Raw genomic sequence first — 70,184 nt, 5'->3', positions numbered from 1 at the left:
AGCCCCCAAACCGACACCTGGCCTATGTACCATGGGCCTTAGCCTGCTCTCACCCCTTAAACCTGACAGACTCTGAGTCCCTCCCAGCTGCAGCACCAGCCTTTGTGCCCATCCTGTAAAACCATCCACGTCTGTGTGTCCTGCAGGGATGTTGGGCAGTGTCAGGCTGCAGCTGCTGCCATCTGATAGTTGCATCCCCACCATGTGCCATGCTGGTTAATGATAAAGCTCACTCCCTTTTTATGAGACAGGGCTCTGATGCCATGGGTGGGGGTTGGGAGACACGTCACCTGGGATTTACCAGCAGCCCAGACCCGGGCTGTGGCAATGGGGGTGTTTGAGTTTATTTTCCTCGGATTGCCATGGCACTGGCTAGGGCGAATAAACGCTTCTTTTGAGCGCATGTGTATCAGCAATGCCCTCTGATCTCAGCCAGGCACGAGGGGCCCACGGCGCTGAGACAGAGGCTGGACCCAAGGGCAGCTCACAGACTGGGCCAAATCCTGCCCTAGTGCCACTGATTTCAGGCTTGGATCCGGCCCCTTGTGCACTGCGGGCTGGAGGCAGGTGGGATGGGATGTGTGTCCCTGCCCCATTGGACACACAGTACTCCGGCGGTGCTGAGTGCTCACCGCGCTGGCAGTCAGTGTGGGGGGCGGCAGGGGAGGGAAGTGCGGGCTGCAGGCACTCAGCACCATCCCTGCCCTGTCGGACACACTGTACTCCAGCAGTGCTGAGTGCTCACTGTGCTGGCAGTCGGGAGGGAAGGGGGCCTGCAGGCACTCAGTACCGATGAAGAAAATCAGGCCTGAGGGTCTCACCGTCGACACTCAACCCACCCGCATTTCACTTCCAGGGCTGGGGACGAGGAGGCAGACACTCCAGTGTGATTGTGGGGGGAGGCTCTCACTCCCCAGTCGACTCCAGGGAGGGCCAGCTTCTCTGGCGGGGGGTGCCCACGAGCATCCTCTATAGTGGCTCTATGCGGGTGTAGCAGGGAAAGGGGGCGTGGCTGGAGAAAGTAGTTGTGGCCTGGACTCCCCAGTGCTGAGCCTCAACTGTGTTTTCAGCCCCTCCTTTCCAGCCAGCGTAAGTTAGAGCCGCCTATAGGCGGCTCTAAAATGGGGCAGGGAGTGCAGAGGAGAGCCTTATGCCACCTTTGCCTGCTCCCTGAGGCTGGCAGCACCATCTCCCCTGCTGGGCACTGTAAGCAGTCCTCAGCAATGAGACAAACCTATCTACAAGAAACAGCCCAGGGAACACACCCCCACAGGGCCTCTCGGGGAGTGGCCTCTCCCAGAACACACTGAGGGGGAATGTCACATGTGCCACTGGCCCCAGGAGGTTGTGTGTGCCTCCCTCCCAAAGAGACTCACCCAGCACCCATATCCTACTCTCCTGGAATGGAGGTGAGGGGGGCTTTTAAATCTCTCCCAAGCAGCTCCCATCCTTACAGTCATCCCCCCTGTGTTAGCAAACACCTCTTGTTTTGGGGGGCAGCATGTGATGGGGATGCTCTACTCACTGCAGGATGGCACCTCCTCCTGGCCATTCTGGGGATTAGCTCCAGGAGGCCAATGCCCCTTTCTGCAGCTGCATGCCAGATCTCTGTTTCTCTCTCCCAGTCTCTCTCACTCCAGGAGCTTCTACTGCCGCTTCATGACTCAGCCCCTGGGCCAGGTCACTCAGTGTTCCACCCTCTGGGGTACAGTCCTTCAGCCTCTATCACTCCCAGTGCAACCCAGGCAGCCTTCCAGTTCACTACCCCACACTGCCACTGCCCCATTGGTGGGCAGGGGAACCTGGGCCAGCCCCCTACTCCAGGTCCCAGCCCAGGGACCCTACAACACACAGCCAAAGTCTGCTGAGTCCCCAGCCTTGCTACTTCCCACTGACTCTCTTCAGGGTACATGCTCCCCCATTCTGTTAAGCAGACAGTGACCACAAGCATCCTCCCAGCAGCCTTTGCTGCTGTTACTGCTGCCAGCTTCCCGGGTTTATACTAGCCCAGCCCACCGCTGCTCAGGTGAACTTCCTCTTAATTAGGGCTTTCTCCACCCTTAATTCCCCCAATTTGCAGCCTAACTGGCTAATTGGCCCACCTGGCTTGCCTCAGCCCTCTCCCAGCCAGTGTGGGGAGGACATCCCAGCACAGGGCATCAGATGGGGAACTAACCTCCAGTCTGGCAGGTCACTTCTCTGCTAGCTTTGGGGCCAGCAGTCCTCTGTGGATGACAGAAGGGTCTGAAAGCAGGATCCTAAGTGGCTCCTGGCTGCAGCCTCATCTCCAGGGATGGTGTGACTGCCTCCCCGCACACAGCGCTTGGACAGCGCTTCCCCACCAGAGAGCACAGAGACGGCCACGTATCATCATCCACCGGCCGCTATGAGTCCTCAGGCCAGGAATGGGTCTGCCTTATGCCCATAGCAAGGAGCAGCGCAGAGGCCCAGTGCCCAAGGACTGTTGTGAGCAACCATCACTCCCTGCTCCAAGGGTCTGGCCTTACAGCAGGAACCATGGCTTGGCTGCTGGTTGGCACAGTGGGATGCCACACCTCCCACCCACCTGTGCCAGGGGAAGGGGAGCAGGAAGACACGTAGAGCCAAGGGCTAGGTACTAGTGCAGAGGTTGGAGGAGGGTTTTGCTCCTTTGATGCCCCCGTATGGGGATGCAGCCCAAGCCCCATTCAGGGTCATTCAGGAAGTTTGCGGTGGGGTCAGGCACAAAGCACCGTACCCGCCCTTCTGCCATGCATCCAGGCAGGGCTGTGCCACCTGTTGTCACCCCCCAGGAAATGCCATTCTGACCTCCCCCCCCCCCTCCACCAGTGGTGCACACTGACTGCATCACACAGTTGATGCAGTTCCACAACACCCCCCCCCCCCCCTTCCGCTGCCTCCTAGTCTGAGCCTGCCTGGGGCGATGTTCACATTACCCGGCACGTGAAACCTCTGCTAGTTCAGGAGCTGCTAAGCCCTGATCTGTTCCTGGGGGCTGGATTTAGATTAGACATTTAGATTTAGACATTTCCCTTGTGCAGAAAGGAAGCAAAGTCAGCCAATGTCTCATCACCTCTAGACAGGTTGGGAAACCACCATCAGTCTAGGCATGGCTGATGGGAGACAGGCCGTGCAGCCTGAGCGGATTGAGGAAGTTTGTGGTCATCCTCTGTTTAGCAGAGTGGGAAGGAGGGACCCCAGGGAAAGTGTAGGCCCCTAGGGGCCTGGCCTGGCCTGGGGGCATGTACCCTGACCTGGGCTGATAATTCACAGGCTAAGGAGGGGGAGCTGGTCTCCACCCAGGTCGATTGCTGATGGGAAGAGCCATGTCTCAGGCAGGGGGGCCCAGGGGGTCATGGCCGCATCACATCACTATGCCCTCCCACTTTTTACCGGCTGTAAGGGCGAGCAACAGGGGACAGAGAGGAGTGAGTGGGGGTGGGAAGGGGTGGGGCAGCACAGAGGCTATGGTTTGGGCATCAGTGCCCCCCCCCCACACACACTTTTAGGGAGCTTCCACCACTCCTGGCCTCTGTAGTTTGTTATAAATGTTGTTAAATCCATTAAACAAAAATCAACCCCAGAAAACCTGTCACCCTGTTTCTCCTCCCCTCCTTGCTATTGCTCCGTTTGTCTGTTTGCTACAGGGCCGGTGGCCCCGAGGTCTTTAGGCAGCCGACCCCCATTGGTTTGAGGGGGAGTTGGAATCAACATGCTGCAGTCCAAGGGGGATTCAGTGACGTTATCTGCAAACGATTTCCAATGATGAATAAATGTGAGAAAACTGCAGTTTGCTACTGGGCACTGAAAATACAAGCAAACTCCACCCAGTAAAGGACTGGCAGAGACCCTGGGGGGGTTTCACCTTCCTCTGCAGCTGGAGGTCTGGGGGTTTAAACTAGTGTAAATGGTGGATTCTCTGTAACTTGAAGTCTTTAAGCCATGATTTGAGGAGTGCAGTAACTCAGCTGGAGGTTAGGGGTCTATTACAGGAGTGGCTGGATGAGGTTCTGAGGCCTGTGATGTGCAGGAGGTCAGAAAACAGGATCCTGATGGTCCCTTCTGACCTTAAAGTCTCTGAGCCCCTGGCTGGCTCTGCTCAGAACAGGGCCAATCCCCGAGCCCTGGAAGTCAGCTGTTCTGTACCAAACACCACACGGGGGCTGGGACAGGAAGGTGCTAGAACCTTCTTTCTCTTGTGCCCGTGGACAGGCTGGGGAGAGGGGGTGGGTCATTGCCATGGTCCCTCCTCTTGCACATGGTGCACCCTGTCCAAGGCTGGAGAGCTGATACTGTGACATGCACCTTCCAGAAGCCCCCGGGGTCTCATGCTGAGCCTGCAGGAGCTCCTCCAGGGCTCCAGCCACAGTGCTCCCTGCAGGGAGCAGGCAGAGTCAAGGGTATGAAATGAGCATTCATTGTTGACTGGGAGCAGGCAGAATACTTTCCATGTCCCGGCCTTGCAGTACACACAGACCCAGCTTCAGTACCTGTCTGAGGCCTGGCTGCTGGTCACTGCCTGGGTGTAGTTGTCCCTGGAGTTTCCATCCAGGTCTGCCCTGGCCTAGTCCCCTCCCCAGGAAGCTGATCTTACCCCCTCCATGTCCCAGGTGAAGTTAATAAGCCAGGCCCATCAGCCAATGTTCAGCTGCTGAGTACAGGGCTGAGTCGGCTGCAGGGCCCAGTCCCCCTGGGTGTCTGCCTGAGTTTGCAGAGAGCCTGAACCAACAGCTGTGAGAGGGATAATTTTTCCATTCATATCAATGGGTCATAACTCAGCGATGATCCTTTAATGTCAAGGGCAATCCTTCAGATGGCACCACTGCTAACTTCACTGCCCAAGTACATAAGGAAGGAGAAGGGAGTATCAGACTACGAAGAACTATACACCTGCTCGGAGTGGCTGCTACTACTAGTGCCATGAGTGGGTGAGCCTGGAAGATATGACTTGTATTTTCCTCAATCAAGGAGGAGACACCTGAGCCCCCCCAAAGATGAGCCAAGCCCCCGGCGCCCTGCAGAGCTCACACGATCGATTCTGATCGTCTCTGGAGAGTGCTGTCTCGCGCTGGTGGCTTGAGCTGAGCAGAGCTTATTTTGTGGGTGAATCGTTGAAGATCCCCTCTCCCCCGCATCCGCCCACTGTTGGATGGCTCATCAGGCAAAGGATCTTGGATCATCATTGGTTAGATGAGAGGGAGCTGCCAGCCAGGCACTGGCTCTCTATAGAGCAGGGCCGGCTCTTTACCAATGGAGTTGCTGGCTGGTGTGTGGGTATTTGAGCACTGATCAGTAGCAGCCAGCTTTTAGTTTAGTGTCGGAGTCCAGGTAGCAGTTGAAAGAGTTGTAGGGTGGTTAGCAGCAGTACTAATACCAGCTCTGAAGTACCGTAAGGGCTGTCTGGGGAGAAGCTATTTCAGAAGGAGGTAGGGTGTGAAGTTAAAGCCCAATACCAGACCATTCCCTGCGTACACGAACCCTTATGAACACAGCTTGGCGAAGAATGGATTTTCCAGTTCTGTGACAATTTCAAGACATTGACAAATAATTGGTTTGGGCCAGACTGAGTCAGAAACGTTTTCATTGTGTGCTGAACGAAATGGTGCATTTGCTTTTGACCGTGTTTGAAGGGCTTTGACATTTCTGAAAATAAAAGGAAAGGAAATTTGGAAACAAAAAATTGTTTTAAACAAAAACAAAAATCCAAAACTTCTGTTTGTTTCCTAAAGGAAGAGTTTGGTGAACCTGACCAGAAGGAGAGCCCTGGGGAGCTTGAAAGCTTCTCTCTCTCACCAGAGGTTGGTCCAAGAAAAGATATTACCTCCCCTACCTTGTCTCACAAATTGGGGAAGCATTTCGGTGTCACCCACTCTACCTTTTTTGCTCCCAAAAAGTTTCAGCTGAAAAACAGGTCTCGGCTCTAGTTACAAACATGAAGCCAGACACATGCCCAGCCCAGAGCCGGCTCCTGTGACCATACTACAGAGTCAGAAGAGCGCCATGGCTTGCTATCTCGCACGGTCAGAAACGCAGAAGACTGGGGAGGCCCAGCGGTCACTGCTTCAGGGAAGGGCCTGCGGTTTGTGGAGGGCAGCCGGAGCCGGGTGCATGCACAGAGACAGGCTGAACGAAGGCACAAAGAGACAGGAGGAGGAGCAGGGGCACAAGGGGCTGGGAGGAGTGTAGGGGGGGTTGGAGGGAGATCAAGGAGGGCTGTGATGGGGAAGGGGAGCAGTGTGGACTGGACACAGTCCGAGTCAGGAAGGCATCAGATGGGTTGGGTAGAGGTAAGGTGGCCAGCTGGCTGCAGGGGAGCGGGCACTCACTCTGTGCAGGGGTTCTTGGGTTGTGTTCACTATGCCTGACCCTCTCTCTCTTTGGAAAGGGCAAGCCAGGCAGTCCAGGTTGTTCCCCAGCACAGGGCCTGTTGGCCTGGGTACAGTCCCCCTCCTAGGGTGACCAGATGTCCTGATTTTATAGGGACAGTCCCGTTATTTGGGTTTTTTCTTATATAGGCTCCTATTACCCCCCCCACCCCTGTCCTGATTTTTCACACTTGCTGTCTGGTCACCCTACCCCATCCCCCCGCACATACGGGCCCCTGCGAGAGGCCCCATGTGTTTATCTCTGAGCTTTCTGCCTTACCCCCTCCTCTGATAAGGAATTGCCAAGGGCTGTGGGCATCACTCCACTCCTGAGTGTCAGTGCCAGGGCCAGCCCCACCCTGCAGGTCAGCCCGGGGATGGGCGATTCCTGCCACATGACCCGCTGGGGTTAACCGGGGAGCGCAGAGCAGAGGGGGTAGGGGCTCCTGGAAGGAATGTCTGGGACCACCCACCCCGGGGCAGTGATTAGGAAGAACAATAAACAAAGTCATTTGTCTTCTTCTGAGCAAATCTCTTATCTGCCAGGAACACCCCCTATCTCCCTCCTCCACAGCGAGTCAATAGCTCCTGCCAGACTAGGTAAACCATCCCTCCGTGCAGGGGAGGGCAGCTGAGATCCAGCAGCCCTGCTCCCCGGCCAGCATGACTACACCCTTCACTGTGGGGAAGGGCGTGCTTTGGCCCACCCACACTGAGCCGCACACAAACCTGCAGGCCAGGCTGCGCCGGCCTGTGGTGATGGAGTGACCTGAGTGTAACCACGGGAATGTGTAATGAGCAGGGATGTGACCCTAGTAGAAACCCCTCCCCCGTTGCCTGCCATGGGTCACAGGAGGCAAGGGTAGGACCCCGATCCCCCACCCCCAGCAGATCCCAGCCTCCCTGGCTTCCCAGGCTGTGGCTTCACTGCTGAAAGGGGTGTGTTTACACTGACTAAGCATCCTCACTCGCGAACGAGATGCAGGTGGGTCTTACTGCCACATGGCTAGTCCTGGTGCACGTTAGTGTCCCCTCCTGGAGTCACCTGGACTAGCTACAACCCGGTAAACATGCCAGGGTTGCTCTAGGACTTGGGGTGGAGGGAGCTGCCTTAGGGTTGTCAGGCATCTGGTTTTCGACTGGAACGCCCGTTCTAAAAGGGACCCTGGCGGTTCTAGTCAGCACTGCTGATCAGGCCACTAAAAGTCCGGTTAGCTGCACAGCAGGGTTAAGCTCTGCGCGGCTCCCGGAAGCAGCCAGCATGTCCCTGCGGCCCCTAAGCACAGGAGCGGCCACAGGGGCTCCGCGTGCAGCCCCACCCTAAGCACCAGCTCCGCAGCTCCCATTGGTCGGGAATCGCAACCAATGGGAGGTGCCAGGGCAATGCCTGCGGGTGAAGGCAGAGTGCAGAGCCCCGTGGTCCCTGAGCCTAGGAGCCAGACATGCCAGCTGCTTCCAGGAGCTGCCTGAGGTAAGCACCACCCGGAGCCCGCATCCTGAACCTCCTCCCACACCACAACTCCAGCTCTGAGCCCCCTCCCGCACCCAAACATCCTCCTGGAGCCCGCACTCCTCCCACACCCCAGCCCCTTTCCCCAGCCCTGAGCCCCCTCCTGCATGACAAATTCCTCATCCCATCCCAAAGCCCGCATCCCCAGCAGGAGCCTTCACCCCCTCCTGCACCCCAACTCCCTGCCCTAGCCCAGAGCCTCCTCCTGCACCCTGAACCCCTCATTTCTGGCCCCACCCTGGAGCCTGCATCCCCAGCTGGAGCCCTTACCCCCTCCTACACCCCAACCCCTTGCCCCAGCCCAGTGAAAGTGAGTGAGGGGGTGGGGGAGAGCAAGCAATGGAGGCAGGGGGATGGAGGGAGCGGGAGCAGGGCCTTGAAGAAGGGGTATGGCAGGAGTCTTCAGTTTTGTGCGATTAGAAAGTTGGCAACCCTAAACTGCCTCAGGTTAGCCACTTTGATGTAAACATGACCTTTTTTGAATTGGACAGGGCCTCAACATCAGCTGTCCTTCCAGCTGGTCTGGGAAGAGAACCACCAGTCTGTAACAGGTATGTATAGTCTAAGCAAAACCCCAGGGGTAGCAGTGAATTAACTAACAAGGCAGCGCAGGGTGCTGTAGTATCAGCCTAAAACCATCTCCTGTTCCTGTGAAATCATTGTTCTCTGCCTTTGTCCTGTTCTGGGCAGGTGAAATTTCCTCTCAGTCACAACTTAACACATAGTCTAGACCAGGTGTGGGCAAACTACGGCCTGGGGGCTACCTCTGGCCCTTCAGACATTTTAATTTGGCCCTTGAGCTCCTGCTGGGGAGCGGGCTCCAGGGCTTGCCCCGCTCCAGCCGGGGAGCAGTGTTGAGGGCTTGCCCCACTCCACGTGGCTCCCGCAAGCAGCAGAATGTCCCCTCTCCAGCCCCTATGTGTAGGGGCAGCTAGGGGGCTCTGCACACTGCCCCGCCCCAAGTGCTGCTCCCATTGGCCAAGAACAGCAGCCAATGGGAGCTGCAGGGGCAGTGCCTGCAAATGGGGCAGTGCACAGAGCTGTTTGGCCGCGCCTCCATATACTTCTGGGAGCTGCTTGAGATAAGTGCTGCCTGGGGTCTGCACCTCTGACCCCCCCCCCCCAATGCCCCAACCCCCTGCTCCAGCCTGATCCCCCTCCTGCCCTCGGTCCCAGCCCAGAGCACCCTCTCACATCCCCAACCCCCCATCCCCAACCCCTCATGCCCAGCCCCACTGCAGAGCCCACACCCCCAGCCAGAGCCCTCATCCTCTCCCACACCCCAATCCCCAATTTCACGAACATTCATGGCCCGCCATACAATTTCCATACCCAGATGTGGCCCTCGGGCCAAAAAGTTTGCCCACCCCTGGGCTAGACAAACCCTCAGAGGATGGATGAATGCATGAGCACGCACAGGCAGGTTTCCATTGCCAGTTTTGCTGGGTTGGCGAATATCAGGCTCTGGCAGGTCTCCAACCAAGCATTTTCCATCTTCATTATCCGCTTGTGGAACTGAATGCCCCATCGGGTGCATTTTATAATGCAGGACACATGAAATCTCCAGCCAGCATTAAGGGCACCTGCTGATTCCCTTACTCCCGGCGAGTAGAGCTCAGACTCCAACGAGTGCCATGGATGTAATGGGAATAGTGCCAGAAGACAGGTAGTAGTGAGTAATCATCAGCACATGCTGCAGCCCCAGATTTCTTTGTGGCCATAATTGAGATCTGGGTGTCAGGACCGCGCTGTCTCAGGCTAGGCTGGCGTTGGGCCCGAGTGGTTCTGGAGGGGGAGGCGTCTCAGTGCTTGCTCCCAGCAGCATGGGCAGAGTAGGGGCAGCGCTGTCCTGTGCATGGCGCTCAGGACAACAGGAAATCTGCCTGGAACACCAGCCCCTAAGCTTCGGGTTCCAGGGGGAGAGGACGCAGCAGATCATGCTGAGTCCCGGCCTCTTGTATTTAGTGCTAATTTCAATGCAGCCTCCCTGACCTTTAGGACATGCCCTGGCCTGGTGCCCCCCGCTCCCAGTCCAGCCCTTGAGCTGGGCAGTCAGTCTGTCATTAGCAACCAGCCCCCAGGTTTTGTGGCGCACCATGCGAGGGGAACTCCAGGGATACTCAGCAGCGGAGCTATCTTGGCAAAGAAGAGCTGTGTGTTCGGGGGTTGTTTATGGATGCTTAAAGCTTGTACTAACACCTCCTGCTCCGTGCCACCCGCCGGGGCTCGCAATGAGAGCAAAGGGCCAGCATCTCTATTTGCAGACTTGGAGAGGCTGCATTTCAGAAATATTCAGCGACTCCCTGCATTAACATTCCTCCTGCAGCGCTGGCACCAGAGAGAGTACACCCACTAAGAAGGGAGGGGAACTGGAGGGGGGGCTCCGTCCTCCCCACGTCTCTGCTGGACTCCCATAATGCTTCCCTGGCTGTGCTGGGAGTCACAGCCCAGGGAACCTCCTGACACACACTGATCGGTGTAGCACTTACCCCTGGTAGCTCGGCATCACAAACCAAAATCAGAGGGAGAGCGAGTTGTGGCAAGCTTACAGACACAAGCCTGGTCTAGAACCCCCTCAGCTATGGGGTCACGTCACCACTTTGGGGATTGGGCCAGGTCACTGGGGAGCTCCAGCACGGCACCACCAGCTGATGCATCCTGCATGTCAGGCCTTTTATGTGCACGTGGGGAGTGCAAAGCCAGGACTACCCCCTCTCTGCATCACAGCCTCTGCGGGAGGGGATGGGCCTGGAGCACTACAAGACAGCCTCTAGCACCTGTGGCAGCCTTAAGGCTGCTCTAAGTTCTGCTAAGAGCCAAACTGGTCTCTAGCTGGCCCCAAGATCATGGAGCTGCAAAGGTGGCTTAGAGCCACATGGAGCTCACCCAGCTGAGGGCTGAGCCCAAAGCCACAGCGTTTCCTTATCCACATGGAGATCCCTTGAAGAGGGATATAGGTTCAGCTACTACTCCCCACCCCTGGGCCGCTGCACCCAGCAAGCCCCCGGCTGCTCCCTGCCCCCAATGGGCCTGGTGACTCTCCCTCTGTGGTGCTGTGCCTGGGGCATCTCACAGCGCCTGGCAGGGCTGGCTGGCTGCTGCCCTTGGAGCCTGTGGGTGCTGGGCAGGCTGGGGGGTTCCTGGAGGATCACAAGGCATCCTGCATGGGAGGCTGGTGTGCTCTGGAGGAAGGGGGAGCCGGTGAAGGGATGCAAACAGAGGGGTGGTATAGCCAGCACCGCGGACAAGAACGACCATCTTTGCAGCAGCAGGGTAAGAAAAGACTACAGCAATCATTAGGCCACAAGTCGATACGAGCCTGGGCGAGATAGGAGGGGCCTATCTTAGAGGTGTTTTGCAGAAAGAATTGGCAAGATGTGGCTATATCCTGGCTGTGAGCAGATAGAGAGAGGTCCAAGGTGAAGATGAGGCCCAGGTCACAGGCCTGAGTGCCAGGCAGGCTGGTAGTGTTGTTCACAATGATCGAGAAAGAGGATGCAGGGAGGAGAGAGAGGGAAGAGCTGAAGTTTTATTTCAGTTGTGGTGAACGTGAGCTCATGGCTAGACAGATCTGGCTGACAGAGGTCTGGAACAGAGAGGCCGATCTGCGAGTCATCAGCAGGGAGACGGGGGCTAGATGAGGTGACCCAGAGCTGAGCTGTAGTGAGAGAAGGCGCCCAAGAAGAGAGCCCTGGGGAACCCTCCCAGCAAGCTGAAAAGGGGCTGAGAAGAAACCTCCACAGGACACACTGAAGGAGCCATCAGAAAGGTCCAGGGGGAACCAGGAGAGGGAGGGAAGTCAGGGAAGCCAAGATTTCAGGACGAACTGGGGTGATGGCGTCCCAGGCGCACTGGCTCTGAGTGTTGGCTATAAAGAAGGCAGATTCTTTGGCGAGAGGAGTGTGAAGGCTGGGAAAGCAGGTGGAGAGGGTCTAGGATGGAATTGAAGGAGTGGAACCTTAGACAGCGATTGCAGATAGTGCACTCAATGGGCTTAGAGCTGAAAGGGGGACGGGGCAGTGGCTGGAGAGACAAGTGGAGTCAAGGGGGGCAGTGTTAAGATGGGAGAAACTAGAGTATGTTTGTGTGGTGAGGGGAAAGAGCCAGAGGGGAGTGAGTGGTTAGGAGAGGAGTAAGGGAGAGGGTGCGAGGGAGCTCTGGAGGTGGGATGGGGTCATAGGGACCAGCAGAAAGGTTAGTGGGGTCAGACAGACACTTCTGCACTGGGGAGAGGGGAAAGGAGGAGATTGTGGGAGGGGATAGGGGAAGGGAGGGTGAGCTAAGGGGATGGGAAGGTCCTGGGGTACTTTGTCAGTTCTCTTGAAAGAAATCAGCGAGGTCCTGTGTAGTGAGAGTGCGGAGGCCGGAGAAGGGGAGGGCTTGAGGAACAGCGAGAAGGCAGCTGGGATTGTGGCGTGGACTGCAGTTCAGCTGGAGAAGCAGAGCTGGTTCACAGGGAAGATGCCAGAACTGGAGGAGGAAGCCAGCCTGGTGACGGGGTTACACCAGAGCTGCTCTGCAGCGCCAGGGCAGGCGCAGAGCAAGGGGAGGTTGGGGGAGTGAGTCAGGGCTGGACCTTACAATGGGAGAGGGGCAAAAGAGTCCAGGGTGGAAGAGAGAGATGCATGGAGAGAATGGAAGGGAGGGAGGGGAGGGCTGAGAGCAGACGAGAAGTCACCAGCTCCAATGGACTGGAGGTCACGGAAAGGCCAAGTGCCTCCAGGGCACAATGGAGGGGGCTGCTGGGCCATGGTGAAGGAGACCAGGAGATGGTCAGAGAGGGGGAACTCAGAAACAGAGATCAGAGAGAGCGGGGCTCGGTGCAGACCTAGTCCAGACCGGCTCTGGTGGTGACGTGACCCAGGGCTGCAGGTCAAGTGAAGAGGTGACGGTGAGGAAAGAAATGGTTACTTACTGTGTATTCCATTTAGATATGTGTGTGTGTCCCCATGTGTGTGTCCGCTTACCAGAGAATTTGCCTAGCAGTACCTGTAGGGGACAGTGCTCGCACCTCAAGATGGTAGCTCTTCCCCAGCTACATGAGGCCGTGTGGTCCCCCTCCCCCCTCCATTTCCATCGCACCGAACACCCAGAGATGAAACTCTGATGCAGAGGGGATGGAGGGTGGGTCGCGGAACGCACATGTGCATCACGTCTCGAAGAACCACAGTTACAGTAAGTAACCATTTCTTCTTTGAGTAGATGCAGCCGTGTAGTCCACATAGATGACTCACAAGCAGTACCCCCCCAGGAGGCGGGGCTTGGAGTCTACCCAAGCAAGGATCGCAGGACCGCTTTCCTGAAGGTTGCGTCCACCCTGGAAGATGCAGTAATGGCGTAATGGTTCGTAAACGTATCTGTGGACGACCGTGCAGCAGCAAGTGTCCAATACTGAGACATCACCGAGGAACGCTTCTGATGTCACTTGCGCTCTTGTCGAATGAGTTCAAACCCCCTGAGGGGGCGTAGCGGAAGCTATTTCACATGCAGTCTTGATAGAGGATGTTCTCCATCTAGAGCTCATCGGTGAAGGACCCGTGTGACTCTTCCTACGCTCTGCATATGACACGAGCAGGCGAGGTGAAGCATGAACCAGGTTAGTCCTCCCCTGACAGAAGGCTAGACATGGCATGTATGGAGATGCTGCTCCTCTGGAGATGAATGCGGCTCAGGAAAGAACACAGGTAAATATATGGCCTGGTTCAAATGAAACAGAGGTCACTTTTGACAAAAGTTTTGGATGTGGTTGTAAAGTCACCTTGTCTTTGGAGAATTGTGTCTAAGGAGATTCTGCCATCAGAGCCTGCAACTCTCTCAGTCTCCTTGCAGATGTTATTCCTACCAGGGAAGTGGAAAGAGACAAGATGCTAGGGATGCGAATGGAGGTCCCATCAGCACCGCTAGGACCGTGTTATGGTCCCACAGAGGATGTAGATGAAGAAGCCCTTTTAAGAATCTTTGTACCATGGGATTGGAGACGACTGATCTTCCCTGAATGGGTGGATGAAATGCCAGTATCGCTGCCCGGTGCATTTTCTGTGAACTAAGCGCACTTCCTGACGGCTGAAGGTGAAGCAAGTCCTCCAGGATGTCCTGGATGGAAGCCAGCAGCAGATGAATTTCATGGGCCAATGGCCACGTGGCAAACCATTCCTGTTTTTCTGACTAGGCCATGCTGGTAGAGGGCTTTCTACTGTTGAGCAGAACCTGCTGAATAGCCACCGCACACCACTCTTCCTCCTCAGCCAATCATGCAGCAGCCACACCAGGATGCAAGGTGCAGCTGTGATTCTGGGTGAGTAGGTTGGAATGGAGAGGCTGAACTAGCAGTGCAAGGTGGTCAGGGAACCAGCACTGCTTCGGCCACGCCAGGGCAATGAGAATGAGGTTGGGAGCGGCCTGTCCTGCCGGGCTCTGTTGTTCACCATGGTTACTACGGAGGAATTTGGGGCTGAATGGGAAAAACCCCTCAAATCCATGCGTGGGAATGAGGTAGAACTTCTGCATGTGCTTAGCTGCAGGCGGTACCAAAGCTGGTGTGCTCCTTAGCAGGCTCAAGCAGTGCATCGTTAGTAGGGAGGGCGACTCACCTGGGGCAGATGGTTGAAGGACATCCACTAACTTGTGGGTATTCTCCTGCAGGAACTCCACTTGGATACCAGGGAAGCAACCACATGCCACCACAGGTCCTGGTACTCCTTGAAATCCTCCAGTACTGATGGGAAGGAAGAGCCTGGCACCATGGAATTGTCTGGGGATGAGGATGAGGCAGTTAACTGTGCCAGGGCTGGGGTGACAGGCCCAGGTGGGATGTCGCTGGAGGCTCCTCAGGAGAAAGGTTCACTGGTACTTGGACCTGTGATGGATCAACGACCACAACCATCATCTGGCCCTGGCCGGCTCTCTCAGTTTCGAGTGGGAGCTCCGTGACAGCAGAGTGGCCCACAGATTCCATGGAGGCTGCTGGTATGGAAAGGGCATTGGTGGCCAGTAGGCCCTGGGCCAGGGGCACCCATCTTGACTGCGAGATGAGTGCCAGTGCTGGTACCCACATCACTCCATTAATGGCCCTCGCTCAGGCAACGGAGAGTGGGAGAAGTAAGACCCTGACCTGGACACCGTTAGTCCCAGGCTTCGGAGGGCAGCGATGGGGCCAGCCCTGAGGGTGCGAGCAGCTAGTCTGACTCAGCCCCAGAGTGACGAGGAGCTGGTGCCGCCAGTGGAGACAGTCCCACCTGCACTGAGTCCAGCCCGGTCATTTCTGGGGCCAGGAGCAGTAGCAACCCCAACGTCAGCATCAGCACTGACATGACAACCGGTGCCAAAGTGCAAAGTGGTGCCTGCTGCCAGGCAACATTGGCAGTACCAGCCACGTGGGGACTGAAGAGGTTCCCGTAGCCAAGGAGGGCCCCTGTGCCAAGTCCAGTACTGGCTCCTTTTCCATTGAGTGTGGAAGGGAAACCCGGGGGTGTGGTACTGACAGACCCATAGGTTCAGCAGCCCTCCCAGCCAATGGGGCTATAAACAACACAGCCCTGGCAAAGTCCTGGGCCAAGGGAGAGGGCGGGACAGAAAGGCAGAGGAGGTCCCTTACTGCCTGGTACACTGCTGGTGTGGAAACAGCTGGTGCCAGTGTTGCCCTTGCGGGTACCGGAGTCAACGGTACTGGGTCTCTGACCCCACTGCTGGGGAGAGGATCCATCCCGTGGGCCGGCATTCGCACCATGCCAGTCTGCGCTCCTTACCATTTCCACGAGTGAAAACCCCCAGAGAGCTGTAAACATCCGTTTCACTGTGTTGCATTACGTTTAACTGGCTTATGATTACTGAGGTGTGAAGTACTCCCGGTCTGTTCTTGGGGGCTGCCACTAGAGATTGCAAAGGTTGGGCTCCAACACATAAAAGAAAGGAGAGTGTTCTCACATATTCCTTTCAAGAGCAAAAGCACCATGCGGCTGTTGTCCTCGTGTGCACTGAGGGAGTGCGTCCTTGTAGAGCTGAGAGAGCCATTAAATGGGAATAGTGCAATCTCAGCAATCTCAGAACGACATTCGAAATGGAACTGCCGCTCCAAATATGATGCAAGGCAATGGAAGTGGTCATAGACTGAGGGTGGGTGAGCAATTAGTGCTGCCCCCTAGTGGCACATACACGAGCCATTAACATTTTAAGTGACAAAACACCAGCTGCGACTTCTGCTCCTGAAAACATCAAACAATGAAAGTGCCATAGCCAGGGAGTCGGAGAGCCGGGCGCCAGGCCCGATCCAGCCCCACCGATGTACCTAGGGCCAGCGCACATTCTGCCGAGTTGGAGTTTTAATAAAAGTCAGTTTCTAGCCCTCGTGGTTGTGATGAACTCTTCCGTGGCCCAAGTGAAGCCAATGCAGTGCTGTAGGCCCGCCTGCACTGACAGCTCCGAGTGGGGCCCTGCCCCCTTAATGTCACTGGGGTGTTGCTAGTAAAAAGAGATTGTGAAAATTTACACGTCAGCCTTAAGTATCGCCTTGCAGATCCTGTTATCCTTTCCAGACAGCCATCAAAGGCAGCAGCGTGAAGGCAGCTGGACAGGAAATGCTAAGGTAGGGAAAGCTAGGGAAGGGAGAGAAGCAATAGGAGCCCGCATGGGAGCAGCCAGTGTCGCAGCATTTAGGGAGAATAAATCTATCCTCACATTTATTATGGCAGCTAGGGACCGACAGACCCGGGCCGTGGTGCTAGGCCCTGTACATGCAGTAGCAGACGGCCATGGCCCTGCAGAGCTTACAGTCTAACTAGAGCAGACAGAGGCAGGGCAGAGGTAGGGCCAGGCCACAGCTGCAGCGTGAACACTGGGCTGGGACCGGCAGGGCTCCCTTCCTGGTGTAGGGGGTGTGGTTTAGGTTGGAGGGGATTAGCTAGCAGGAAAGGAACAAGGAGGAGGGTAAGGTGGCAGGGGGGAGTGATATGAAGGTGAAGGGGGGGCACTAGAACAGAGGGCAGCAGGGTGTTGGTGAGGCTGCCAGTCAGCACGAGGCAGGGAAAGTCCCAAGCACCCTGCGTTAGCTGGCTCTGCAGTGGCTCCTTGTGCTTTGCTGAGTCTCTGGCAGGCTCCTCCTGCAGTTTCTTGCCACATGCCAGGGGAAAGGGGGATGTCGCACGGATCCAACTGCTGGCACATTTCAGGGGGTGGGGGGAGCTGGTCCTGGCACCCTTGGTATGGGCTTGTCCTGGCCCGTGTTCCACAGGGCAGAGCCTAGCACCACTGATGACCCCAACCAGATCACCAGCCCCCTAGCTATGCTGTGCACAAGGCACAAAGGGCAGCGCTGAGCCAGGGGGGTTGAAATTTGCCCCCTTGTAGGATTCCTCTCTAATCACCAGGGAGGCAAGCAGGAAGGATGGGACATTGTTTCCTCATCGGTTCCAGTTGTATAGTCCAGGTTTGTTTCTCTAGTGGTTAAATGGGCAGCATGGACAGGGCACTGTCCTTCCTGACCACCGGGGGTGATGCTGTGCCTGGCACAAAGCAAGGACCCTGCAGATTGGTCATAGCCCTTGGCATCACCCAACTGGTTTCCTTAAGGGGTATCACCAGGGTGGGGGGCTCACTCTACCCAGCGCTCTCCCATTGCCAGCCAGGCCCCCAGCAGCTCTGCATGTCCAACTCCCTGGTGCACGTGGCAGTAACAACCTCAGTGCCCCATTGACGAGTCCTGGAGGTTGATGGGACCCAAGGGGCAGCATGATGCTCACCAGCCAGACGCTGGCCCATGTGCGCCCTTCTGGACCCTCTCCACTGGACACCTCCCAATTCCTTCCCAGAGACGGGACCATCACCGGCTGCCTTAGCTGGGGCAGGAGGGCCCAAGACAAACAGGCTCCCAGCAGACACACTTTCACCTCAGCCCCTTCGGTCTGGGAACAGAACTCCAAAGCTGCCTCTCTGCCCTAACCCTCCACCTGAGTGCCCCCCTCCCACCTCGCCCAACTGCCTGGACAAGCCCCTGTACACACTGGCGAATGCTGCCCAGCCTGCATGGCCTTGGCCTTTCGCCCCAACCAATGCCGTGGCAAGAGAAAGGAGCCAATGCCGGGATAAAAGTATAAACAGCCTTTATTTCAGCACAAAAATATCTCCCACGGGTCATCTCCCCATAGAAAATCTCAAGGCTTCCAAAATAGACACTTGGGGTTTGCAACTGCTCCTTTTACAAATTCAGTTACCAAGGTGAGAGGAGAGGCAGAGAAGATGGTGGCCTGCTCTGTGAGAACATTATTTGGGTCCCAGAGGGAGGGTATCCATTGCCCTGCGTGCCCCCCTTCAGAGCCCAATCCTGCCCCAGAGGTACAGGAACACGCTTGCCCGAGCAGCGCTAGCTGACTGTGCGAGGTCTGCGTCTACAACGCGAGTGGGCTCGAGTCCTGGGTGTTTAGAGCAGCTCTCCGAGGAGACACTGGAATCCACTTGGCCTGGAGGGGGCAAGTCCTCTCAGTTGGAAAGATCCTACCTTGTTTCCAAAGGCTCTGGGGAGGCTGATCTCAGCCCTCTGCTAGACACAGGTGTGTAAAATCTCTAGCCCCACCCCCTCACATCTGGTGATGACTGAGCCCCTGGCTGTGACCTGCAAACTACTCAAGAACAAACTGCTCCACCCCCGAGTAACTGGGACACTAGGAAGCGCACTGGGGCTGGTATTTCAGACTCCAGCGTGAGATGCTGACTGATGAACAGTCTGTACATTACCGGCGACGCACAGCCTGCTGCCAGGCCAGCCCAGCTTTACAACGGATGCAAAGGGCTGGTCACTAGCTCTCGTTTCTAGCAGTGGGTGAAGTACTAGGCCCAGCACTGTGCTAGCAGGGGAGCAGGGCCCGTGGAAGGGGATGCAGGAACAAGGCTTGCACTGACCAGAGGCCCAAAACCTCCTCTCCCAAGGCTGCTCCAGGAACCCGGGGGCTGGAGCAATGGCTGACCTGCAGCAGGCAGTCTCTGCCACCTCCAAGCCAGCCAAGATGGCATCTGGCTGTCCCATTGTCTCACCACCTGCAGCTGGCTCTCAGGGCAGTGTGATGAGCTGGTGCCCCAGACCTTTCAGCTGTCACGTTCCCTGCCCCCTCTGGGAACTGGCACCAGCAGCATCTTTCACTTGGCTGCTCTCAGTGCCAAGCAGTGTGAGTTCAGGCCAGACTTTCACACCCCAATTTGTAAAGGCTTCGCACGAGGTTGGGACCGCCACGCGGCGAGCTCAGGTGTGCCGATTGGCCAGCCACGGCTCCGCACACAGCGGCCCGGCCTTTCCCCTCAGCCACGGGGCATCCTTGCTGGGCAGGAGCTGAGCTCTGCGAGGCGGAGGTGGGGATGACTTCACGCTAAACCCCAGTCGTGCAGAGCCATTTCTTTCTTCCTGAGTCTACCCCCTGGAACCGGACACTGCTCCCTGCCCCGGCCTGACCCCATTAGATCTCACCGGGCTGCCCAGGAGTGGTGCGGCCGGGACGGGGCACAGACGGAAAAGCAGATCCGGCAGCAGCGGTTTGGTTCCAGTGATTTTATTTCTTATGGTCTCTGTGCATTTCGGCCCCACCTCCCTCTCGCCAGGAGCATGAGCTGCACCTCGGGCACCCACCCTGTGCTGCCGTCAATAAGTGGAGCCCAGGAGAGCGGGCACAATGGACAGGAGCTAGGGACAGAGGCTGCCTGACTGGGGCGAACCCCTCTCCAGGAGCAGGGGATTGTTTGTAAATGCTCCACTTCAGCCTCCCACATGGCATCACTTCATCCCATAAATATTCACAAGGCAGATCCCTCTTCCTTTCATCCCCCTGCCCCATCCCCCGGAGCCCCCTGCCTAAGGGAAGCCAGGCACAGGACGCCCAGGGTGACCCCCGCCTGGGAGAGACAAGAGGGCGTGAGAGGCGGGGGGTGGGGCTGCGTCATTTCGGAGATGCACAGCACAGGCAGTGCCAGGAGGGACTGTGCCCACAGGCTGGCCCAGGGTCGCAGACAGGCCCAGACATGCCACTGCCAAAACGGGCCAGCCGCACCCAGTCCCTGGCAGCCCGTTTGCTCAGTCGTCTGTGTGTGTCCGTGTCATCGGAGACCCGCCGAGCTGCAAGGCTGGGGCTGTGGAACTGGGGTACGTTGCTCCCTTCGCACGCAGGGTTAAAAGCCACCTCAGCTGTGGGCAGCGTTAAGACACTGGTCCCCAGATGGTGGCCCGTGGATCCAGGGAGCCTTTGCTTGGCAAGGTCCCTGCTAGAAGATACTGGACCAGGCCCTGCCAGCTCCCATGCCCGTGTCCCGGGTAAAGGCTCTGGTGCAGAGGAGGCCCAGGCGGAATGGACATTGGTCCATGGTGGCTGCAGATTGGGTCAGATCCACATGATTCTGGTTCCTGAAGTCCGGAGCACATATTCCAGGAGGCGGCGCGGGATGTGGAGGCGGCTCTGGCTTGTAATGTGCCGGCCGGGGGTTAGCAGTGGGACGTCTGCTGCCCAGCTTTGTAGCATGCTCACGCTCCCCCAGAGCACTGGGCTCGGCTTCCCCACCCCACTGCTCTCTAGCCTCAAAGCTGCTCCAAGGGCCCAGCGCGCAGAGGGGGGAAACCAGGAACCTGCCCAGCACCTGCTCCCTCGGGTGACAGGAGAGGAGGCTGCAGCGACGCCCAGCCGACACAGGGGACAGGCAGCCAGTAAAACAGGAACACGGCGACGGACAAGACGCACAATCAGGGGCTGGGCATTCGTGCCGAATGCACCAGATGGCATGGCAGCTTGCGGGGACCAGCTCCCTGCCGACGCCTCCAGGGGAACGGGGCTCACCACGGCAAAGCAACCGCCCCAGGAGCGTCATGTCTGCGCCAGGGACAGTTCCTCCAGCCCTTCCTTTCCTAGTCGGTATCTCGCCAGATCCTTCCTGGTCACCAGCCCGACCACCTGCAGGGAGGGAGGCAGAGGGACCAATGAGCGCCCCGCACAGCTCACCCCAGGGCGCGTGTCTGGTGGACAGAGACGCCGGCCCTGCGGTGATGGGCTCTGCCACAGCCAGCTGCCCCATATGGAACCGGGGAAACCACCAGGGCACTACGTTGCCCTGGAGCCGCCAGCCACTCACCTCATTGTGATTATCCACCACCACCAAGTGCCGCAGGCCCAGCGCCCGGAACAGCTTGAAGACCCTTGGCAGAGACGCCTCCTGCAACCCAGAGCAAGGCCGGGAGGTCAGAGAGCCCTGGAGGCTGCCGGTCATGGGGCCAAGCAGGGAGCACTGCCCTCATGGTGCCAGCCCCCCGGGAGGGCCTAGGGGGCTGAGCAGCCCCTTTGTAACAGGCTCTCATCCCCCCTTTCACGGGGCAGGGAGCCCCACTGGACTGAGCCCCACTCGCCCCGGGGGAGGGGTGTTTTCTTCCCATTCGGAGTGGGCCTGACTCGGCCCCTGGGAGGAGATCCCTGGCTCAGCCAAGCCGTGAGAGCAGCTCGGGCTCTGCCCGCCCTCGCCCCGCTGGGTCATTCCCAAAGCTGGATCTGCAGCGCCATGCCCTGCCCCCAGCAAGCCATACCTGGGGCACCGTGTAGGGCGACGGGTTCATGAACTCAGTCAGGTCCATCATGCATTCGCGCTCGTCCTGGGAGACGTGAATGGACTGGATGGGGGGGAAGCGGGGGTAGGCGTCCCGGAAATCCTTCAGCTTCAGCCGCCTCTGAACCAGGGTCAGGTTGGCTCTTTCCACAAAGACCTAGGAGAGGGGAGACCCTTGGTACAGGTGCCGTGGCTCCAAGCCGGCCAGGAGTGCCCTGCTCGGCTGCCGGGGGTCCTGACCTGGCAGATCAGCTGCCTCCCACCCCGACAGGTCGCACTCTGCTCCTGCAGCCCACCTCCCCACTAGCAGTGGCCAGCAACTGTCTACGGGCAGCAGGAATCCCAGCACTGCGCAGATCCAGTTAGTCTGGGGTAAAACTGGGCAGCTGCCACTTGATGGGGCGAGAACGGAATGAAGCAAACGGAGAAGCGTCCTTCGCCCCGGAACACCCCTTGGGCCAGCCCACTTCACTGCATCCCAGCACTGGGGCGCGGCAGGCAGGCCGACAGCCCCTGCGAGGGAGGCCGCGGGCTTCACCATACCGGTGGGCAGAGGGACGTGCCCCAGAGCTGGCAGAGCCGGGGACAGAACCCAATCTCCAGGCTCCCAGTCTGTTTGGCCAGGAGATTGTCTCCTTTGTGCAGAATGGTGCTCACAAGCATTTCCTAGCGGACGGTGGGTCCACCCCACAGCACCGACATGCTCGGCTTGCCCTTGGGCAGCGAGTCAGGGGGACCCTTCACCACCTGTAGGAACAGCAGCCCACCGACAGAGAGCTGGCGACCCGCCTAGCTACAGCCTGCCCCGCTCAACAGCAGCGGGGGAGAGGAGCCAGGAGCTGCCACGGGAAGTGATGGGCATCATGCCCAGTGGTACCTGGGCATCCAGGACAGTTTAGCCCCTGCAATACGACAGGGAAGGGGAGTCCGGTTCCTGGTTCATTGAACCAGGCTGATGCCACCTCCCTGAGCTAGCCCCGGGCAGAGGACAGGAGAGGGGCTGGGCCGGACGCACCCCACTAGAGGGACAGAGGGGGTCACATCCAACGGTGCCCGTCCAGGCCATTACAGCGAGTCCCCTGGGAGGAGAAAGGCTCCCGATCGCACAGAGTCATTTACCTTGTGCTTCAGGAGAACAATCAATTGGGAGCGCAGGATCAGGCCTCGCAGTCCCGCCACCTGCAAGAGAGTGTGCCAGGCATGGGCAGGGGCCGAGGAGAGCTCAGCAATCAGCCCGACGGGCTAGAGACAGGCCCTGGCTGCTCATCGCCCCAAGGTTACAAGCAGGCAGGCCTATGGGAATGCAGAGCTGAGAGCCCCAGGGTGGGCATACGCCACGCAGTGTCCAGCCCCGGGGACGGCAAGAGGCCGCCATACGGCAGCAATTCAGCACGAGCGGGGTGGAGGACTTGGTTTGCTGTCCTCAGGGGCGTCAAAGAGCGTCTGGGTACCCCAGGAAAGGGCAAGGGGGGAGGTGGGGAACTCAGGGGCTGGGATCAGCGGGGAATGCCGGTTTTTGACAGAGAGTCAGGGTTTGCTCCCCAGTGCCAGCTGGTGCAAGATGCTAGCATGCAGGGCCATGCATCACCAAGGCTTTGGCAATAGGACACATGTTGCTGCGTGCACCTTGGGGCTAGCTGGGGAGTGGGGCGTTCTCCTGGTGTTTACCCCCCCCCAAGACACACGTGCCCGGCCACGGCACCTCTGAACAGTGCTGGCACTTTGGGTCACCCCCATACCACCCCCTTGGCTCCTGGCTGCCAGCCAGCAGGTCAAGGGGCCCATCAGTGGAGGACGCACTGGGGAGTCCTAGCTAGAGATGAGGAAGGTGTGACCGTCTCCCCGGAGACGACTGAGCCCCAGCCAGCTCAGCAAGGTCCTGCAGCTTCTCCCCATCACTGCTCACGCTGGGTTGGCTTCACTGGTGGCAGCAGCAATGGTGGGAGCTGCAGGCAGAGAAGCCTCCAGCCTGAGAGCACCAGGTCGGTGCAGAGAACCACGCCAGGAGCAGCCAGTGCCCATGAACCCAGGGCTCCTAGGGCACCACGGGGGCTGGGCCGGTGTGCACATGGGAGGAGGCTTGGGGAAGGCCCCCTAGCGCCCACAAGGGTCAGGGAGATGTCACTGCAGCTGCCAGGTCTCCGGCCGGCTGGGGCCCTGCGCTGGCAGCCAAATATTGGCCCGATTCAGCGGTTTGGGCTGCACCCCAAGCGCGGCAGAGTGGCCCAACCCCCACCCCCATTGTGGGTGTTACTTCAGCTGCCCATGGTCCTGGGGCAAGGCCGGCGGCTGGCCAGTGGTCTGCCCACCTGCGTGGGGTCCGGGCTGCTCTCTACCACGGGAAAGCCGTTGTGGTTGGATGATGTGTCGCTGAGGATGTCCACGACCGTCCCCACCTTCTCAATCCTCCTTAGGCAGGTCACGGGCGCGCTCATCACCTCCCTGCAGGGGACAGAGCGCCTGGTGACAGGGGGCTGGGACTAGCCTCTTCCCCACTGGTGGAGGGGCGGGGGGAGGGGAAGTGTGCTGCCCGGCCCAGACAGAGGGCAGTGCCCAACACCCCAGCCAAAAGCCGACTCCCCACCCTAAACCAGGCAGGGCCCTGGTCCCCACACTATCACGTGGACCTTATTTAACTTGCTAGGCAGGCCAGGTTCTTCCTTTAGGTCTGCAGCTCCTTTCGAGTTCCCTACATTCTCCCCATGCTACGGCCCAGGAGAGCCACTTAGCAGCAGCCTTCCAGTGTCCCAGAGTTTAAGGTCAGATCGGGGATCTAGTCTGCTCTCCTGCACAGCCAGGGCCAGATGCAGTTACCCCTGCGCTGAGCCCAGACACCCTAGCTAGACCGAAGACTAAGCGGTCATGTGCACAAGCAGAGAACAGGAGGGGCTGAGGTGCCACCAGTGCCTGGGACCCCTGCCAAGGCAGGGAATTTGGTTGGGGAGACATGCCCAGATCCCAGCCAGTGCCCCATGCTGCAGAAAAAGGGGATAAACCCCCAAGGTCGCAGCCAATCTGACCACAGCCACAAATAACCCCCAAAGGAACACTACGTTAGCTAGCATAACGGGACAAACAGGAAAGCGGCCGGAGGGGTCCGCACATGGCACAGCTGCCCTCGCTGTGATCTGCCCTCCCCAGGGCCTGGCAGGCTCTGTGCACAAACCCGTCTCTATGGGTTTGTCTCTGGATGAAAGCGGCTCCAGACAGCTACTTTCCTTCGCCTGTCACTAGGGGGCAGCCTCTACTTCTAGAAACCAGACACTATCCAGCGAGCGGACGCAGGCCCGGGCATCCGATGGGCAGCAGTGACTGAGAACCCAGCTCCACCCCGCTCCATAGAGCGCTGTGCGGGCTCTCCCTTTGGGGAGTCTGCCCAGCCCTGGCACCACCTCTCCTCCCCTAGGAGTTTTCTACTCACAGGAACCTCCCAGATCCCAGGCAGCGAGTACCACGCGCACAGCCCTGCAGCCTGAGAGAGGCCTCGCCCCCACGCCGCTCTTACGCCTGCCACCAGTCCGAGTTGGGCGCTGGGGAGGCAGACCCCCTTCGCAGGGAATACAACCCCCTGGGTTCTGAAGCAGTCACTCAGCTAATAAGAATTGGCTGACACCCAGACACCATCAGACCGTCCAGAGCTCTGTCTCTGTGGCCCTGGGTCCGGCAGTGGGGGGCCCTGTATCAGTCCCAATCCCCAGAACCCCTTGCCACTCTGCCCCCTTCCCTTTCTAATCAAACTGTCCAAGAAGTGGTAAGAGAGTTCAGGTTCGTCCTGGTGCCACTGCACTAACGTGGGGTGGGGCAGGACGGGACAGACCCACCAGACCTATTGGCAGACATGTTCAAAGCTCTCAGACCCAGCGGCACTGGGAATTTGAACTGGTGGACGCCTCCTGCGCGGTTTGCTCTGTTACCAGCCAGTCTTGGGAGCTCTGCAGCCCAGGGCACGGAGTTCCACTTGCTCTCCCCTGCCAGACTGCAGCCCCACTCGCTGCGGTGCCAGGGGCTGTTCTGTCCAACGCACCCACTAGGGCTCCAAGGAAGGCGGCCAGGGGCCTAGCAGCCCTGCAGAACGGCAGCTCGTTTACCTGGCAGTGAGGGAGTGAGACGTCACTGGAGCCTCCCAGTGCAGGAAAGGAACGCTCTGCAGCTGGATGTGCATGTCATACAGACCCTGCAGCAGGAGGAGAGGCAAAGCAATCAGCCACAGGGCAGGCACGGCAAGCTTCCTCCAAATTGCTCAAGACTGGTCTGGTCCCTGGGCTTCCCACATGCAGCGCTGCCAAAGCCCCTCAGTGCTCAGCTGACAGGTCACTAACCCCAGCCACAGCCCATTAAGGAGGTGTTAACTCTGCTCTACTCAGGCTAATGGAGCTTGGCAAAGACCCCAACATCTCCACCAATCAAGTGGTCTCCCCGGGCAAGCCCAGCCAGGCTGCGTCACTAGGTGGTGGTGCCGAGCCATGACCAGTCAGCAGGCTCCCGAAGCTCCACCAGCCCTATGCTCGCATCCAGCCCCAAACCAGACAGCAGGTGCTGGCTCCTGCAGCTGCTGTCTCGCCTGCTGGCCCTCATTCAGAACGGGAACAGCCCGGGCTGCTCACCTCCACAAAGTAGTCGCCCACGATCTTAGCGGTCATCAGCGCCAACATGATGGGGAATCCGTAGGTGACGTTGCCCGTCGCTTCCATCATGATGACGGTCAGGCTCAGGGTCATTCTCACTATCCCCCCTGAAGGAGAGGCACACACGTTGGCAGGACCCAGGAGGGAGAGCACGGGGAGGTTCCCACAAAGGCTCTGAGCCCCTGCGCTGGGGCGTTAGCATGGCTGCTGCATGTACCTGAACTCTGGGGATGATGGCTCCATGAAGGGCGTATGGGGTGGGGCAGTGCCTGCGTTGTGTGTGGGTGGGGAATGGAGGCACAGAGCCTAGCAGGAGGGCAGGACGCTAGCTGGCTCCCATCGGCTGTACCCTGCCTAGCTACCTGCAGCCCAGGACGACGCCATGTTTGCTAGGGCTCTTCAGTGCCTGTGTGGAGAGCTCTGCTTTCTGGGTTGCTGCTGGACCGGGGTCTCATCCATGCCGGGAGTTAACATTAGCAGCAGCGAGGGGCAGCACAGAGCGAGGGGCAGCGCCCACAGCTGGTGCTGCTCTGTGGGGAGCCACTCACGGGCCGCAAGGGGACCCACGGGAGCTCTGTGGTTCCACACCGGACACGATCAGGCAGCGAACAGACAAGCCTGCACTGCAAAGTCTGACGTGCGTAACCAGGTACTTTGTGCCATGCTGCCAGCTGCCTTATAACCAGACAGGCCCAGGCCACTCCTGGGAGACCTGCTCTCCATTAACAGCCCCTCCCTTCACAGCACCCTCCTCCCAGCGGCTGCACTTCAGTCTCCAATTCACAGGACAAGCTGAACCCTGACACGCCAGGTGCACGATTCCCTTCAACGTTAAACGAAAGGCTTTCCCCCACAGCAGTCAGTTGCCGACACGCTGCCTGGAGCTGACCAGCAGCACTCCGAGCACAGAGAGGCTGGGTTTTCCACCAGATGTTCCCAGCGGAGACACATCCGGACACAGCCCAGTCTCCATGGAACGCAACAAACGCCTCCTACCGGGCATTTCCTAATGGCGAGCTGAACTCACCCAGCTGCGCTGCGGCCCCCATCAGAGCGTATTTCCCGGGGTCGGCCCAGATCTGAATAGGAGAGACAGGAATAGCAAGTTACACAGGGTGGGTCAGAGCCATCCAACTTGTACCCCCACAGCGGCAGAGGCAGTCACCCTACGTGCCAGCCACAGGCCGGACAACAAAAGCCGCAGCCACCCATCTGCTGGAGCATCCAATACACTGCACAGCGGCAAAGGCCCCTTGACAACAGCCTCGCCAAGCTCCAGCAAGCACTGCCCCAGGGATGCTCTGCAGGGAGCCGTAGCCACTCGGGAGGACTTACACTGCCCTTGCTCAGGAGCTGCTGCTGCTGGATGAGTCAGTGAAGGGCAGCAAACAAGATCTACTCCCTTTCTCGCTGGCATTTTGCAGTATCTAAGCTTGTCTTTCTTCCTTCGCCCACTAACCCAGCTAAAACTCCAGCACGACCTCTGCCCCCACAGCTCCCCAGCTGACCTCCAGACACGGAGCACTAATAAATCTGCAAGCAAAACGTGGCTTCGCTGTCAGCGCTCCATTTCTGGAGGTCAGAGCTCCCACCCCGCCCAGGGGGTAACTCACCGCTCCACTGGTCAGGTAGGCCAACGATATGCCAAAGAGTCGTCCCCAGGCAGCTCCAATCAACAGGGAAGGGATGAAGACACCTGCCGACACGGTGAGCCCATAGGTCCAACAGGCCAGAAAGAAATACATCAGGGTGAACATCCCCAGGGTCATGGGATTGTAAGAACCTGGGGGGGGAGAGAGAGGAGAAGCCCAGGCGGTTGGTTTCACCCCTTCCACACCTCAGAGATTCCTGCTGTTCTAGACCAGCTGCTGGCAGCTCCCCTGTTAAGCTGTAATGTTAAATGGCACATTCCAGCCCGTTAGCAGCCCCCCATTACTGCCACGGCGTGGCTCTGAGAGGATGGGCACCTGCAAATGCACACCAGCCCCACCAGCCTGTCAGACCAGAAGAGCAAGGCGCATCTGTCTGTCATCACACACCCTGGAGAACAGCATCCCTGAGGGGGCCGAGAAAGGGCAGAGCCGATGGTACAACCCTCCCCCACCCCCCGGATGCCGTGACGCTCCTCACCACCCTGCTCCAATCCCCCTCCATTAATGGTCATGGCAGCGGGATGGACCCACCTAGCCACTGTAGACGTCTCACAAGTAAAGATGGTATTTCCCCTCAAAGAACAAGATCTTTCCCCCTCTCGTCCCTTGGCGGGCTCCAATCGCCAAGTCCTCTGCAGGCAGGTACTCGGAACGCAGCCCCGACCTGAGACAGCCTGCCCCGATCCCAGCAGCCGCTCATGCCCTGGAGCAGGACGGTTCACAGCCCTAAAACCTTTAAAAAAATCCTGTAACTGCAGCTGTTCTCATGGTCCATACAAGGGCCAGGCCTTTCCAAACCCTGCTCTGCTCTTGGCCCCGATGTTCTCTGGCCGGGGCGCCGCAGGTTACTTGTGCTTTCCTTGCAGCTGTTCTATACCCGTTGTCCTTCAATAGCACCAAATCCCCTTGCTCTGAATAAAGGCACCCATGAATGCTCCCCCACCCCATTCGTTAGCCAGCAGGCCTTTCCCAGACCTGATTCATCTCTTCATGAAACACTGCTCGTTGGGTCAGTCTCTGCAGGGAAGTCTTCATCGCCCCTCCCTGTGCCCGCTTGTCCCTGTCCCTTCAGTCAGGGCTGATCAGTTCTGGCACCGTTATGTTGGGGGAGCGGCTCACTCATTCAGGGGGTTCGTTCTCATTCCTAAACTGATTTCTGCTCTTGTGAGCAGAGGTTTGTGGTGAGCTGCCAGGGTTAATTCAGACTGAGACCTTTGTAGGAGCAGGTCCAATTCCTCTTCCCACTGGGTTACCCACCAGCTGTCAAGCAGTTCACCCGCCCGCATGCAGCTCACTCCCCCTTCTATGCGTCTCTCAATCATCCTTTCTATGAATCGCCCTCACCGCTCACCCCCCTTTCCAGGTTGTTAATTGCATATTGAACTCCAGGACCTGCCTCCCCTCCCCCGTTAGCCTTTGGCCACAATTCAAACTGACTGTTTCATTGGCTTTTTGCTTCTCAGAGTTTCTACCCCAGGACGATACTCTGACCCTCCCCCTGGAGGATGTACTCTCCTTAACAGCCTCTAGCGAGGGACTTCAAAGACTTTGGAAAGCCCAGATAACTTAGCACAGCCAGTTCTGGAGAAGGCCACAGAAGTCTAATCCACTGGGGAGGCCCCGTTTTCCTTTGCGGAAGCCAAGACAATTCGACCCGGCATATCGTGTTCTTTACAGTGCTGTGCCATGATTGTTGCCAGACAGAGCAATAAACCTTCCTGCTCTATATTCACCAGGGACACCCCCTGCTGCTTGTGCGTGCTGCCTGCCACAGAAGTCTCGCCAGCCATACTGCAGCTGTGGACATCACCTGTGTAGAGAGGCTCTTGTGCAGTGCCCTGAAGTCCTCCCCCCAGCACTCCCTGGATCTGCGTCCTCAGGCGACAGCTGTTTAAAGAGTGTCAAGAAGGTGAGCGTCCCCACCCCACCCCCTTTGAACATTTCCACAGCAACTGTCAACCAAGATTTGAGAGAGGAGAGGGAAAGGTCTGGGGCACCACAAGTTCTCTGGGTCCCATCCTATCTCCATAGGAAAGTCACCACCACTGAGTGCAACCAGTGCTGAAGTTGCCAGTTCAGTGCACTCAAGGGACAGCCATCTCTGTGCATCAGCGGTCAGTGAAAGACCAGGCATGAGATTCAAGCGGCCGTTCCAGGAGACCGTTACTGGGGTAGAGGTGGAACTTGTGCCTTTTCAATTAAAGTTACCCAGGCATTACATCAGCCGAGACATGCAAACCCAGACAGGACTCTCCGGGGCACTGTGAAATGGGATTTCATTTCTAGCAACCCAAAAAGTAAAATCCACATTCCAAACATGACCAGAAGGGAAAGTCGTTCAGGGGAGAGAGACCTTAGCAAACAGGAAGCAGCCAAGAACATTTCCAGAACAGACTCCAGCTTTCGGAGCGAGCACACAAAGGAGAACGGCTCAACAGAGACTGAAGGTGGTGAATGGAAAATGCTTGGCTGACATTTAACAGGAGTGCTCATGGGACACTGCAGCCTCCACTGCAAGGTCCCATCTACACACAATCTAACACACCCCAGCTCTCATCCTGCCTGTCTGAGCGCATGTGCCCACGGACAGGGTGCTGATCACAGGCTAAGGGAGGGGGAATTTTTGTGGGAGCATCAATAACGTATCAACACCACTTTGCAGATCCAAATCCAGATCTTGACTTTTAAAAGCCCCAAATCAGCCACTGACATAAAAGCACAAGTCTTCTGACACAGGTCTCCTACTCAGACCTGACCTATTCACCTTCGGCTAGAGACTAGATTGTTTCAATGCATATTGAAGAGCAAATCACCCGATTCACGCTAGTGAACAGCGGGCGCCTCGCAAACAACTGCACTTTATGAATTAGTGAGTATGAACAAAGCTAGGCTCTGTTCCTCTGAGGAGGTCAGGCTGATCAATTTAGGACATCGCACAGCAGGGTATTTGTAAACGCTATGAGGGGCTCCTGCTGCCTCTGCTCTTAAAGCTTTGCCGAGAGGCGTGGAGGGCGCGTCATGGCGAGTGTGAATGGCTCTGCACTAGCACCATCTGGCCCGGGCTGATCTGTGGGTTGTTCCCGTTCCCTGTGATTGGGAGCTGTGCTGGGCAGGCACTGCCCCGGTTAAGCGCTTAGCTCACCATCACGACTGCATAGCTGGGACTGTCCTTGTTCTGTTTGTACAGCACCCGGCACAATAGGCCCTAGTCCATACCCTAAGGCTCCTATGTGACACCACCACCATTAATGTATTACACACTGGACAGCCCCGGAGCCTGTACACCCAGCAGGCGCTGCAGAGGGTTGCTATTCACCGGCAGGGAGGATCTTTTTACAGGAGCTCAGGGTAAATGGTGAATTCTCTGTAACTTGAAGTCTTTAAGCCCTGATTTGAGGAGTTCAGTAACTCAGCCGGAGGTTAGGGGTCTATCACAGGAGTGGCTGGGTGAGGTTTTGTGGCCTGCAATGTGCAGGAGGTCAGACTAGATGATTGCAATGGTCCCTTGAGCCTATGAGCATTACTGAACAGAGCTCACCCGGCACGGCTGCAGGGCTGGGCTAACACAAGAACGTCTGACCACAAACCGAGCAATGCGACTTGCTTCCTAATTCTGGGTCTGCTGCCCCGGACCTGCCACTAGACCCGAGCCCCCGCCCCGTTCTGCCTGCAGCTCAGCATCCAGTCAGCCGAGCCAGAACCGACCTGGGGGGTTGTGAAAGAGGCTGACGACACTCTTCTCAGGCGTGTTGAAGAAGGCGGTGGCCATCGAGTTATATTCTCCATCTGCACAGAACAGCTGGGGAGAAAAAACAAAGGCTGACTTGTGAGACCTGGCAGAATCCACAAGACGATCGCTGCTGGGACGTGTGGCACATGGGGACAGAGGAGCTGGCAGAGAGCGAGAAGGCAGGAGTGAAAGGGGCTCCTGGAAAATCCCTGAGCTCTGAGCACCTGACTGTGCTATGACCTGATCCAGCTCTAGGGGGCAGTCAGGAACAGACACTGTGCAGGGGACAGGGGGTTCACAGCCATGTTTCCTACCTGTAAGGGATAGGCCACAGAATCCCCTTGGAGGGGCTGGCAGTCGCTAGAGCAGTAGATCATCACAAACCCCACGGCTGCCGTCACAGCCGCCACCAGCATGGCCTCGATCACTTGCAGGCACGGGCGGTGGATGTACCTGCAGAGTCAGACACAAGCCGTGTGAACAGGGAGCAACCTCCCGGCTGTTCTCTGCTTCCCAAAGGCACCCCCGGGTCAGCTGGTTCTTCAGACTGGTTGCAACCACTGCTGGTGGCTTGGGGGGCTCGGGAGTGACTGGTGCAGGCTGCCATCTCCCAGGGGCAGGCATCAGACAAGCAGCAGGATTTCACAGGCCCAAATGAAGGGGGAAATCATAGACATGTTGGGCTGGGAGGGACCTTGAGAGCTCATCTAGTCCAGCGACCTGCACTGAGGCAGGACCCAGTAAACCTAGACCATCCCGGATAGGTGTTTGCCCAACCTGTTCTTAGCAATCTCCAGTGACGGGGATTCCACAACTTCCCTTGGTCACCTGTCCCAGTGCTTAGCTATCCTTGGAGTTAGTTACGTTTTCTCTACCACCTAGCCTGAATCTCCTTTGCTGCAGATTAAGCCCATTACTTCTTGTCCTGCCTTTGATGGACAGAGAACAATTCATCATTGTCCTCTTTATAACAGCTCTTAACATGTTTGAAGACTTTCCACCCCCCTCCCCCCCGTCAGTTGTCTTTTCTCAAGACTAATCACACCTGCTATTTTTAACTTTTCCTCATAGCTCAGATTTTCTAAACCTTTGATCATTTTTGTTGCTCTCCTCTCTCTCGCTCTCCCCCCAAGTTGTCCACAGAAAGTAAATAATCCCCTTCCCCAGCTCTGCTCCTGGATGCTATCCCACCCTGCGGAAGGCCGTCTGAACGTTACTGTGGCTGTACGAACGAGGAGCTGCATGGAAATCGCCCTTTATACTTTTAGCAGTCCTGCAGACGTCTGGCTCCACAAACACGTTCACAGTACCGTCGAACACGGAACGTACCATCTGCTCTGAATCCCTCAACTCCCGTCTGTTCCATCTGCAAAAGCTACAAGCACTCCCCCATCCTCCCAGCAGGCACGGGCTGGTATTTGTCTGAACTAATTGCTCTTGAAAGATGAGCTGTGGTGGATAAATGAGAAGCCAGGTCCCAAGAGGGGGGAGGGAGGTATTCCAACACAGAAAGCTTAGCCATTTTAACTGATTTTTGAAGCAAAGTGACTATGGGGACAGTTTCAAAAGCATCTACGTGATTTAGAAGCTCACCGGGACCTGAGCTTTTGAAAATGTTCCCCAATGCATTTACATAGCACATAACCCAAATACCGAACAGCAAAGAAATGGATGGTTAAGAAAAATCGCATTGTCCACATAAGTATTTGCATCAGAACAAAGAAATTCATCTGATCACCATCACCTGAACTCTGACCCATGGATTTGTTCTAAAGTCTTTTAGTCGATCCTCAGCCTTCAGAACCAACGTGTTTCTCCAAAAAGATACTGTTACATGGGAGTTGCAGCATCAGTTGGTATACTTACAGGTCATATGTAGAATCTAATGAAATCCAACGCGTCTCAAGAAACTGTGGTTATACACAGTTCAATAGGAAAGCATGGAAGAGTCACTGAATTTAGATATGTATTTTAGGTGGATTACTGTACTGTGAAGGGGCACATATAATAGAAGATTCCTTTCTCAGAGGGGTTTCTGCTTTAGGAGATGATGGAAGGGATATTTACTTTGGGTCAGAGTTACAGCTGTGATGAAACATGGATGTCTTTGCGATAGTAGCTGTCGATTCTAGTGCGTTATAAAGCGATGGCATCCTTAGCTACCACTTCCTTGCTTCTAAGCACTTGAGTTTTGTGAGTGACCACATGCTAACACCACATGTCACTTACCAGATCTGAAGCTGCAGGGCTACAGGAATGAAAGGAACGCCCTTTGGTTCAGTTAATCGGCCCCAACCTGAACACAACCCATTATAATACTGAGGGATTTTGTTTTATTTAGCACCTCTTGGGCTCTTACCTGATTCGGAACATGGTTAACCAGTAATTCAAGGCATTGAATATCGCGCCGAGAATTCCACCTGCAAGAAGGAAAGAGGGAAAACAGCTGAAAACCTCCTGAGTGGATTTGAAAGAAGCCAATATTCCTTTATGCCACATTCGGGATTTTCCTACATGCAGAGTTAAACACGTCTTAAAAAAAAAAAAAAAGATTTCTCCAGACTCAGTTTGCCTTTGGACAGTTCTCTGGCCTCGTCAGCAACATGTTATCAATAGCACAATGTTTTTAAACCATTGACAGCAGCAGCTTCCAGGGAAAAGCAGCAATTTCCTACTGTAATACTCAGTGTCAAGCCACAAAGGAGAGCAAGCCGAAAGTCACAGAAGAAACTGCACAAGCTGCTGCCATTTCTCCCGATGGGCACAAATCTCCAGTTTACGGAGACTTCAAAATTGAAAGAGTCAAAATTTAACTCTACTGCTTTGGAAGGGGAGAGAAGAATGAGAGCGAGCGCACATCCTTGAGAAAGATTCATCCACACACCTGGCCTCCCCCTTTATTTCTCGTTTCTTCACTAAAGGAAAATCAACGCCTGAGCCCGATCTTATTTCTACAACACGAAGGTCATAGATCGGCATGATGCATTAATGCAACATTAGGATTGAGAATTTTAACAGCACATCAGGCTATTCAGAGGCCCAACGTAGACTATAACTGCCACATTTTCCAGTGTATACTGGGATGTGCAATGTGGCTGCATCAGGGTTGCTGTGGTAATGGTAGTTTTCATTGTTCCAACGCGTGTGTTTCAATGCTCAGACACAACATGGTATTAGGAGAGTTTGTTGCCTTACGGCAGCCAGCCTACTGGAGACCACAGTATTCCTGTTTTTGTTCTGAGCAGGGAGTAATGGCCGGAAGGTCTGAGATCCAACCACCATCCAGACCCCAGGGCAGTGAAAGAAGCAGGTGACATCAGCATCCTGGCTGGGGTCCAGTCCGATCCAAAGGGTAGCTTCTACGAGGAAAAGTTATCTACGAGGAAAGTCAGTAGCAATTCCTCGCTGACTCCAGGCTGGCGTTTCCCTGCACTTCTGGTCATTTTGTTAAATCCAGTGGTGGATTGTTAGCAGCCACCTGATTGTACAGAGCACTGAGGTAGAGGCAGGCAAGGCTGCAGCTGACAGTCAGATTTCTAGATGTGTGCTGTGCCCAGCGCAGCAGGAGAGGGCTGTACGGAAACCGTGATCAGAAAATAATTCTCACACGGTTCACGTTCCAAACACCCTGCTCACAGACTCCTAGCGGGCAGGGAGTTTTGCCTAGAACACCAGTTTCCTTCCCCCAGCCTCTCAGGGGGCCAGACCTCAGACCAATGTCACCCTGACAGGCTCTAAGGGGGAAGAACAAAGTTAAGGGGTTTCGCTTTCACCATGGAAGATCAAGATTGGCCAGAGAAGCTAGCTGTGGCCCTTGAAAGCATCAAGCAGCAGCAGGCTCCCTGAGGGCCCTCTGTTTTTGTGCTTTTTAATGTCTTTCCTGTTCTCCTCAGGAAGTGGGCTAAGGCAGCTTTCCAGGACAGGGGATTATTCAGAGGTGTTAACTCAATTGAACGAGCAGACCAATCTTACCAACCACTCCCATAACAATGAAGATCGGAATTTCCTGGAACGTGTATCCCAGTTTCTGTAAACAAGGAGAAATGGGTTTGGAGACCTTTCGGCACAGCGGTTCGCTCGGTGCCAAGTCACTGCCTCTGCTCAAGGCCTTTACAGCTGGCAGCTGCCTAGAGCAATGGCTGCAGCAGGACTTCTCACTCTCAGGCCCCACAGATCCCACGCTTGCAGAACCAGAGCCCAGCAACAGCTGGACAAATGCTTCCAAGAGGCTGCTCGGCAGGAAGTTTGGAAATGGGTGTATCTGGCTTTTGCAGAGCCCCCCGGCCCCAGCATGACACCCCCAACTTGAGGTGCCTCATACTGTCAAACATTCAGGGGAAGGGTATAAAGGGAGTGAATGGCCCCATCTGCTGCCTTCAGGTCCTGCCACTACTTGCAAGGCTGCAGAACATGCCCGGAACGGGGCATGTGCCTGCCCAGTGACGGCACGAACTCATCAGCAAGGCCAGCAATTTTACCTCGCTGTCGAACCTTCCAAAGTTGATGAGACCCGGGCTGGAGAGGTCCCAGGGGTTCCCGTGGTAAAAGCTCAGGATGGAGTTCAGCGTGAACGTAGAGATCATGGAGGCAAAGAACTGCAGAGAGAAGCAAGAGAGCATCATGGCACGAGACAACCTGCCACCTCGGCTGCCTGCCGTCACACCCCTCCAAACCCCACTCCATCCGCCAGGGGCCTACCTCGGCCCCGCTCATTCCCCAAAGTGTTCTTACAGCAGGGAGGGGCAGGATTTAATTCACACCCCCAACCAGTGCCTGGTGCCTGAATCAGCATGTCTATTACGCTGTGAGCTCCACAGGCAGGAGCCATAGCTTCCTTGGGGGTCATGCAGCACCTTGCGCTCTGTGCTTATACACAAGTGCCTCACGCCTCTTCTGCGCTGTTCCCTTTACGTCCCATCTCCCTCTTGCCACCTCTCCGGCACAGGCCACTGCAGGACTCCAAGCAGCTTCTCTGGGAGGGGAACCATCAGCATCCTCTGTCTTGGTCTCAGACTCTTACACCAGTCAAGGCCTAGATTCACCCGACAGTCCCCTTCTGATGGGGGGTGTCTACCCAGTGCAGGCCCCTCGCTCGACAAGGCATCCTGCCCCTCCCCGGCCTGAGTGAAACCCTCAGTGAAACCCCCAGCTGGCGGCTGAGTTTTTCAGAAGCCGGTGCCCAGCCTCTGCCTCAGGCTGCTAACACTTACGATTCTCCATGTCAGGAACTGATTCCAGAAGGAAGCACCTTCTTCCAAGCTGAAAAGAACTCCCCCTAAGGACACAAAAGGCCATGGGGCCATTGTAATGGATCAGCTCGGGTAGCTACCACCTCTCTGCTTGGGAGTGGCTGGGCCTTTCAGGGTGAGTTCTGATCGCCCAGTTACATGGGCTGGAAGGAACCTGCCCCTCAGGTGTGCAGAGACCAGGGACACAGCTTCATGGGGTTGGAGACCTCACACCCGCACTAGGAACCGATGCCTGGCTGTGGCTGTTGACACAGGGGACCACCCCCACCAGCCTCAGCCTGGGAAGCAGGCCAGTGGCTGGCCAAGCCTTGGGGAGGGTCACAGCTGCAAATGAACGTCTGTGCTAGCAGCCCTCGGTCATGCCACCACCGCACTTGGAGCCAGGAGGCTTTGGGGGAGCATCTCACACAGTCGCTTTTGTCGAAAAGACGGAAACGCTGGGCATTCTGACACTTGCCTCCATGGCAGTGGGAAGGTTTTGCTCTGGGGACAAAGCCTGGTGCTCTTTGGTGACTGTGCTCGGCCTACATCCTGCCACTTCCCCAGTCACTCAGCAGGGAGGAGCAGCAATGCTGGGCATGGGTTCACCCTGGATAAGGGCTGCTGGGGGGGGTGAGGGGGGCAGGGACGACTCTCTGGGGGACTAACTCGTTCCTTAACACTCAACTTTATGCCTAGATTTCAGGCTCGCGTCGGAGGAGGGAACACACACAGGTTTTCCTGTAGCCACCGATACCGACACCCCTCCTGGGAGGGCTCCGCAGTCCCTGGGTGGGATTAACAGCTCTCCCAGCCCTACCCAGCCAGGCACGACCCCCTCCGCTTCACTGGTGCTGTCTTGGTTTCTCTTGGCTGGCTCACGGACTCAGCAGTAACAGGGTCAAGTGGTAGCCAGGCATTCTGGCTGTACCTGCATGTCAGGACCCAGCTCCCTCTCTCTGTTCTCCAGGGGCTCCCGTCGGCATCAGACAGAAGCCCAGCAGAGACAGGCAGCCTGCATGCTGCTTTTTTTGTTTGCCACCAAGCTCAATGGGCAGGAGCAGAGGGACAGACGGACAGAGCCGCCATTGTTCTCTAGTCTGGACACGCTACATGGGAACATGGCTCTGAAAGCAGCAGTTTCAAGCACTGCCTGAGAACAAACATGCAGAGCACCCAAAGCTGCCGCTCCAAGCTCTATTCAGCACAGATCACTTCCCCTCTAAGCGTGATTAACTAACCCACCCATCCCAAGAGGGCTGGGAAAGTCACGAGATCTCTGCCAGCTGCCCCTAGTGGGGGGGTGAGCGTCCCTCCTGGGGCAGGGTCTGGCCTGCAGGGGTACACACAGCATCAGAAGACATCTTACCAACTGGGGCGCCAAAAGCGGCGGAGACGCCAGCAGCCGCTCCGGCTGAGACGAAGTCCCTTTTCTCCGTGTCTCTGCGGAAGTACTCAAAGATCTGAAACAACACGAGGACAGAGGCTTTACCGGCTGCTAGCAGCCCAAGAGCGCCCCCGTCACATCAGCATGGAGAAGAAAACAGGCTGACATTGGCTGCTCTCCTCCCATGCAGAAGACGCTGCTCGCAGCTATCCCCATACCCTTGTCTGTGCTGCGTGGAGGGGTGTTATACCCCTGGAACAATTCATTACACTGCCCGGCAGCACATGACTCATCGCAGCCAGGATGTGAACCAATAAAAGCAGACACACTGTGCACTCTGCTCCCCTAGGGGGGTATGTCACAGAGCCGCCGGGAGCGCGTTTTCCAGCGGGGTGATACAGGTTGCTTTGCTCATGCCAGGGTGCTAAAAACAGCAGTGTGGCCACAGCCACACGGTGACAGCTTGTGCTGCCCACCCAACCCCCTGATGATGCACTCGGGAGCTAGCCAAACTGCCGCCTGCAATGCCATGGCTGCACGGCTATTTTTAGTGCGCTAGCTGGAGCGGGGCTAGCGTGTTTCCGTCCACATGAGTTGGATTCCTCCCCCAGCCGCAGAGCCAATGTCCCCCTCACGTAGCAGTGCAAACAGAGCGCACGCAGGACCAGTGCCAGCCAGCGGGCCCCTTCGCAAGGGCCACCTAGCCCAGATGGCAGCATCACGGGGTTGCCATCAAGGCTTTCGCTTCCTGATACAGATCAGCGGCAGCGTGTTCAGTCTGCTGAGACCACTTAGACGGTTACATCAGCGGCCAATTGAATTAAGTGTAGCAACGCGGGGAGCCTCTCACTGCCCGCCCGCCTGCCTTGCACTGCTCCCTGCCCTCCTCACTAGCAATGCCGGACCCAGAGGGGAGGGACGTTCCACCACTCCTCTGTGCTCTTCCCAGTGCAGACAATCCTTCTCTCCAGCACAACTGCAGTGGGTGCTGAGGGGGGAGAATATATTCATTTCAAGCTCCTCCCAGAATGCACTGCTGCTGGGAATTGTGGGAGAAGTACCCAGAGAGCACTGCAACTGGAATAGTTTAGGGCAAATAGGATTGGACAGAGCCACCTTCAGGATAGGCCAGCATTACTCCTTCCAAGCCACCTGCCGCTGACTGCTCGAGCAGGGTTCCTGGCCCCTGCCACCCTGCGGAGCACAACAGGCCAAGAGCTTTGTCTGCATGGAAGTCCACAGCACTCATGCTTGCAGCAGGCCCATCTCCATCTCACCACCCTACCCCACCTTTTCAGTAGGGCAGGCTCTTCTGGATTCAGCCGAGCTAGTTGGCTGGCCCTAGATTGCACTAGGAAGGTGAAGAGCACTTCACGATATTGATTCTATCCACTGGACCAGAGATCGATTTGTGTCCTTCCGAGATGTCATGAGCCAGTAACCACAGTTCCTTCCCCAGCACATGCCGGGGGGGGGGGGGGGGGGGGGGAGGGGGAGACACGGACACACACACACGGACACACTCCCGTCAGACTCTGGGAGCGAGCTAACCAACCTTAAAGTCTCGCTTCAAAGAAGTCGACCTTCCTTGCGAGATCCCAGCTGCAATGACCGCCCCGGAATGAATCATTGGCCCTTCCTGAAGGCAGGAAAGTGGACGTTAGAGGAGAAAGGTAGCTTCGCTTTTTGGAGCCTTGCCATGAAGACACGGGCATTCAGAGTGTGAACTCTGTGCATCCCGTCCACGCCGCCCAGCTCGATTCCAAAGCCACTCTGCACAGCTGGCGAGGGAGTGCAGCCACACCGGGATTCTATGGCCGAAGCAGCCTCAGCTCCAGCAGGGGAGGTTTCTTTGCAGGAAGTGGAAGCCTCACCTTACTCCCATACTTCCCATTCTAACAAGTGGCTCTAAAGATAACGTCCAGCAGGCCTGGACAAACCGCCACATTGTCTAGAGCGCGGAGCGTGAACTCCTGAAGAGCTGTCTCTATCAATGCAGAGGATCCCCAGGACTGTGTCAGAGTGGACCCAAGCTCCAGTCATAACCCCAGACTGTACCAGTGACTGCACCTCTGCCTGGCGACATCCCAGCAGGACTCTATGGAAGGCCACCTAACGGTGCAGTGACAGCATTGTAGGATTCAGTCTCTAGATGGCCTCTAATATAGATACTGAAAGAACCAGACAGCCGCAGAGGCTGCGACTCCCCTGCCCATCTCCTCCTGGCAGGTCAGCAGATGTCATTGGGATACATCACCACTACCCAGGGTCCCCTGATCCCCAGTCCCCCAGGAAAGCACAGCACACTGCTGGTGCTGTACTGCAGTGGTCCTCAACCAGGGGTCTGGAGCCCCTCGGGGGGGCTGCAAGCAGGTTTTAGGGGGCCCACCAAGCAGGGTGGACAGAGTCACTGGGGCCCAGGACAGAAAGCTGAAGCCCTGGGCTTTGAGCCCCACCATCCAGGGCTGAAGCCTCAGCAACTTAGCTCTGTGGGGCCCCCAGTGGCATGGGGCCCCAGGCAATTGCCCTCCTTGCTACTCCCCAGCGCTGGCCCTGCCTTTTATATGTGGAAAAACAGTTTTTGTGGCACAGCTGGGCCGTGAAGTTTTTATAGGATGTTTGGGGGCTCAGAAAGAAAAAGGCTGAGAAGCCCTGCTGTTCTGGGAGGCACCTCCGGGCAGCCCACTGATGAGGGGCATCAGAGCAAAGGGGAAAGTGGCAAAGTCATTGACCCAGGATAAACGGATACATGTATCCACGTGAAACAAACCGCTTAGGATGGAGCCACTCTGAGATGCTACTGATAACTGAGGCATCAGGAACGCTCGAGCTAGAGACACGAGCGTGACAGCAGCAGCTCCCGGGGCCAGGGTGCAGCACAGAGGGGTGACTACACACCGACAGCGAGCTTGGGAAGGTGACTGAATTAGATTCACTTCCTGGGTAAATTACCTTCCCGACAGCCAGGCCTCCGACCACTGACAGAATGACCCCGCAGACTTTGATCAGCAAGGTCTGGAAAAGAAGGAGAGAGTCCCTGATTAGCACAGGAGAGAGAGTGCAAGTCATGAGGCAGTCACTCTCAGCGCCGGGCTGGTGGGAGACACGCAGAGAGCTCCAAAACAGACACGGCTGCTCCCCGCAATCCAGGTACCTGGGAGAGAGCAAAGGGGAAGATGGTTACAGCCTCTTTTCCCTGGAAATCACACTCACAAGGCAATAGGTGAGGCGGGTAGCTAGCAAGCTAGCAGCTATAGCAGCAGGAGCCAGTGATGGCAAAGAGTTCTTTGGCTCTTGTCTTTGACTTGCTGTTTCACTGCTGCAGCTGTACCGTCTAAACTTCCGCTGCAGCAGCCTCTCTCCAGCGCAGAGCACCAGCTCTCTGGAGGAACTGCAGGGCAGGAGTCACGGTCGTTACAGAGGATTGGGCAGTCCAGTAACTGCCCCCCCTGCATCCAGGGGTCAGCAAGTACTTGCAGCACCAGCTTCCCCCATGCGCCTACTGGAGCCCTTCTGAGCGCTCAGATCCAACCCAGGAGAGCCATTTTACTTTGCAAAGCTCTGCTGTGTGAGAGATCTCGTGGCCAACACTGAGCCCCCAGGTTGCTTTGTAGGGCCTGCAGACCGGAAAAGTGCCTTTAGACAACATTCCCATTGCCAACGGGTGCACGCGATGACTGACTGCCACTGGAAGGGAGCGGGTGGGAGAGCAGCAGCCTACGCTGGGCTCAGAGTACAGGAGGCTACAAGACGCAAGCATGCACACGCAGCCCCCCGTGTACAATCAGTACCAGCAGTGATACTGCAGTTACCTAGCGCTTCGCCCCAGACGGCCCCAAAGGGATCTGCACTGGTGTGTTTATTAGACAGAGTCCCCAGGGAGGTGAAGGGACTTGCCCAAGATGAGTCACAAAGCTGGGCAGGATGGCGACCGCTGGGGTCATGAGCTGGTGACTCAGGCCAGTTTCCTCTCCCCCAGAAGGTGCCACTATCAACTGCAGATGGAAGGCCAAGGGACGTCCTCGCAGAGCTGGGAAAGGAGCGCATGTCCAGGACGAGCGCGGGGAGCTGGCAGCGCACGGGGGCATTGGCATGGTGTGGAGGCAGACCAGGCTGGTGAATGCCAGAGGGGGAAATCCTAGCTCCTGCATGCTGCCAGCCTTACCACGCTGGTGTGGGGGAGGGACGATGGGGCATGGGACTGCCAAGTGCACTCGCACCAAAACCCAGTGTCTTACCTTGAGGCGGACGACATGAGGAACCTTCACGCCATTGAGGTAGCACTTAATCTGGGGAATCCCGCTGCCGGCAGCTACAGGCTAGAAGCACAGGGAGAGTTCATTAGCATCAGCCCTTACACAGTGGCTTCCGTCATCCCAGACAGCAGCAAGGGCCGGAGGCCGCTCCCTGACCATTTCAGCACCCTACCCCCTGCGAGGGGGAAAACATGACAGCTATTTTGGGGCAGTCTGAGCCTTGCTTCCTATACAGATCATACCCCGTCCGTCCCCCCAACCCCTACAGCTGGCCAGGCACGTTCCAGAAGCAAGGCCCCGTCTGGCCAGCCGCTCCTTCCCTGGAGTGGGACTTGCGATTAGCCACCTGAATCTCAGGGAGAGATTATTCCTCTGGCATCACCTCTATTGTGCTTTTACAGGTAACTTGTTAGCTGTCCTCAAGCGAAACCCGACTGGCTGAGACTAGTCAGACCTGCCAGGAGTATTGAAGCAGGGTGGACTGAATCAATTCATAGGAGACGAGGCAGTTCCCCTCTTCAGAAGCAACTAGGGAACAGGCCGTGCCCTGGGAGATGTTCTCCAGAAACCAACTCCAAGGAGAGGACGACTCTACTGAAGCCACTACAGCCAGCTCTGCAGAGTCTCTGGTGGAGGGGCTGAACGGGGCAGGGCCGCAGAAGGGTTTATATTTGCCTGGCTTCCTTTAACTCTATAGAAAGAGCCGGGCGCTTTGACAGGAGAGCGACGGCCTAGCTGAAAGCGAGAGATCCCGCTAGACCAAGCTGCTATTCAATACGACTTGGGAACGAACACTCAGACGGCAGCTGGATTGCCCCAAGGGGGCAGGCCAGCACATGTCAGCACTGAGTAACAGCCACAGCACCATGCATAGTCCAGGCTATTCCGGACCTGCTCCGAAAGGGGAGGGCACGACAAAGAGCAAAGCTGGCCGCCTCTTTTGGGGGACCTACGAGTGCCGTGTGAATCTCTATTTCTGCATCCATTCTGCCTCGTGGCTAAAGGCCCCACCCCCACGTTAGACAGGGCCGGATGTTTATCTTCAACTTCCTCAATGCAGAACAGGTCTAGCACACTAGTCAAGTCGGACTCCACTGTGCTTTAAGGTATTGTTACCCTGATTCCCCACTGGAGATGCTGCTCATTTGCCTTGTTACTGTGATTTGTTCCCTTCATCCCACAATAACTCCCCCTGATTACAGGCCCCCTCCGGATGGGCAGCAGTTTAAGGGGGCTGCTGTGTGCTTGTCTCAGAAGTGCATTGTTCTGCCTACGAGCTTTTCATCCTTAAAAATTTGGACACGCAGGAAATGTAGAGACTGGCCAAGACCAGAACTAGTGTAAACGGATGCAGGTCAACTCATGTCGAGGGAGCTGCACCATCTCCCCAGCTGAGGATCCGATCCAGTAGGCAAACCGTTACTGTCAGCGTTCCGAAAAGCTCCCTCCTTAACACCTCACCTCCTTGGGCTTTGACTATTTGCTGTGCTCCTTCTACCTGCCGTGTTGGATGCTGTTACCTACAGTTGTACTCATGAAGCAAATAAAGGATCACACTGGAAAGAGACCGTGCCTCGTTTAAGCACTACCTGCAGTAAAGTATCAAAGGGGTAGCCGTGTTAGTCTGGATCTGTAAAAGCAGCAAAAAGTCCTGTGGCACCGTATAGACTAACAGACGTATAGGAGCATGAACTTTTGTGGGTATTCACTCACGAAAGCTTATGCTCCTATACGTCTGTTAGTCTATACGGTGCCACAGGACTCTTTGCTGCTTTTACCTGCAGTAAAGAATTTTTGAGGCCCAGATGATTTGTGAAGCCACCTGATCCAGCAGGGGGAGCAGAGCACAGACAGGCAAACGCAGGCAAAGAAACTGTAAGTGACTTCCCACTCCCCCAAGTAGGGGATTTTACTAGAATGTTTAACTGGCTGTTGAGTCTGCATATTTCACTGCAGAACTGATGCAGGGGGAAGTGAGCAAACCAACCTGCCCACAGCTGGTTCTTAACTCTTACCTCTATGAAAGCGACAATAACGGATCCAACCATCACCACACTCGAGTTCAGAATGGCCCAAAGTAACAGGGAGAAGGACAGTCCCCCCTTCTCAGTGAACTTGTCAATATCTGGGAGGGACAGTCAAGAACCTCAAATATCACCGGTAGGAGAACCCGCCTCCTCCCCCCATTACTACTGCACCATCTCACGGGAGACAGCCGCACACTGCAAGGCAAACACATACACACAGAGCAGCGCATCTTTCAAGGAAGTGTTTAAACAGCTTCCCTGACAAGCGTCATGCAACACAGCAGGAAATTCTTCCCACCCGGTGATTCAGTTTGTGAACACGCTAACGCACCTTTCATTTGAACACATCACAGGGGAAACTGCAGGCTCCAGGCATCAAAGAGTTAAAGAATTTTCACACTGCACCAAGCCTGGAGAAGGAGCTTTCAATATAGAAAGCAGGTGACTTGGCTGGTGTGTTTCTGCTGTATTTTCACTAGTGCTAATTCCTGAGCTCTCCCCTCTGCCGGGCAGCTTCTCCCCAGCTGAGCAGCGCAGGGACCAGATGCTTGAGCTCTGGCATTACAGGGTGTTGCACCAAAAGGGACTGGGATATCTCGGATTCAGGCTGATTTTAGCTCTTCACTTTAAGGGCAAAGCGAGAGACCACGATGCACCGATGCGGGGCTCGGACAATAGCTGAAGTGCAGTGTGACTATGCAAAGTCACTAACAAGGCCGTGGTGGGACTCCTTGTTTATACTCAACGACCCACCAGCCAGAACGAGAAGGTTTTCCCTAACTGCCAGGGCCTGCTCTCGAGGGAGCAGAGAGTCGAACTGGGTTCTTGCCTTCTCAAAGTGTTTAGACCACGTTATACAGCAACTTTCATCCTGAAAAATCCCAGAGTGGATCTGCCTGCTTCTCCAAGTAGCTGCTACAACAACTCCTGGAGGGCCCAACTGAGATGGGGCAGCCCACAGTGCTGGGTGCCATAAGGACAGAAAAGAGGCAGTCCCCGCCTGGAAGCACTCACAACCAGATGAGTAGCCATGGCCTGCCGTGGGGTTAGGTAACTGGATATTACACTACTCTGTTGAAGATGCGTGAGGTCAGTTAGGCCACAGTTCTCCCTGCTCCCCCGACCAGGGACAGAAGACCGCGGGGTGAAGAATGCTGGCACAATTTTTAAATTGAAATAGCTCCGGTTTTTGGACGTCTGAAAGACGTCGGCCAGCTCTAAGCTGACATGTATTTCAGTCAACAGCGCGGCAGCTCCAGCGCTGAGCACACGGGGCTGGTCTGCAGAGCGAGGGGCTGCCATTTTGCAGAGCAGAACTGCTCTCTGACCATGAATTGCTTTAGTAAGCAGCAAACATGATAGGAATCAATTGTGCAGAACATCTGAAAGGTACCCAGGGTAGGCTGGACTATCTACTCGAGTGAGTAATGGACTTGACCCATCCTTACTCTCCAGGGAGCAGCCAGGAATCAATCACATGATTCTGTCAGGCACATCTCTGCCTCTGACAGAATCCAATCAGGGTTGGGAGCCCCTCAGCAGACCTGTCTGCTATGGGAAACCTCGCTTCTCGGGCGCTAATGAGCCAGGACTCACAGCATGCTGGGCTCCTTATGGTACGGCCACTGAGAGATCAAACCTCCCCTCCTGACACGGCTCACAAGTGCACACACTACTCTTGGCCCAGGGCATTCACAGATCTAACCAAAGATTCAGCTTACTCCACGGATAGAGTTCTTGCAGGGTTAGTTCACTCAGTGCCAACACACATGCACCCGACCCTACACAGACATTTCCTTTGGGAGTTTCCTGGTGGGTAAATTTCTTTGCTCACTTCTGTGCTGATGACCTCTTGTTCCATCGCCCAGAGAGCACTGCAATACCCTGTCCGCACCTGCCCCCATGTCACTCGCTCCCCCAGCCGCGGCACAGCCGAAGGATACTGTCTTTCACCACTCTGAACTTCAGCCCAGCCAGTTTCTCCACCACGATGTCGATGAAGCAGGCGACGAGGCCAGTTAGAATCCCAATCATGGCACAGATGACCCAGCGCTTGATCTCCACCGTTCGGAACGCCTGTGAGAGACAGAGATCAGACTCCTATACCCCAGGACCTCGGCTGCTCCTGAACACAGCAGACTCTAGCTATCCAAACGCACCCACAGGGTGAAGGATGGTGTCACGCACCTTAACACACACACCCCTTCCCCAAGAAACGTGACTTACTCCGCAGTGCCGTTCCCATAGTGATTTAGTTCTGCACAATGTACTCAGGGCAGGGCAGCTCCCAGAGAAAAGCTGATCAGATACATGCCCTCTTCTGATACTGGACAATTACAGTCTGGAAGGGCTTTATTTATTCTTTTGAACATTACAAGCTCTGGTCTGTTCTACTCTTTTTCCTGGCAGTCTGGTGACAACTGGTAGGATACACCCGATTCACTGAAGGGGAAAGGATTTTCATTCAGACAATTGAAAACGGTCTGTGTTCACTAAACTGGTATTAAAGACTTTTTCTCTCCCAAGCGTTCCTTGGATGTTTGAGCTAAAGAGTGGACACTCCAGCCCCTTCGCTTACAGGCTTAGAACTGCATTCCTGCACAGGATGTTTCTAAGGACGTACCATCAACTCATGTAACAGCATCATCATAGTTTCTATCCCGTCCCATTTCTAAGATGGCCAGAAGGTTGAGAGAGCATCTTCCCTAGGAGTGCGGGCAGGAGCTACTCTGCAGCCCTGCACCCTACTTATCTGTCGGTACCATAGTGCATCCTGTTTTGACACTTATCTCCTCAACATCCTCTGTGGTGGAGGCTGATGCAAAGAAGTGGTTTTGCCTTTCTGCAGTGCCCTTATCCTTACTCCTGTTACTCCCCAGGGGTCCAGCAGACCCCCGCCCAGTCTGGCAGCTGAAGTACTTAAAGACTTTCTTCTTGTTCTTCCCTGTTTGGTTATTTGCTCTTCCAATGCCCTTAGGCCTCTTCACACATCACCAGCCATGGTGCATGCTCCTTCCTGGTGGTTTAGTCTTGTCTGGGAGGAGACCTGGTTTGGATCTTGAGGCATTTAGCCACACTACCTGGCCTTCCTGCTTTCATTTTTGTTAGGGGGAGTCGCCTTCTGGGACGGCAATGGTAGCGTCCCCGCACAGTGACTGCAGAATTTATCATCACTTTGGATGTTAGGGCCTTTGGACCAGCTTCCTTCCTTAAAATCCCCCTTGCTGACAAAGGGTCCCATCCCAGGTCTCCCCCAAGCAAACTGGCATTAATTAGGCCATGGTCACTATTACTCACTGGCTCAGCTAGAAGTGGCCCCAAACGTAGAGGAGTGGGCTCATAAACTAAGTGAGCAGAGTCTCTCCTCTGGGGGGGCCAGCGGTTCCCAGAAGCAATGGGTTATGCTGCTGAGAAGCCACATCTCGGACCCTTGGCCCGCAGTGACATTTGACCAGTTTCCACAGGGGTGGCTGAAGTCTCGGCAGGGCTCGGGCTGACAGGCCGGTGCTGTGGGCACAGCCAGACTCACTGTGTGGTTGATCCGCCTCTCCTCCTCCAAGAACAGCTGGTTTTCGCAGTTGTCATAGTCCAGGCTCTAGATTCAGGGAGAGGGAAATGCTTTCACTGGGTAACACAGCAGGGGATTCAGCTCTGCTCCGCCCCTTCCCAATGAAAACTACTTCACCTGCACTGTGCTCATGCCCCCAGTCCCAGCTCTCTTCTCCACCGAAACCTCCCCCTGCTGTCTGGAACCCCACAGATTACTCTGGAGACTGGTGTCCTGCTGTCCCGCAGGGACTTTCCTGCCCTACAGCACCAGAACAGCCTTGGTGCTGAGGTTTTCCACGCACCAGGTTATGACTCCTCAACCCCAGTGCCTCCTCCCACACCCAGCGCCACTCGTTCGCTGGCTTGAGCGCCACCAGTTTTCAAATCAGTTTGAACCAGAATCTTCTAATCCCAACTAAACAGACATCACCTGGGGTGCTTACCTCATACTTGAGCGAGAGCAGCTTCTCGTTGTGAGGAATCTCACTGGGAAACTGGTTAGTGGCCTCCGTTTCCTGGGGGAAGCAAAGATCAGGCGTTAGATCAGCCAAAACATTGCCCCAAAGCAGGGCTGCTGGAGTTTGTCATTTGCAGCAGCTACCCCCAAGTTCCAGCCCCAGCCAATAGCAGCAGCGCTCAGCTACTCTTCCGAGGGACCGGCCAGGGTGCTCGCAGCACGCATCAACAGGTCACATTGCCTGCTTCCACGCAGTTCCCACTACCAGCTTCTGCCAGGAAGCTTTTCACAAAGACAACAGGGGGGTTTGTTCACTGCCAGGGGCTTTAGGCAGAGACAGGGGTAGGACAGCGTCTGCTCTGGCTGTTCGCACTAGCGTCCTAGATGGCACCATGAAGCAGCCTCTTTACAGCTGTTGACTTTGATTGGCTATAAACAGAGTCTACTTAATGAAGCAGGACACACCACTGCCTCAGGCACTGAGAGTCCTGCGCAGAGAGCTGGGAATGCAGCACGGATGCTGTCTGATCCCGGGGGATTTCCTGCAGAACTAAAGAGGACGGGACTGGCTCAGCATGAGTGTACCAATACCAACACCACTCTGCCCACGGAGCTATGGGAACGGCCTCAATGCCACAGCCAGAAACACCCCCCAGGACGGGTGTGCTGACAGCTTTTATTGCTCAACTCATCAGGCAGAGGGGGACCCCTGCTGTACCTTCCCCCAGTTGCCCATTAAGTACAGGTTAAATGTGAGTTAAACCCCTTGGTAACAAGGCAACTCCGTAATGAGACGTCCTTAACCCAGGAAGGCAGAGGGGGAGCTTTTCAAATGCTCAGCACCAAAGCCACCCCTGGTGCGGCGAGATTCGAGCCTGGACGCCCTGTGGCAGGGAAGAGCACTCCCCCCCTCTGTACAGCGCCGCCGGCCCCAGCCGCAGCACGCTGGGAAGGGTGGCATGTTGGATGTGGAGGTGCTACAGCTACTCCAACATGTTCCCTTGCCCAGAATAGGAAGGTGATAAGGGAGCTGCACTATTATAGCTACACATTCATAGCAATTGATGCTCTAAGACCTCCAGCCTGCGGACCAGATGACCTGGTCCCTCGGGAGTGTTTCTTAGGAACAGTTCAAGCCTTTATCGTCATCGTTTGTTCAGGTCTCAGTGACCGTGACCTTTGCCTGGGATACTTATGCTCAGCAGCGAGCAAAGGCTGGAGGGGTCACTGGTGACGTTTGGCACAGGGCAAGCACATTCCCAGGGCAAGGAAATTCTCCCTCCACCTCACAGCAAAGCAGGCTCCCAATTAGAGAGCCCAATGGAAAGGGGAGATCTGCTTTAGCTGGGGAACAAGGGGGCAAGAGGAAACAGAGCTGCCGGATGATACGCTTCCAAGGACTCCAAGACACCCCTGGCAAGTTACCAACAGCGTGCAAAGCCGTTTTCATGGAAATGGTCATTGTTCCCAGGCACTGAGATCTGGTGGGATTTGGAAGCAGATGCTGGAACTCCATTTGCTTCAGAGGGTTTGGAGAAAAGTCAGGCAGGAAAGCACCAAGAAGCACCAAGCTCCACAGAAATTTCTGTCCTACTGTCCTCAACTACATCACCAACCCTGGACATTCAAAATCCGGTATTAGGCCCCCAAAATCGTGAGATTGGCTTAAGAATCATGAGCCATTAAGATTAAGAAGTGTGGGGGTCTTTTTACTTGCCTTCAGGTGCTAGATCCTTGAGAGGGGGGTCACATTTTTAAGCTTTTCTTTGAAAGACAATGAGAGCTAAAATTCTTTCTAAAAAGAGAGATGAGAGTCTCATGTATTCACATGACCCCAGGAGCTGGGGCTTGAAGAAAACCACCCAATACCACAGGAGTTGTGATAGTCATGACAGTTGGCTACATCATTGGCTCAAACAGGCTTTGTGAGGTCTCCCCTAGCATGCCAGCGCATGGCCTAGGGGCCTGTGGCACTGCACAGACAGACACCGAGAGGAAAAGGGCTTTAAGAGAACAATCAAGAACTATGATCCAGTCGTAGGTCTTGAGAATATCATCACCCATCCCCCTTCCCTGCAGGAGCAGGGAGCACAGCCTTCGTTGAGCTAGTTGATACAGCGACTGCATGCGTAGGGAAGGGGTGGGGTCCATTTACCAGTGCTCCGCTGTTGTCCTTGGCCCTACAAATCCCTGCAGAGCACACAGCTGGGAGCACGGGACTGCAGAGAGCAAGAAATTGCTACTTAATAGGGGAATCGTAGCTCTGTTACCCTGATCCTCCTGCCCACCCCATTTGTTACATTCACTTGTATCCTGCCTCTAGTGAGTTTGCAAGCGCTGCCGGGCAGGGACAGGGCTGGGGTGTTGGTACAGTACCTAGCACAACTGGGCCCTGATGTCAGGTGGGGACCAGCAATACAACTAATAAGAGAGTGACCAAGGCCCTACTACAGGACAAGAGAATGGCTATGAGTCACAAGCAAAGACAGAACGTGTGTCCTAGTTCAGACCACTGCAGCTAGAAAGATAAAAGGGTTTTGAGTGTCAGATCACTGTAGCTCAGCAAACCTGAATGCCAGCAAGTCTAGAGGCAATTCAGGCTCCAGCAGCAGTGTGACCACAATCCACCCACTCCTGCTCCCCAGGCCTGCTGACGGTGGCTCCCACTCAGAGGTGCCACGTGAAATGGTGTATAAGGGTTACTTTAGATCAATCTCCCTGAGGGCCAGCCCCACCCTCTGGGGTATGTGAGGTTCCGGAGGGGCTTGGGGGCAGCTCATGAAGGGGTGGGGGATGGGGGACACTTCTCTGGCCCATGGGATCTGACTGGTGAGAGAGAGAGAGAAAGAAAGAAAGCACGCGCACAGAACCCATCTGGAGAATAGAGATTCAGTCACTGGTGACAGGACTTCTCCCACTACGTAGGGTTACACCTGCCAGAAATAAATGACCGCTCAGCGCCCGCTCAGCCTGTCCACTCTTCAGGCAGAGCCCCCGGTCCTGTGGTGTCTGTGCGGGACCCCGTTTGGTGCCACTGTAACACAAACAAACAGCAACCCAACGGAAATGGAGGGAGAAGCCCAGGAGCTGAGGAAAGCGAAAGTCAGATACAGGATGTGAGAGGGGAAGGGAAACCAAGTGAGCACGCACTGCTCTGAGAGGAGACATAATAACCGTGATCCCAGAGGGGCTTGGACAGACCGCGGCCTCCCAGCCAGAGCTCGGGCGCCTCTTGTACCCAGAGGGCTGTTTTCCCATTAGCAGGGTATGTTCTGAACGGATTTCCACCCCCAGGCCCAGGATCAACCTCTCACAAAGGTGAAGCCGGGGGCAGGAATTTTCCACGAGAATCCAGTCACACAGAGCATCCTGCCAGCACAATGGGCCCCAAAGCCCAATCCTGGCACCCAGTGCCCATCCCCTGCTCTCCACATGGACCTCAGTTTCCAGACTAACAGGTCGGTAGGGACAGGCATGGAGGACAGTGGTCAGCAGACAGCTGAACACCCCCTTCCACATGGAGAGTACATGTGTGGGGGAAGGGGGAGATCCACCTATGGAAGGGACCTTCTGCGTACACACCTGGGGGATGCTCTGAGCCAGAGGATGCGGCTCTTGCCTGTGTCTCTTGCGTGGGGTCAGAGCCGCAAGGACACACTGAAGAGAGCACAAGACCAGGGCTCAGCAGCGGGGAATGGGGAGGTTAGCGAGTGTGAGAGGGGAGTTCAGGAAGCTGCCCACGTGGGGGTGGGGGGTGACAGCACGGCAGGCGAGTGGCCTGTCCAGCAGCAGCCCTACAATCCCGTGATCTGGGTCAGACAGCGAAAGCGAGTTTTCCATGGAGCCGGATTGGAGCTCCAGCCTCGGGTGCTCACTGACCCGCCATGAGCTGCTCTCCCACACGGCTGCGCTAGCCGTTCGGTCCAACTCGGCAATGCCACGCATGGGCACCAAGTGCAACTTCCATGCCCTTCTTTGGGACACCCCCTCCCCCATTACGCGTACCCTTCAAGTGAGTGCTCCAAACAGAGCCCAGAGCACTGGCTGTGGCCACGCGGGAGCTCAGAGGGGGTATGGGGAGGGAGGGAGGGAGTCTTAAAGACACAGACTAATTTCTCCAAGACACATCATCCGCTCACCCCAAGTTTTCCAAGAGGCGCCTCCTGGGGCAGGGGCTCACACATGATAGTTTCCAGGCAGAAGTAGGCAGCTGGTTTTGGTGGGGAAGAGGAAGATGGGCAAGTTAGAAGAAGTTAGGCAGACTTATAATGGAAAGATAGACCCTTGGCAGTGGGTTTGCCTCCTGAGGCCCATGCTGCTGCTTTGCGAGGAGCCATCTGCTGCAGCCTGGCCTTGGTTACCAAGAAGGGGAACTGTCAGAGTAACGTTTGCTCCTTTCTGTGCCACTCACCAGTTCGCGGACATCGTCATCGAGATCCACGCTGCTCAGCTGCCCGAGGCGCAGAAAAGGCGAATGGGTGATCTGAGAGGAGAATGGAAAACTAGATTAATGCACAAATATTCCACATGGCCGCAGGTTAGCAAGCCCCGACACTAGAAGGGAGACATCTGGGTGCCCCCGCTTTGCCCTCCTGACTCTGATACGCAAGGGGGGCAGGGCAGGAGGGAAGTGAGATTGACAGCTGCCTGCCCTCAAGTTCATGCTGCACTCAGCCCAGCTGGGGCACTCTCCCTCTCTCTTCTCATATGCCGCCTGCATTGGTCAGGCTCCCCTCGCCGGGTGTGGCTGTGCTCTGCCTGCTGTGTCAGCAGCCCAGGATCTCCTCACGCAGACTCACCCTGTTGTACTTGCTGCAGCACATGGGAATAGCTTCCTTCCAGGCCAGGGCATCCCGTGCTCTAGGCCAACAGTGGCCAAATGCAGGAGCCAGGCCTAATGCAACCCATGGAGTTCGATGTTGACAGGGGCCACTAGTTTGTAATGCAGAAGCCACGCCAGTCAAGATGGAAGTTGGTACACCAGATTCTGGACTTGCCACAAAGTGACCACATGGCAGCTGCAACTGCTCTGGTTTAGGCAAGTTGGTTGCAATCCTTTGGTGGACAAAGTTTGATTGTCCCAGGGCTAGGCTCACTTAGCCAGCAATGACAGGCCCAGGAGGCAATTTGAAGCCCTGTCAGCAGCTATTATTAATAGTATTAACAACAGTCTACCTTGCAAGAGGCTGAATAAATTACTTCCCTCCACAAGCCAAATGCTCCTCGGCTGTGTTTGTTGGAGGAACACCTGAGCTGCATTTGGGTCATTTTCTTGCATCATGGATAAAGCTCTGCAGACGAGCCCAGAGCTGGAAATGGCCCACTTGCTGCAGCAGGGGGCGTTCAATTTTACACTGCACCGTATCATGCTGTGAAAGGGTCTCTCTGAGGCCGGGAGGGGTTAGCCCCTGTGCACGCTTTTTACTAGTGAGCTCTCGGCCTGCCTCATGGAGCAGAAAAGAGCATGCTGCCATTGGTGGCAACCAACCCACCAGCCAGCCGGTGAGGCCCAGAGAGTTAGGGGCCGTCTGTCTGTCTCTCTCATGGTACCTAGAGCCCAGCACGAAGGGGCTGATCTTAGCCAGGGCCTCTCCCTCCATCCTACCTTTCATTCGCCTATTGCAGCCAGTCTCCTACCCCACACCACTGCCAGGATGCTGCCCAAGCACAGGGAGAGAAGCTGGGAGTTGCTCTTTACTCTGTACGGGGCTGGACACCCCTTGTTCCACTCCCAGCAAGACTGCAAGGCCCCCTGCAGCCATTCAGACTTGAAGACGTCCTGGTTAAATCCCAGGGTAAATCCAGCGGCCCCCCTAGAGAACAGAGGCAGGAGCAGCACAAGGGAGGGATGCTGGAGCTATGCCACCTCCATCTCCTTTCCCTGGAGCTCAGGCAATAGGAGCTGTCACCTGAGGCTTCAGCCAGCTCCAGCCAGGCAGGACGCTCTGCTCTCTGCCTGCTTTGGGGGACACCTCGCATCAGCTGTGCCAAAGCAGCACCCCTGTGCTGCACTGAGCTGGCCCAGTGTACTGGGGCCAGCTCACCGGATGCTGCACAAGAGGCTTTTCTCCCCATGCATCACACAACCCCAGGTGCAGCCCTGCCCTGCACATTTCCCTGCTGGGAGGGCCGCTCCAACGATGCACACCTCACCCCCAGTCACCATGGAGAGACAGGCCTTTCTACCGCACATTGTTCAGTGCGCTGGGGCTCTCCAATGAGGAAGTGCCACAGCCACGTGAAACCTGCTTGTGCCTCGTGGCTCCGAGTTACTTTCGAGAGACTGGCTGTTAACCGATCGCTCCCCAAATCCACCTTCCCTCCCTCCTGAATGCTGGCACCGATACCACAGCTCACGTCTCACCTCACCCAAAGATTTCCCTAATTCAACAGCATTACATAGCTCAGGACCGCGATAACTCAACACACCTGCCTGCCTGGGCAAAATCTGCAGCTGCACTGCAGGAACACCCTCTGGTCATGATCAGGAAATAATTATTTCCTGGCCTGGAATAAGGGATCAGTTAACAACAAACAGATAGTTTGTTGTGCATTTTGCTCCGTCCTCTACTCCACATGACCCACTCCTGGCCAGAGGAAATGAGCATATTAGTCTATTTAATCTCATTCCCACCAAAGCTTTTAGCTCGCTCAGGCCCAGAAAGACATGCTGCTATTTGCAAACAGCAACACAGAGAAACAAGCAAGCAAGCTGGAGGTAGGAGACAGCTCTGAGCCTGCAGACCGAGCGCAACCGAAGCTGCACAAGGCGTTTCCCACAGCGGCTATAGAAAGCCAGGTTCAGGGAGCGTTTGTCACAGCCACACTTTGCTGCCTAGACACGTACCAGGCGGGGATGAACCACAGTGCATTCTCCAGCAGACAGAGTGATCTGGGAGGACCGGTTCTTCTGCAGGGCAAGTTCCCAGAACCGAGCACTGTCAGCAGAGTTGCCTAATACAGGAGTTTGAGAGCTATTCTGGGCACTTCTCCAGTCACTCAACATGAGCAAGGGCTGGGCCTATAACCTAGTCTGCAGTGGTGCTGTGGTGTTAAAGGGCCCCAGCACGCAGTACCAGACATGACGTCCTGCTCCAAAGTGGGGGATGGATACTTTGTTGGTGAAGAAGTGGGGTTTTTACCCACTAAAGCTTATGCCCAAATAAATCTGTTAGTCTTTAAGGTACCACCAGACTCCTCGTTGTTTTTGCTGGGGCTGAAAGCATCTACCCTGGTATCTGAAGTGTCACTGCGCCGCAGAAGGGAGCACTGCCCTGGCAGGGGGGTGGGGGGACAGGGAACACGACAACTAGCCATCGGACACTGGAGTTATTTTAATTTACATTTAATGGAAATGAGGTTTCCCAGAGCTGACATCTGCCCCTTTCCACAGACCACCTCGGCCCTGCAGGGCCAAGAGGCCTATTGTGAGCAACAGCATAGGATGGAGCCATCCCTGCGGTCAGGAGACTAGCATGGCCTGCCAAAGACAAACAAAGAAACCGCCATCCCCTGTGCCAGCGAGGAGCCTCTGGAACGCGGGAAGAGAGGCAGCTCCAGGGGCCTGCAGGCACATTGGACTCTCTCAGTCTTTCCGGCTGGACTGAGAGAAGCAGTCACCGGGAAAGGGCTAGTACTAGTCATTCTGTACTAGTCATTCATGCAACTGGCCACTGCAGGGAGGCAGCCACTTCGAACTTGTCTCAAAGGATTCACTGCAATAGCCCAGGCAATCAAGTCATGGGGAACTGAAGGCCCTTCTCCCGCTGTAAAATGGGAGGTGTTGGGTGTATAGCTCCATTAGAGACAGCGAGGTGTTCAGAGACTACAGGAACAGGGGCCTACAAGACACTTTCCTCTTCCTCTGAGGGTCTAAGGCCAAGCTCTCCCTGCCTATATCAGAAGTATTTGAAGAGGAGGTGCAAGATCCCATTTTAGAACAGAGGTGGCGATGCCCGTTTTACAGCCAGGTCACAGTGAGCGGCTGCAAGAGGAGCAGAGGCAGATGAGGGCCCAAAGGGGGAGAGGCACCCAGACAAGTGTGATTGGGTCAAAACGGAGCCAGCTCTCAAACAGGACCCAGACTGACTCCACATCTCCAGATCCTGCAGCCCTGCTGGTTTGGTACCAAGCACAGGGCTAGATGTCAAGTCGTCCCTTGCGAGGCGATGAGTCTCCATGGCCAGAAAGTGGCAGCATGAGGAGCTCTTCAGAGGCCATCGGGAAAGTGGCACTGCCTGACTTCACAAACAGCTCTTTGTGCGCTGGTTTTGTCAGACCCAACTTAGGGCCAGACCTGTCCCACCGCTGCTGTAATTTACCTTTCCCATAAGAGCCACCCTCGCTTCCCTTCACAGCCCTCCCCAGACTCATTTAACATTCACACCCACTCCGGGAGGAGCTACCACGAAAGTGCTCAGATTCCCAGACCATGAAACTCACTCCTCTCTGCGAGCTTTGGGAGGGGGACGAAGTTAGTTTAGAGTGCTGGCCACGCAACATGCACATTATCAGATAGAAGCAGGCCCCTCCCTTCTCTTCAGTCTCCAAGCGGTGTGGTCATGTCTGCAAGCAGACAGGAACCAAGATGCAATCAGCTTGTTAGCAGGATCACAAGACTGTACACTCAGGCTCCCTTGCCAGCCACTAAGGGCACATCTACGCTGCAGCTGGAAGCAAGCCCCCCAGCCCAGATCGACAGACTCAAACTAGCCACCTCACCCGCAAGGCTAGCATGAGTCTCCGCCCGAGCCACAGCGTCCACACTGCTATTTTTAGCGTGTTAGCTTGAATCTGTTGCCCTGAACGGGGTGGCTCGCTCCCGCTGCTGTGTAGACTTACCCTACCTTCCCCCCCGCCGAAGGGCGCTGCTTGAGATCCTAATACCGACAGAGCAAAGCAATTGCCCATCTGGAGTCCAAACCAATGCAGTGGCTCACAAGGCTGGATCAGTGCCAGGTTTACAATAGTGCGAGTGGCCAGCCTGCTCTGCTTGCATTGTGCCCCGAGACCCCACTGGCTCCCCCGTGCTCACCACTTGCTCCTCTCGGCCTGCCCGCTGGCCGGCCGAGGGCTCCTGTCCACCCCCAGCCCCACCCTCCAGCTTCTTTCTGCCTCCTGGCCAGACCCCATTGCACCTCCAGCTCCAGGCAGTCTCTGCTTCCCACCACCTGTGGGGTCCCACCTGTCTCCCTAGCTGAACCGCCTGGGACTGATGCAGAAGCCTGGCCAGTCTTGGCCAGTTGGGGGGAGGGGCACAGTGTGCCAGTTTGTAAATAGTGCCCTCACACGGGGCTGAGTGGAGTGGGGCCACTCCTGCCATACCATACCCCTGGCCAGCCCCCCACGCCATGCTCCATTGCCTCCATGGGGGCCCCCAAATATGTTTGGTGCCAAGCCCACAAAAGGTTAATCCAGCCCTGGGCTGGATCTAAACAACCTCTGCAACTGGCACCAGGTCTGGAGTGTTAACTTGAAACAGGAGCGCACTCCTTCACACCAGGAGAGTTTACTCTGCAGGCCCTGACTCCTCCAACCCTGGGCTTGTGTATCTCTAGAATGCAAAGAGAATACATTAAAAATATGTTATATACACACACATATACATACATACACACACACATACACGCACACCCCAGTACCACCTAGTCATTGAGCCTAGATTTGTTTAAGCCTTTGATACCTTAACAAGAAGCCTGAAGTCACCTCTTCACGACTGATCACAAGCAAAATCATTTTAATAAACTTGGGGAGGAAGCCAAGACTAGCCAGTTTCAGCTTATTCTCCTACGTTATCTCAAACAGTTACTCAATTTGGCGTTCCAAAACACAGGTCATGGGAGCCAGTAGCAACCCCTGTACTTCGGTTGCCTAACACTTTCCACGGCAAGAAATGTTTGTGACCTTTTTTCGAAAGTTCTCACCTCCATTGCTGGTCGAAGCTTTTGATGACAAGATAAAGGCCAAAAGGGATCATTAGATCATTTAGCCTGACTTCCTGTATGTCACAGGGCACAGAATTTCACCCAGTTACCCCAGTGTTGAGCCCAAGACCTTGTCTGACTAAAGCCTCTTCCAGAACGGCATCCAGTGTTGATCTGAAGACATCAAAAATGGAGAATCTGCCACTTCCCTTGGTCGTGTCTTCCAATGGTTAATCATCCTGTTAAAAATGCGTCCATTATTTCCATCTAAATTTGTCTGGCTTCAGCTTCCAGCTATTAGTTCTTGGCACGTTTTTCTTCACTAGATGCACGAGCCTTTTAATACCTGGTGTTTTCTCCCCAGGAAGGTGCTTCCACACCATCATCAACCAGCTCCGTTTTTTGAGGGGTTTTTGGTAATAAACTAAACTAAACAGACTGAGCTGTAAGTCACTCACTGTAATACATTTTCTCCAGACCTTAAATCATTTTTGTGGCTCTTTTCTGCACCCTCTGCAATTTTCAACACCTTTTTTTAAAATGCAAACACCAGGACTGTAAGCAACATTCCAGCATTTGTCCGGCCAATGCCATACACGGAGGTAAAAATGACGTCCATACTCCTCCTACTCATTATATACCTGCAGGACCAGATTGAGTCAAATCCATTTTAATCATGATTCAGTCTTCAAGGAGGAAATCTGAATTTAAATCATCAATTTTAATTTTGTTTTGTTTTGTCCCGTCCCTGGCCTCATTTGCCAGAAGCTGGGAATGGGTGACAGGGGATGGATCACTTGATGATTACCTGCTCTGTTCATTCCCTCTGGGGCACCTGGCATTGGCCACTGTCAGAAGACAGGACTCTGGGCTAGATGGACCATTGGTCTGACCCAGTATGGCCGTTCTTATGTTCTTATTTGCACTTTAGGAAAATTAACAAAGAAAGGTGCATTTTTATTGGTGGTTAACCATTAAAACGTGCTGAACTGAAACCAAATGTAGTCCTTATAAAAAAAATTGGTACTTTTGGCTAACCAGGAGGATACAGTATAGAAATTATATTCCTACCAGGTGCCTTGTTCAAAATGTTTTGGTGCTTAAGTAACTTTGAAATATCTGCCCCATGCCCTTCGTGTTTTTATGCTTAATAGATCTCACTCATCCTCTCCAACCTGGTTTTATTCATACTTTGAAAGATGAAAACAAGTTTTCCTGCTAGTTCAATTCCCTCTCGTTTTTAAACAGCTTTGAATGAATTACTAGCCCAAATGAAGCGCTCGTTCACTCTCTGCACTTGCTAGCTAAACTGAAACCAAAAGTAATTAAGGCAAAAGCTTTTCTGGGCAACAGAAACTGACAGTTATTTACATTTGGAAAAATGTAAATACCAGAATTTCTCCATTCTACAGACAAAGTAATTTATATACATCAGCAGAACATGACATTGTGACATTTATAAAGCTTGAGTTGACATAAAGAAAGTGAGATGGTTTTCCTGGGAACCAGTAAATAATTAAAAAAGCAGCACCATTTACTAAATTAAAATTTGGGGACTCACTGACTTTATTTAAATGTTTTTAACAGAGTGAACTGTAGTCCCTAAAACCAGCTGTCAATGTCAAATGTAATTGCAATCAGATTATTTAAAAGGAAAAGTATTCAGTGTATAAGTCCATTTTTATCTACCCCTCCTCCAAGGATCCCCTTAGCCCTTTTTGCCACAGCATCAAAATGGAAGCTCCTGTTGAGTTGCTTGTTCGCCATGACCCTAAATCCTTTTCAAGTCCCTGCTTTCCAGGATATAAATTGAACTGTATTTAAATTGAAATTTGGCTGGAAGAAAATCCCCAGGCTACAGAAGTGCTTTTCCTTTCTCTCTTGATTCCATTTGGGTTTGGCTGAGACAGACACTGTGCTCACTAATACAAACTGAAGTCACTCTTTCCTTCTCTCGCTTGCTTCCCCAGGGAAATGTTGGCAGCCTACCAAAATAACTGAATGAATATTCTACAGCTGGGCCCACGCCACCACTGCGCTGGAATGACCTGGGAGCTGTAGCAGTGGGAGAGGAGATGAGAAAGAGCTGGGCCTCCCACATGCCTCCCTGGACTTGGCACATCTTCCCAGCAGCCCATCCCCTCTTCCCACCAGGGGCATCACATGGGGCAGCAACTCCCCCAGCACTTATCAGAGGGGAGAAAGAATGACGGGCTGGGGCCTCCCCTAGACCCAGCCCATGGCACCAGCAGCCCAGCCCAGGGACAGCTGCCAGCAGGAAAAGGTTGCTAATGTAGTCAATCCTGTAGCTCAAACCTGCTGCTGATGCACGATGGGGGAGGTTGTTAGTCGTTTTTAACTCTTTTCTTTTAAAGGAACTGAAGTTATGTAAGATCTACTTTTAACAAAGGTTGCTTGTGTAGCCTTAATTTGACCCCCCCACACACATGTATGCCTTACGACTGTCTTTAATTACATGACCACATATTATTTTTTCTTTAACAGAACTCCTGCCTCACTCAGTGCACAGGCTAGACTCCCCCAGGGGACAAAACTAAGGTTGCAAAGGCAGCCATAAATATGGCATTTTAAGTGCTTGACTTTGCAACAAACATTCGTTTGCATGTGGGCAGCATTTAGATCAGTGAGGCACCTAGATCTGGACTGAGGCCTTGTTGGGCTAGGTGCTGAACAGAGAGAGGGCAACGCAATCCTTGCCCTAAAGAGCTGACAGTGTAAAGGGGAGGGGGCTTTAGCGTAGGGTAGAAAGACTAGACACTCAAGTGCTCTTGATCTGACTGGAAGCACCAAGACGTAATTGTATTTTCTGCAGGGGCCTCTGACTGAGAAAGGGTGAGCTGGGCTTCCACCTCCAAATTTCATTATGAGAAAAAAAAAATTACAACACACACACACAAAGAACTTTAGGTAAATGCAAGTGAGACCCTATGCACTAGCTAGTTTGAACTCCCATACTCTGGAGTCCATATGAAAGCTGGCACATTGGCCAGATTAAGACTGAGAGAAGATCCTTCAGCATTTGGGGCTCCAACCCCAAGACCAAAGGATCCCTCTGAAGAAGAATTCTCCTCTAGGTTATTCTAGGGGCAGTGTAATGCTTAGAGTGGTGCTAGGCCAGACTGGACTTTTTCCATCAGCCTGAACAACATGTGGACAGATGTTTGCAAGAGAGGTGGGGGAGAGCAAATATGACTGACTTGGCTGGTATGATGTTACCGCTGATTGTTACTGCGAAAGACTGACACTATTCTGTAATATCCTGGGCAAACCTTATGGAATTAAGTTGGGGTTCGCTGTGTGTGTTATTGTGGCACTGGATGTGCCTTCTCTAGCAGGGATGGGGATACTAATGTAATTTCCCTGCTTACCAGCCCTTTGAAGCCAACCCCAGGAAAGGTGCATATATTGGTTCACACTGGATTCTCCACGGACCAACCCACAAAGGACTCTTGGATAAACTAGCTCAGGGCCTTCTTCCTGATCCAGCAAAGGGACAGGCCTTCTGCTCCACATAGAGCACCAGTCCTTAGGGAAGGGTAGGAAGGACTGGGCCTACTGAGGCCCCATAAGACTGTGGGCTTGTTCTGAGCTGAAGCTGTGATGAACAGGTAACCTTAAGGAATCTCCCTTCAGTGGGGGTTTGATGGATGGCTCCTATCAGAGCCCATGTTAGGTTGGGCGGATCCCTGGGAAGGTGATTAGCATGCAGGTAGGCTTTTTAATGTTTTCTCTGTAGTGCATTTACTGAAAGAATAACTGTAGCAACTGCACCTGGTAACCATCTCTGAAGAGCTGGGATAGTTTCTGCCATAGCTCATTGGTATAAAGACACTCACTACGCAGACTTCTGAAGTTGGCCGATTTTGCCAAGTAAGGTGCTGCTAGTTTCTAGCGCAGTGGCCAGTTCATTTATTTCTAATTGTAAGTTCTAGAAAGAGATGACTCAGGCGACATCATTCTGGGACATGGTCCAACGGCTGATTGCAATGAAAACAACCTCTCTGAAAGGACCTGTAGCAAACCCAGAGTAGCAACTTTAATTGGAAAGAAAAGTTTGGCTAAAGTTTAAAATTTTTATTAAAGTTAATGTTTAAAATTAAATATACACAAATTAAGAGGGAAGGTACTGTGCATCTGGGGTCAGGCTTGATTTATGAGGGATTACAGGTATTGGTTGCAAGGGTGAAGAGATACATATATATCACATAACCAGCATAGACCCAGATTGGGGTGCAAGGGTTTTTAAAGTGTCAGTGGATAAGTGGGCTCAGACACACCAAGCCATAATATACAGTAAATAGCACTCAAAAATAATTTCCTACCCCACAGGATGTGCTGTATATGATGACATATGAGCAATGACAAAGGGCCCATTATTACAGTATGGTTGAACCAGTGTGGTATTGATTGGCAAGGAGACCAACATAGCTAGTAGCATCTTGCCCAGCAAGGACTGACTCACCCAGGAGCAGAGCTAGTGAGCCCTACGCCAGGCAGATGGGTTACAACCCCCAACCACGAGAATCCACAAGATTAGATGTAGGCAGTAATAAAAGGCCTATATTCAGCCAAACTATATTATATGCACCATGCATGGTAGCTACCGTACCAGTGTTCTACCTTCCAGGCTGACTAGCCATGAAGCAATCCCTGCCTGTGAATAATGGCATGACTTCAATCAGAGCTAATGAACAAAAACATTGACAGAACAAACACTATGACTGTGTACACAGCAAACTTTTTATAGGCTCCCAACTTTGCTCTGAAGAACCACAAACAAGAAGCATTTGACTCAACTTCTGTTGTTGATGAGTAAACTAGGCCACTGCCTGGGAAATGTTATCGGAGGGTTTTTTTATTTCCAGAGAAGGGTCACAAGACATGAATTATTTCCTTTCCTTATCCTCTGCACCATCACATGCCAACAGCCTGGCTCTGGATCACACAGAACATTAAAAAGAAGCTGTGTCCCCATACACCTCCATGCAGCAATTTGAATGACCACACAGACATCGTACAGACTGGCGGATTCCATGAGAGACAAGATATTGCTGCCTACGAGGCTGAAGTGAAACTGACCAGAGTCTTGTTAATATCACCTCGGGAAATTATGTGCAGCAACCCTGAAACTGTCTGCAGACTCAAGAAGTCAGCTCAAGGCTAAGCGCTCACTCCCATCAGGTGAGTAGGCAGGTATACTCCCCAGCCCCGTTGACCCTAAAGGCTAACAGTCCTAGGCATGAACTACTCCAAGATTCCTCAGGAATTTTTGTTTTCTCTAATACAGGTACAGACCTTTCTTCCTTCCCCCCGGAGGAGACACATCCAGGATGCCTCTAATTATAGCCAGCAGGAAGACCTCTGGTGCTATTCCCTGATTGCAGCATTTTACATCTTGCTATCTGAGCTTCTAAACAAGCATGCAGCTAATCAAAATAAGCATACACAGATTAATACAGATATTAGCATCCCACCAGCCTACAGACTCATACAACAATTTTGCATCTGTTGCAAGGTAGGCTGAGTATTCGCGACCAAGGATCCCACACATCGTTTGACAAATCCATCTGCCACCCTACCCTTCTCCCCTCCCCAAAAATGTTACTCTCAAGGAAAGCAAAAAGACAAAATGAAAGGCACAGCAGGCACATGACAAGTCATCACCACCATAAAGTTTGCTTTTATCCACGTGGGTTAGAAGGCAGACTCTTGATCTGCATTTCTCAGAATAACATTGCTTCCTGCCTGAGAATTAGGATTGCTTCCTGCCTGGGCATCAGCGTGTTTGAATATTTAATATTTAATTTGTGAGCTAGCTTGGAAAAATATCAGAGCCGATCCAGTTGAATGGCAAGGAAGGAGAAACGAGAGGAGTGTTTTATAAAAAGATCCCTTTATCCTAGTATCAGGTGTTAAGCACATCCAGCTGAACTGTCCAAGCACTTCTTAGGTATCTTGAAATCGCCAGATTGATGAGATGTGCCCAAGATTCAAGTGTTTCAGCATTATGAGCATATTCATATGATCTGAATTGTGTGCACGTGCTTAGAGATGTAGAACATGGGAACCACCATGCCAGTTCAGACCCCAGGGCCCCCTCACTCAGTATTCTCCTGATGATTGCCAGTACCAGGGCCCTCAGGAGAATGCAAGAAGCTTCATAGAAGATGGTTATGGAATAATCAGCTCACACAGAGTATCTTCCTAACCCTGCCAGTCAGTGAATGGCTCTTGCTCTGAAACAGAAGAGTTTATCTCCTTTGAATTCAACATGTGCATATTCATTCTATAACTATATGGATAAGCATATCCCTAAACAGCTCATCCCTTTTAATCCCACACAGCTCCTGGCCTGTGTGAGATCTTATGGCAGTTGTGTCTTGAGAAAACGACAGTATTTCCTTTACCCCATGTGCTGCATGAAATTAAATGAGTCGCCATTTAAAGAGTTTGATTTTCCTGTGCTCAGCTGCTCAAGCCCTTGCCTCACCCTGGAGAGCAGGCCCAGAACCAGCCTGCTAGCTCACTCCCACACAAACATATGCTTTTAAGTAAGAATTGGGGTAATCTCCCCAGTTCATTGCTTCTCGCCTGCAGCTGAGAGTGTTGTAGAAAGCTGGCTGGGCCCAACAGTAATGGGGAGGATAAGGAGCCCATTAAAAGGGTCGTACGTAACGTACTGGTCCCACTCTCCATGCTTATAGACCAGGGATTGACAACCTTTGGCACGCAGCCCATCAGGGAAATCCGCTGGCGGGCCGGGACGATTTGTTTACCTGCAGTGTCCGCAGGTTTGGCTGATCGCAGCTCCCACTGGCCGCGGTTTGCCATTCCAGGCCAATGGGGGCCACGGGAAGCGGCGCGGGCCGAGGGATGCGCTGGCCTCCACTTCCCACAGCCCCCATTGGCCTGAAACGGCAAACCGCAGCCAGTGGGAGCTGCGATCAGCCAAACCTGCGGACGCTGCAGGTAAACAAACCATCCCGGCCCGCCAGCGGATTTCCCTGACAGGCCATGTGCCAAAGGTTGCCGATCCCTGTTATAGACCCTGCTACTTCTTACTGGTCACACCTTGATCAGCCAAAGATTCACAGGTTACACATCAGCAGAGACCATGACTTTGAAATGAAGATTTCCTGTATCCATTATATTTAAAAAGGATAATCACTAAGAAATGGTTAGTAGCTCCTGAAAGTATTCCTCTTCCACCCACCCCATTTGTTTTATTGCCATGCCACAGCAACCCCTCACAGCAACACTGCTCTTCTTGGGGGGTCAGCAGCCTGTCTCATCAGCTGTGCTTACCAAGTACAGCGATCAGCTAGGCACTTGTCACAGTGACATGAGAAACACATTGTATGAATCAGCTCCATGTGCTGTGTTTTTCCTTGCTGGTTGTCCTAGTCATCCGTAGCCTGACTACAGCTCTGTTCCAGTATCGCTCTGCAATAGGAAATCGCAGCTCACTATCTGGTGACCTGTAAAGTTCTGCTTTTTAATCCAGTTTGGTTGACTCAGACACAAGAAAGACTGACCTGTCCAAGACTGATCAGTGAATAGTGACAGGTACTCAGGACAGTGCTGTAACTGAAGGCATAAAGTTTCTCTCCCCTGAGTAAGGAAGGGTGCAGCAGAGTTGCTCTTCTACCATGATATTTCCACAATTTCTGCTTGATTTCCCCACCCCTCAAAAACAACAAGGAGTTTGGTGGCACCTTAAAGACTAACAGATTTATTTGGGCATAAGCTTTCGTGAGTAAAAACCTCACTTCTTCGGATGCACCCCCTCAGGCCGCTGCTGGCTGAGCAGCCTAATGAGAACATGGATCCAAATCTTAGGCAGCAAGGAATTCTACACCCCCTCTTAAATAATTATCGAGTACAGTCTCCCAAGGATGACAGAGAGTGACCCTAAAACAGGGGTGGGCAAACTACGGCCCGCGGGCTGCATCCAGCCCATCAGACCTTTTAATGCGGCCCTCGAGTTCCCGCTGGGGAGCAGGTTTGGGAGCTTTCCCCACTCCAGTGCTCCAGCCAGGGAGCGGGGCTTGCCTTGCTCCACTCCACGCATGCAGCAGCTCGGTGTGGCTCCTGGAAGCAGGGGCAGCCAGGGGGCTCCGCAAGCTGCCCCCGCCCCAAGCGCCAGCTCTGCATCTACCATTGGCCAGGAACCATGGCCAATGGGATCTGCAGGGGCGGTGCCTGCGGACAGGGCAGTACACAGAGCAGCGTGGCCCGGCCTCCACGTGGGAGCTGGAGCGGGGAAGGGACGCTGTTTCCAGGAGCCACTTCAGATAAGCACTGCCCAGATCCTGCACCCCGAACCATCCCTGCGCCCCAACCCCCTGCCCCAACCCTGATTGCCCTCCAAACCCTTTGATCCCAACCCAGAGCACGCTCCTGCACCCCAAACTCCTCATCCCCAGCCCCACCCCCGAGTCTGCACCATCAGCCGGAACCCTCATCCCCCCGTGCGCCCGAATCCCCTGCCCCAGCCGGCCCTCCATACAATTTCCATACTGAGATGTGGCCCTCAGGCCAAAAAGTTTGCCTCTACAACAAGGGCAGGGGCCCCTTTGGGAAGCAAAGCTCAGATCCCCATCCATTTGCAGAGGTCAGTGCACATTCAAGAGTCCTGGAAACCCAAAATGAGACACCTTGCATGCCACCAGTAAGCCAGTCCCTCTCCTCAGCTACCCACCAAATCATTTTGACACCTAACTGATGCTGTCCAGTTAGTCACTGCTTGCTCCCAGTACTTCCCGGTCTCTCCAATTCCACTGAAGGCTGTGGAGACACATTCCAATACTAAAGGAAAGCTTCAAGGAGCTCTCTCCAGAGAGACAGCATGAGGTGAAAGCCAACAACAGGACTAAAGGAGGCAGAACCCGATCGCTAACCCTTCCTCCTTCCCCATATGAATTCTCTGCACCCTAAACTCACTCAACACAAAATCCCCTCTTAAGGACATAAAGCTCCCCTCCCCCACACTCAGGGCTGCATAGATCCTGTAGCAACCACTTATTCTCCAAATAAGCCACCAGGAGAATTTATTTCACCCTGGACCCTTGTCACTTCACCATCTACACTGTCTTTGCAATGTTCCAGCATTTGTCCAGATCCTACCTGTACAGCTCAATTCCCATCTCAGGGCTCTGCCAGATTTCACCCATTTATAGGCGCTTCCATTCGGTTACACCACCAGGGATTAGGGCAGCCCCTAGCTGAACTCCAGCAAAGGAAGCACACAGAGCTCCGGCAGGCTCTGCGATGTACAGCAGCTCCCAGAACCGAGGAGAAGTAGCTGCAAGAAGGGTGTCTGGGGCTGCAGGGCTAGAGCACGGAGGTTTATAAGCAGAGCGCAGCTGGGGCAATAAATTGGGTGAAGCTAGCAGGCAAGGATGGGTCGGGGGCAAGAGGCAGAGACACAGCTAGGCTTGGAGCTCACTGGACATTCAGGCGAGCTCGGCAGGATGCAGGGCACCAGCTAGAGCGAGCCCAGCCTCCCCAGGGCGGGATGAGCGGGACCCGCACCGGATCTGGGCTTGCCTGTTCCCCGCCGCGCAGCCCCGCTGACCCCGGCCCCTCAGCGAGCCCCCCTGCAGCCCCTGACCCCCCGACACCAGCCCCACAACGCGAAGCCCCCGGCCCCCCGCAGGGAGCCGGCCCCACTCGCTCACCGGCCGGGAGTGCGGGGGGCCGCCCGCCGCCCCCGGACCCGCGCCGTTCAGCAGCGGGGTGGCCTCCCCGGCGGCCGGGGGCTCGTCCTCCTCGTCGCGGTCCCGGCCGGACCAGGACACCTTCTTGGCGACGTTGGCCATGCGGCCGGGCCGGGGGCGCTCGGCAGGGGCAGCTGCCGCTCGGGGCTCCGCATCGGGCTCCGGGCTGCTCATGTGACCCCGTGGGGCAGGCAGCGCCGCCGCTCACGTGACAGGCACTACGACGGCGGCCGAGACTATGGGAACGTTGCATCATGGGAGTTGTAGTCTGGCGGCTTCCCCCTGTTGGCGGGCGCGGAGGTTGCCTGTAGTGTAGGTGTCTCATGCAGGTCGGTGTCTCATGCAATGTAACTTCCATTCGTTGTGTGTGTGCACTCGGGTCAATGGGAGCCGTGCAATGCCTGGTCCAGAGTAGCACACCTGACACGCAGCTGTATAGCAAAGGGCTTCATGGGGCAGATGAAAGGGATATGTTCCCAAGGGAGATCAAATGGAAACACTGCACCTACGGGATGTGCATGTGCAATTCTGCAGGCCTTACCCAACCAGGCCTCTAGTCTGAGTTAACGGGAGGTATGCTTGACTTAGGAGCACAGAATTTGCCCCTTCATGTGTGGCTTGTGTTGTGTGTATACCTGGCATAATTCCTTCAAATAATCATGGAACAAATTCATTCCTGATGTAATTTCAGTGACGTTAGTCACACTACACCAGGAACGAAGCCAACGACATTTCAGTCTCTGAAAGTATGTCAACCAGTTTCAAGACCTTTCAGAAAATCCTACAGACAGGGGGCCTGATTCTGATGTCTGTTATATTGGTGTAAATCCAAAGTAACACCCCTGGGAGGGGGCGGAAAGTAAATCTGGAGAGATTTCACTGACCTCAGTGGAATTACTCCAGATCCATATTGGTGTAACAGCTCAGAATCAGGACTATAGTGCTTAAACAACACTACAGTCCCCGTGTTGTGCATGATCCTTTAGTACAGTATGGCAACCCAAGACCAGGTCTTCAGTGAATCCAGCAGAAAGTAATTGTTAGGGCATGTCAGGAGCCCAGCAGAACACACAAAACTACGACTAAAGAAAATGCTCTTGTCTTGGCTGGAAGAGTTGAGGGCATTTGATGCATTCTCTTTTGCTCTGCCTTACTGTACAAGTCAGGTCTCACACAAGCAGCAATGTTATAAATTATCCCAACAGTTTTCTTCTGCATCATCTGTGCAATACAGTTCAATACAACTGTGTTTTGCACAGTATCTTCACTGACCCCGAACTCTTGGCAGAGTTACATAATACACTGTCTAAGAAACCAAAACAACAGCCAAGGAAGAGAAACTGAGAAGTGCAGGCAGGAAGGCAGATGGGAGGAAACACTGTAACAAGCTATGGCCAGGGCCGCCAAGAGCGGGTTCGGGCCCTGGTGAAAATTTTTTTCGGGCCCCCCAGCAAGGGCGGACCGGCTAAACAGGGCCAACAATGGTGGGGGAAGCCAGGCCCCGGGCCCCCTTCCGGACTGCTGGGCCTTGGTAATTTGTACCGGCTTCGCCCCCCCTTGTCGGCCCTGGCTATGGCCACAGACATTTCAATGATCAGCAGAGATGGAAACCAGGATCTTTAGTTCCAAAAAAGCCTCTAGCACTCGATAATAGGCGCAGTTAGAAATTTTCAGAAGAAACTTAGTTTTGTCAGAAAAAAACAGTCTGAGGGGACAACTAACAGAAGTTACTAGATCACAAGCCCTGGTTCTCATGGGAGACTTCAATCACCCTGATATCTGCTTGGAGAGCAATACAGCGGCATACAGACAATCCAGGAAAGGATAGGGGACAATTTCCTGCTGCAAGTGCTGGAGGAACCAACTAGGGGCAGAGCTCTTCTTGACCTGCTGCTCACAAACAGGGATGAATTAGTAGGGGAAGCAAAAGTGGATGGGAACCTGGAAGGCAGTGACCACGAGATGGTCGAGTTCAGGATCCTGACACAAGGAAGAAAGGAGAGCAGCAAAATACGGATCCTGAACTTCAGAAAAGCAGACTTTGACTCCCTCAGGGAACTGATGGGCAGGATCCCCTGGGAGAATAACATGAGGGGGAAAGGACTCCAGGAGAGCTGGCTGTATTTTAAAGAATCCTTATTGCGGTTGCAGGAACAAACCATCCCGATGTGTAGA

General features: G+C 54.8%; 2 protein-coding genes across 2 annotated transcripts in view; one reads left to right on the top strand and one right to left on the bottom strand.

The window, feature by feature from the left end:
* PERCC1 (proline and glutamate rich with coiled coil 1) overlaps nucleotides 1–1,550 on the top strand; it is a 2,511-nt gene extending 961 nt beyond the window's left edge. Inside the window, exon 1 of the mRNA XM_042846664.2 lies at nucleotides 1–1,550. This exon is cut by the window's left edge and continues 961 nt beyond it. The gene's annotated coding sequence lies outside the window, so the exon portion shown is untranslated.
* A 16,402-nt stretch (nucleotides 1,551–17,952) lies between these two features.
* CLCN7 (chloride voltage-gated channel 7) lies at nucleotides 17,953–68,234 on the bottom strand. The gene is made up of 25 exons (XM_005294414.5): nucleotides 67,971–68,234; nucleotides 52,758–52,829; nucleotides 48,333–48,404; nucleotides 47,870–47,935; nucleotides 46,284–46,416; nucleotides 44,329–44,438; nucleotides 42,296–42,376; nucleotides 41,010–41,072; nucleotides 39,613–39,696; nucleotides 38,040–38,133; nucleotides 36,653–36,717; nucleotides 35,921–36,037; nucleotides 35,415–35,469; nucleotides 33,802–33,862; nucleotides 31,757–31,895; nucleotides 31,418–31,511; nucleotides 27,674–27,843; nucleotides 27,088–27,139; nucleotides 26,040–26,167; nucleotides 25,524–25,609; nucleotides 23,745–23,877; nucleotides 22,555–22,614; nucleotides 21,416–21,592; nucleotides 20,971–21,051; nucleotides 17,953–20,792 (listed from the first exon to the last, which is right to left on the bottom strand). The coding sequence occupies exons 1-25, from the start codon at nucleotides 68,181–68,183 to the stop codon at nucleotides 20,706–20,708; spliced, it is 2,493 nt and encodes an 830-aa protein (XP_005294471.4). The 5' UTR covers nucleotides 68,184–68,234; the 3' UTR covers nucleotides 17,953–20,705.
* Between the last annotated feature and the right edge of the window lie 1,950 nt (nucleotides 68,235–70,184).

This window comes from Chrysemys picta, chromosome 10, assembly GCF_011386835.1.
Source record: "Chrysemys picta bellii isolate R12L10 chromosome 10, ASM1138683v2, whole genome shotgun sequence".
NCBI lineage: Eukaryota > Metazoa > Chordata > Testudines > Emydidae > Chrysemys > Chrysemys picta.
The sequence above is the reverse complement of the archived record's forward strand: the minus strand, read 5'-3'. Positions and strand labels throughout refer to the sequence as shown.

Excerpts from the sequence above, each read along its gene's own strand:
- CLCN7 (XM_005294414.5), bottom strand. The coding sequence starts at position 68,183 with ATGAGCAGCCCGGAGCCCGATGCGGAGCCCCGAGCGGCAGCTGCCCCT. Across the intron at positions 47,936-48,332 it reads TGCTCTCGCTCAAGTATGAG|AGCCTGGACTATGACAACTG; the intron begins GTAAGCACCCCA and ends CCCTGAATCTAG. Across the intron at positions 31,896-33,801 it reads TTAACCATGTTCCGAATCAG|GTACATCCACCGCCCGTGCC; the intron begins GTAAGAGCCCAA and ends CTGACTCTGCAG.